Below are 72,089 nucleotides of genomic sequence, written 5' to 3' on the forward strand. Positions count from 1 at the left end.
ATATGCCCTTCTGCTGATAGTTTTAAGTTGCCACTCATCACCAAATTGCTATTTCATTATCTTCTCACTCTTCCCTTCTTTGCAGACTGGAAAAAGTAATGGACTTGACAGTACTGTTGTCCTTCAGGAAGCTTCCCAGTTCCTGGAACATCAAAGCCTCTAGGCAAAAGTTTGACACATTTCTGAAAAAATTATCTGTTCAGAGTCATGGTACCTGCATTGCAATCAATAAGAGTGAGGTACTTAAAATTCCATAGATACATTTCCATAATCAAACATCATATGGTCACTGGAATACCCCATAGACAGTGCTTAAATATCTATTCTTTTAAAAGACTGCATATTTTAAAAAGGAGATATTACTACATTATTATTTATATTATTTTATTGGCATTTCTATTTTTAGCTATAAGGATGTTGGTGATAATTATACAGGGTTAGTAATAAATGTTACCAGTGATAGTGGTTTAAATTCTGGCCTCCCAAAGATCCAACCACTTGGAACCTCAGATGTGAATTTATTTGGAATACGGGTCTTTGCAGATATAACTAAGATAAGGGTCTCAAGATGAGACCATCCTGTAGTAGGATGGGCCTTAAATCAATGACAAGTTGTCCTTATAAGAGACAGAAAAAGAGAAGACACAGAGAGAAAGCCACATGAAGACAGACATAAGTTATGGAATCATGAGGCCCCAAAATAAGGAATGCTGGGTCCTAGTCTCCAGGACCCAGGAGATGCTAGGAGAGCAGTGTGGACAGGCTTCTGCCTCAGAGTGAGCAGAGGGAGCCTGGCCCTGCCCATACCTGGATCCCAGACGCACAGTCTTCAGGACTGTGAGAAAATAAATTGCCTTTGCTTTAAGCCAACAGCACTGCAGTAATTTGTTATTGTAGCCCTAGCAAACAAATATACCAGCTGAATAATTTACTTATAGTTTAAATGAGTAGAAAATACTATTGAAAGTAAACTGTAACTGAAAAATGAAAAAAATCCCCATATAAGTACACCCACACAGTTCAAATCCATGTTGTTCAGGGGGTCGCCTGTATAAATGTGTATCTCTGTGTACAATTCTGTCCACACATTCTCCCACGTGGGCTACACAGTCAGCTGAAAAACAGACTACTTATTACATTGATTATTGAGGATTAAGAAAAGTTATACCTCATATTGAAATTACACAAAACTTTAAACTTTCTATTTAATATACCTCTGAACAATCTGAAAACTTTTAGGTAATAAGCACATCTTACTTCTATAATATAAAAATAAAACTGTTTAAAAAAGAATTAAATAAATAAATGTCACACCAATTATAACTTTAGTTTTTCTGGCTCTTACTTGATACATCCTTTATTTATTTGTTTGTTTATATTTTCTAATTTTTATTTTTTAAATATATAATCTTTATTATATTTTTCCATTACCATGTAGTCCCCTTATACCTTTTCCTCCCCCCTGAAAATCACTACCCTGTTGTCCATGTTCATGAGTCCTTTTTCCTTTTTGCTTAATCCCTCCACCCCCTAGCCCCCCACCAACTAGCTGTCATCCTGCTCTCCATCTATGAGTCTGTCCCCATTTTCCTTGTTAGTTCAGTTTTTTCATTAGATTCCACATATGACTGAAATCATATGGCATTTGTCTTTCTCTGACTGGCCTTTTCCCTTAGCGTGATGTTCTCCAGGTCCATCCATACTGTTGAAAAGGGTAAACTTTCTTCTTTTTTTTATGACTGAGTGGCATTCCCTTATATAAATGTCCCATAGTTGTTCTATCTATTACTCATCTACTGATGGACACTTGGGCTGCTTCCATATCTTGGCAATTATAAGTAACACTGCAATAAACATAGGCGTGTTTATGTTCTTTCAAATAAGCGTTTTGGGTTCCTTTGGATATATTTCCAGAAGTGAGATTGCTGGGTCAAAAGGCAGATCTATTTTTAATTTTTTGAGGTATCTCCATACTGCTCTCCACAGTGGCTGCACCAGTCTGCATTCCCACCAACAGTGCAAAAGGGTTCCCCTTTCTCCACATCTTGCCAGCACTTATTGATTCATTGAAGATAACCATTCTGACAGGTGTGAGATGGTATCTCATTGTGGTTTTCATTTGCATTTCTCTGATGGTTAGTGACATTGAGCATCTTTTCATATGTCTGTTGGCCATCTGTACGTCCTTTTTGGAGAAGTATCTGTTCAGGTCCTTTGCCCATTTTTTAATTGGGTGGTTTGTTTTTTTGGTATTGAGTTTTGTATGTACTTTATAAAGTTTGGATGTTAACCCCTTATTAGGTGTATCAGCAAGTATGTTCTGCCATTCTGTGGGTTATCTTTTTATTTTGCTGATGTTTTCCTTTGCTGTACAGAACCTTTTTAGTTTGATGCAGTCCATTTGTTTATTTTTTCTTTGCCTGGGGAGATATACCCAATAAAAAATTTCTATGAGCAACGTCCAAGACTTTGCTGCCTATGTTTCCTTCTAGGATTTTTATGGTTTTGGGTCGAACATTGAAGTCTTTGATCCATTTGAATTTATTCTTGTGTTTTGTGTAAGGTTTCATTTTTCTAGATGTTATCTGTCCAATTTTCCCAACACTAGTTATTGATATTTTTTATTTTTTTGACTTATATCTTTCATTTAAAGAATGTTGATGAGTCAGCATTGCCAAGGTATATTTTGAAATAGTTAAATTTCTATGACTAATTAAATGCATAACATCACATGGCAACTGCCTTTCACAGAACTGTAAACTAGACTATCATTTGAATTTTTTTGCTTAATATTTTTTATTTAGCACTTACCAAGATAATGGCTTAGTTTTCTATCATCTTTTGAAAATAACTGATTTTTAAAATTGAGGTAAAATTGACATATAACATTTTTTTAATTGTAGAAAATCAACTCCATTCAGGGGCAAAACTGAATATATTAGACCTGAGTCCAGCTGGAAGGCAGAATAGCAGAGCAAGGGAGAGCATGAGATGGGGTCAGACAGTCCTGGGCAAAAACCCTTAATAACTGGGTGAATCAGAACAAATCACTGAAACTCTGGGCCTTTCTTTATTCATTTGTAAAATGAGAATTATTGAACTCCCCAAAATATCACCATACGATTGACTATGGGAGACACCACCTTGACAAAGTCTTTTGACCAGCTCAGAAAAGGGAGGTCGGGTGAAGATAGATATAGGGGTTTTGGGGGTTTGGGTTCAAGTGACTTTAAGGAAGGAACTGCCTGGAATTGGGCTAAGATCCCGACATAATAGTTTAGGTTTGGCAGATACAGCGAAGTGAGGGTCTTAAAGCAAGTCTTGATGGGTAACTGGTTTGATGAGACCAAGAAGTTTGCCCAGGGTGAGTAGACTATTATCCCAAATAAATTGACCTGCAGCAATTTCCCGATGCAAACAGAAGTTATTTATTGCTTCACAGTCTTATCTTTCCCAGGCAAGGTTTTCACAAAACAAATAACTAAGTCATATTGACACAAATGGTCTCAGTTCTAAGTCCAAATAGCTATGTCATCTTGATAGCATTGTCACAGTTCTCAGGCTAGTGATGTCCACTCCTGTGATTGTGGTACGGAGTGCAGAGACCACAGTTCTATAGCTCCTGCCACATCCCAAAAACTAAGTAAGAGATAACCTATTGGTATTATTACCCATTTTTATTTATTTTAAAAGATTGTATAGCTAGCAAATTTTGACACCCCCTAAAATTTTTACTGCTTTTATAAGTAATAAGCAAAATAAGTGGCTTTTAGCTTTCCTGTAATTCAGGAACTACTAAACTAGTGAAGTTGTGGGTAGAATTAGAAATTACAGAATAAGGGAACAACAACAAAAAAACGAGGGCTCCTTGCTTTGTTGTGATTCTAGGGAACTCTCTATTTGCACTGCCCCCAAGGACTCCTGTGTACTCATCTCTCTGCAAGCTGCCCAGACAAAGCTACCTCACAAATGCTGAGAGCTTTCCAGAGTGGTATGTGCCATGGAAATGTAATGCTTTATCAAGGAGACTCAAAGGTCTCTGTCCGTTCACTAGGCACAATCTCAGTTGTGGCAGTAAAATTTTCTAACAAGGGGAAGCTGAGTCTCTTCAGCCGCAAACATGCAATGCCCAGAGGAATTCCTTGAGTGTTTATACCGGCTACCGAATCTATAGACAGTGGCTGAGTCTCATCCTAGGGAGCAGAAGATAACACAACCACATGCCCAACTGACTGGAAAGGCAGTGTCCCTTCTGCTCTCGGTACTGAAGCCTCAAGCAGCATTCCAAAGGCAGGAGCAATTGCCCTGGTTCTGTCCCCTGACCATCTCACTCCAAGGTGTCTGAAACTCCTTCACTCAATTTCCCCATCCCTAACAGAGAGAAAGTCCATGCACTCTTAACAGTTCAGATATGTCAGAAAAGTAAATAAAATAATCCAGCGTCTTGAGAAAAAGTTCTTCATAATCCCAAGATATCACTGCCATATGATTATGAAGGCAGAGATGTAATGGAGAGGAAACTCCAGTACGTCAGACTAATAATAGAAATGCTGACCTGAATAAGCAAAAATTCAAAGCATAGACTGTGCTTTTAAAAATGCAATGGCATGTTATTTCCAAACTTGCTATGATTTTAGAAACCAAGTAGTAGATGTACTTAGCTAGAGACGAGAAAATATGATGTATAGTTGACATTAGTTATGTGTATGCTTAATTGGTCTGAACATTGAACCTATACTACTTTTTGCATTATTAATTTACTCAATTTGTTAAAAGGATTTCCTAAGCAAATATTACTTAATTTCAACACCCGTTTTGAATTCCAAATATTCGTGTATTTGAGCTTAATGCTGAGCACCTAAGGTTCAAGTTCTAGGGCCTTACTACTTAGGTTTATATCCCATCCTACCATTGTCTGGCTGTGTATCTCTGGCCAGCTTACTTAACCTCTCTGCACTTTAGTTTCCTTAAAAATAAAATAAAAATAATAATCACAATTACCTCATAGGGTATTTGGGAGGAATAAATGAGCTAATTCATGTAAAGTAATTAAAGAACCGAATGCACAGTAGTGTCTCGTACATTTTGGCTTTTTATTTACTTATTTTCCTTGAAGTTACCTATAGGAATTTTACCGTGTGACCTTTACAATGACATTGTCTATGGGATTTATACCACATCGAAGGATTCTATAGTGCTTTTCGTTCAAGCTTGTGTCCTTTCTAGCCTTGCATTATGAAAATAACTCTGGACAAGAAGTTAGGAAATTCTGGTTTTAGGTCCAATGCAGCCATCAACTCTGTGATCTTGAAAGTATCACTTTAATCCTCTAGACCTGCTTCCAACAAATAAATAAATAAGGTACACTGACTGCATTATCTTAAGACAGCACAGTGTACTAGAAAGAACCCTGGAGTGAGGCCAAACTTCAAGTTCTAATTCTAGCACTAGGGTATAAAATTTACAGCAAGTCATATAACTTCTTGGAAATTCAGTTTTCACATCGGGAAAATAGGTAGAGCAAGATCAGAAACGCTCCTTCCCCAGGCTCTTGTGAGCAGGAAATTAGATAGTGAGAAGGCATTCTGTAAACTATAAAGCACTAAATAAATGTACACTGATATCATTAATAAAATCTTAGTCTAGATTTTGTGTGAAATCTTATTATTTTTCTATAATATTTTACAAGTGTTTGTGTTCCTGCGGGTTGGGACCAGGCTACAAATTTCATTTTTTGGCACTTAGATTATTTATGATAAACATCTTCCCTATCTTCCCTAGTTAAGGTAAGAGCTATAAATTTCCAATTTGCCTGAGTCATCATCCAAGCAGGACTCTCTCTGTGTGTCAGTAAATTTGGGTTATCTATTTGCCATTTCCTCCTCTTTGTGCAAGTATCTCTGCAGGTATAACCTAAGAAATAACTCTCCTCTGTCTTGGCATTTCTTAATATTTTAAAGGATCTGTTTCAGACAAGGAGGATAATCTCTCTAAAGATTATCCTCGTGAAGAAAAGACATGAGCATGTGGCCCTACACCCCTGCCCCCTGACACATGGACATGAGCATCAACACGAACTCTGTGCTCTACCCAGGACGCACTTTCCCACCACTGGGCCCTGACTCATGCAGTCTCCTCCACCTGGGATTTCTTTTCCTTCCATTTCTTCCAGTCCAGTCACACCTAAAATTCCGGGCTTTGTTAGAATCTCAAATTTTCAGTGAGATTATTGAGTGGTTCTTGGATCTATCAATAATCTTTAAGCTAGCTACTTCCTTTTTAAAGATGATGAAAGTGACTAATGAGGATTAAATGATTTGTTCAGAGCACCTTTGTGGAATTTGTGGAAAAGTTTAAATCATGTATTTGTCCCCCCGGTATGCCAGGTATATCTTCCCAAATCATGGTAGTCTGAACCCCCTCACCAGTCCAGCTCTCTTACAATGCATCAATAACACCACATGCTGCCCTGCATTATAGAGTTTCTTGTGAACAGATTTCTTCCTCCACAGAAACTGTGTCCCATGGAACAGTTATCATTCTGTTCTCCAAATCCCTCGTAGCCTTTAGCACTGTGTATACATCCAGCTATTGCAAAAGTTGCTGAATTGGAGAAAAACATCCCAATGATATTTCCTACTACCTTTTAAAGAAAGAACTTAGTTTTGTCTAGGTCCACTTAGATTCTCACCTAAGGAAGATCTTTTGGAAATACCAAAATCTCTAATGTCGCTGCAAGAGATGGCAAAGATCCAAGGCCTGCCGGTACCTTCTGCTAGCTCTAATTCGCAAACACAAAGGTCTCCTTAGAAAGAACAAGGAGTGATGGGCAACCCCTTCCAGAAAGCTTTTCGGGGTGACTTGTCCTTGGCATATCCTGAGTTAACTGTGTTCTGGAGGCTCAAGGCCATTTGCAGCATGATTTTAATGACTGTCATTACTTCTGTCATTACCACTACCCAATAAAAATCATCACTGACTTGTGTGATTACCCCTCTATTGTGCAGTGCCATCAAACTCCAGCGTGTGACAGAGCATATGGTCTTTGCCAATAGCATTATTCATCAAAGGAGGATAAAAATCACAGTAGCACCCTGCTTTTCACAGTAGGTAATGGCTTTGGGCAAGACACAGCTTCAACTCAGCTTGGATCCTTCAAAGACTCGGCCCCGTTTTTTTCCACAAAGTACTTCATAAAAGTGAAAATGGAACACATGCTGAATGCTGTTTTCAGAATAATGAAAACCCTATAATTAGGAAACGGTAGTTAAAATTATATTACCCCGAAAGAGCAAAGCATAGTAACAAGTTAATGCAATTACTAATTTGGCTTTTCTGGGGATAGAAGCAAACAGTGCGATTAAATCTTCAGTCTTTATTTTTTCAGAGGACTAATGAAAGGGAAATAAATGAGCTGGATCCCTTTCTTCCCACTTCTGCCTCTGTCGTGCCATTAGAGGACAGGTTTCCCGCCTCCCTCTCTCCAATCCCATCTGAAAAATAAAACAGGCCACTAGCTGTAAAATGGATTGTGCCCTACCACTTTTCACCTGGAATAGAAAGCTTCACCTTTGACAAAGGTTGCCAAGAAGTTCTGCATCACTGCCTGGCAGCTCCCTCTTCCCCCATTAGCCTGCTCATTCATTTCACTTAACAAAAGGTTCCCTGTATGTTGATGGTGTGTGACCGTCAGCGTGTGTTGTGTGCAGAGTCTGACCTGTCCACGTACATGCCAGTTGAACTCACCATCTTTACCGGTAACCCTTCTTTCATACAAGCCCAATTCACTCCAAACGATCCACCCCCTATCTCCCACACACAGTTTTCACTTTCTCATCCTGACAACTTCATGCACCTCATGCACTCAGCTTGCAGAGCCATTTTGGAGAAGATAATAAACGCAGGTGATTTTTCCCAGCTGCCCACTCTGGTCTGATGTAGTGACTGGCAGGCAGGTCACTGCCACAAAGAGGACAGATGACAGAGTAGCTCAGTTCTTTTTTCAAAATTCTCACCTGAGGATATGTTTATGGATTTTAGAGAGGGGAGGAGAGAAAGAGAGGGACACCTTGATGTGAGAGAGAAACATCAATCGGTTGCTTCCATACACACCCCAATCAGAGACAGAATGCGCAACCTAGGTACCTGTGCCCTGACCCGGAGTGGAATCCGCAGCCTCTCAGTGCAAGGGATGACGCTGCAACCAGCAGAGCATCCTGGCCACGGTGAGCGGCTTCACTCTTTGATGCTAAGAAAAAACCCAGAAACTCACTTATCTATGTGTAATTATAACCTTGAGTATCAAGCAAAATAATTCCTATTTGGACACACATTATTAGAAATAAATGACCAGACTGAGTAAATGGTTGGCCAGTTCTGAACACAGAATAATGACCTCTGGGTGACCGTTTTGATCATCCCAAATTACACACTTTTAGTTCAACAAAGGTATTATGTGAGAAAACCCAACAAACACTGTGTATTAATGGGACAAATTTATTAACAGTAAATTTAGGTACATAAACAGAAAATCAAGCTGTATTTTACTGAATCTAGGGTGCCAATGATCATAAGACACACTCTCATTTAATCTGCTATGGAGGGGGAATAACACTATCTAAGCAGAGACACCATATTTTCTTATTAGAAATTTTCATTCTCTGCTACATTAAATTTCTCTGACAGAACTATGTATTGAGGAGGAAGTCTTGGTTTGCAGAGCTGGGGGCTTCAGCAGGGTAAATACGCTCGTCAGGGCTGGTTTCGAGCCACCAGAGCGAGGTCACTGAGCATAGCCGGGAAGAGCCACACTGCGGAGCCCCGCCGCGCTGAGCCTCTGTCACACGGGTCCGACAGACGCAAATCGGCTCTGGATCAGAGACAATGGTAAAATGCAGCAAAAATATAAAAACGGTAAGTTTTTACAGTTTCCTTTGTTTTAATATAATTTGTTGAATTACAATTTAATTTAATTTTTAATAATGGCTGTATTTACTAACCACCTTGCAAAACTCTAGGAAATTTAGCAATTGCCTTTTATGAGCCTGTATTACTACTTTGTATTATTATTATTAATTATTATTACTATCATTATCTTTTACTATTATTATTCTTTTCTATTCTTTACTATTATTATCATTTTTCATCCTCCATTAGACTATACACTCTAGAATGATTTTCAACCTTTTTATCTCATGACACATATAAATTACTAAAAGTTTGCGGCACACTAAAAAAGATGTTTTGCCAAAAAAGATGTTTTGTGACAAAGAAAATTGGTATAATTTTGATTCATTCACACTGGATGGCTATCGTTGTATTGGTTGTTGTCATTTTTTTTTGATAGTCTAAGGGAAAAGAGGTCAGTGCCCCTGACTAAATATCAGGTATGGCATGTTTTTAAAATTCTTGTGGCACACCAGTGTGCCTGCCACTGCACCCCAGTTAAACACTGCTGCTCTATGAAGCTACTTCTACATTTTTATTGCCATGCCACTAAGCACAGAAAGGTAACTAATTTCTAATACTAATTATGATGTTTACTCATTAAAAATGTTTTTGAGGGACCATAAAGTTAAATAGCAACAAATTTTAGCTATACCCAAAATCTGACTCTTGCTGTAATCACATCTTTAACCAAAAAGGCTTATGAACTAAAATATATATTATCAAGAAGGATATATCACTTTAATGTAACTACACATTGCTGCCAGCACCTATAAGATTGGCTGCTTAAAAACACAGTGACAAACTTTGTTATCAATGTCGTCAAGAGCACTTGTCAACTTTCATTCATCAACAATCACCCCATTACTGTTGAAGTAGAGTTCCATGGGAGAGCGTATTCTTGGGATGGGATGGGGTGACCAAACTGAGAAAAGTAATTAATTAAGCCCCCAAGAGTGATCAATCCCTCTACAATATACACTTACACAGAATTGGCATATAACCCCAAATTTAGTATCAAAGAGATACTATTATCATCTCAATAGGAGAAATAGCCTTTCAGTAACAATAACATTACTTTCAATTAAGGAGGATTCTTCTTTCCCAGAAGCAAAGAATTGGATTAACAATGAGAAGAATATTTGTTTAATATCATACCAAAACAGAGGTAATTGAAAGGTTTTGAAAGATTTAATCGAATTGTCTCTGTTCCACAGTGGACTGTATCTATTTAGTCCCAAGATTATTGTATCCACCAGAGCATCTGTCATAGTTAAAAAGTGCTGGTAAAGTCTGAGAAAATCCCCAATGTACATCACTAAAACTACTATTATCTCATGCCAGAGAAGTTACAGTTGAATGAATTTTAGCTTTATATGCTACAGTTACATGGCAGACATAGCTTACTGAGAGTATGCCCTGATCCAGGCTTAGCAAATACATAGCACATGTGCTTCACCCACCCCTCCCCACACTTTTGGCAGACATCATTAATCAATCACTACACTCTTCCCCACTAGTACTACTATTCTTCCCAACACAACCCCATAGGCAGCACTCCCAATCCTGGTGCTGGGCTCTAGATGAAGAATTAAGAAGTAAGGCATGAGGAGGCCTCTCGCAGAGATGTTGCATGCGACTGAAGTAATTTATTTCAGGTTTATTTTGATGGATGTTGCTATCAACAAAATCTTGAAAATATTGCTGCCAATTATTCCTTACTGTGAACCCTAGGTATAACCTCAAAACCTTTATGCTGGTGTTGGCTTTCCTTCCCTTCAGTGCTGCAGTGTAGAAGTGTCTTAATCTTGCTTAAGCAGACCAAATTTTTGACATCACTGTCAGCGAATATACCTTTGAGAAGTCAATTAAATTTTCTTGGCTTTTTGCCATTCCCACTAGAGAGTGCCACTGAGAGACAAAGGAGGCTGAACAAAAGGAGGTAAAACTTTCCTTCATGCCAGCTCTCTGCTTAGCCTCACCATCCACATGGGGAGAGCCTGACCAAACCTGCACAGCCTTACATGCACCAAGCAGGCAGCCATTTTCCCCACAAACAGAAACATCGCTCTGTACCTCCCTGTACCTGACCCTCTCCTCCAATCTCAAACAGCTTACCTTCATCTGAATCACTTTCCTATTAACTTATCTCTCTCCTTCCATTAGACTGTGAGCTTCTTGAGGGCAAGGCCACAATTGTGTCCCTGTGCCACCATGGTGCCTAGCACTCAGTAGGTCTTCTATAACCCTTTGTGTGTTTAAGAAGTTATCGACCTAATGTGCTAAAACAAAAAATCACAGACATCTTATTCGAGAGGTTTTATATCACCTTATTAAGTTGTAGCAAATTTTCCATGGTTTCTTAGGGATGTGCTTGGGCCCTGCTCTCTAATTCTTCACACCATGAAATAATTCCCATGTGGGCACTAGTCTTCTGCTCCTCCACATGATAGAATGAAGCTTCTTAATTCTGCATCTAAAAGGTTTGATATGGAAAGAAACTCTAGATGGCATTCAACCTTATGTTGAATTAGTTTTCATTGACGGTCTCACAAGAAAGTGGTGGGACAACCTCCTAGACACAGTTCCTTCTGGATGCCATCTTTCACCCACCCTGAAATTCTTACATTATTTCCCCCCCTGTTGACTGTAATTATGTTCTCTCAATAGCTTTTTGAAATGGAGCAGGCTCCTGGGAGCATTTTGAATCTAATCTATGAACTTCCTGGCCAGGATTTTCAATCTCTAATTATAACTTTGAATGATGGTTTTCACTTAACACTTGGAAGGTGGGGCTGAGAGTCATGGATGGTTTTGAAACTAAATCTTCAGTAGCCACCATATTAAAGTTTATATTAAAGTTTAATTTATGTGTGTTCTTAGAGAAGTTGCTGAAAGAGAAGAGGAAATTTATGTTATCCTCCAGCTTAGGAAAACAGAGGGACTTTATTAGTGTAGTAAAATATTTCACTATAATGAACTTCAGAGCTTGTGGGGTTCAAGGACTGAATTCACCTCAAACTTTTATTTGCATACTTGCTCCCAAGGAAAATCTATTATGGGATGGTCCATAGATGTCACTTTGGAGATATTGCTTCTAGTGAACAAATGAGAAAAGACAAGTAGTTGTCTCCTGAAAGAACATTTTTCTCTTCCACTGCCTTCACAGAAATATAAAAATGGCTCAAAATATAGTATAGAAATAAAGGGACTATCTTGAAGTGGAGATAGACATTTAGACTCAAGAAGTCTTGAGTCTAGACTTGTTAGACAGTGTTGTTCGAGAATATCTTTAAAAAAGAATAAGCTTTACTTTTTAAAAAGGTTCTAATAGCACATTTTAAAATTTTTTATTAAATTTATTGGGGTAACATTGGTTAATAGGTTCATATAAGTTTCAATGGAACATTTCTATGGTACATGACTTGCCCAGCATGCCCACCACCCAAAGTCAAATCATCTTCTGTCACCATGTATTTGGCCCCCTTTACCCTTCACTACTCCACCCCTACACTCTCCTTTTCCTCTGGTAACCACCACACTGCTGTCTATGTCTATGAGTTGCAGTTTTATATCCCACACATGAATGAAATCATATGGTTCTTAACTTTTTCTGACTTATTTCACTTAGCATAATATTCTCAAGGTCCATCCTTGTTGTCACAAATGGCAATATTTCATCTTTTCCTATGGCTGAGTAGTATTCCTTAGTATATATGTGCCATATCTTCTTTATCCAATCCTCTACTGAAGGACGCTTTGATTGTCTCCACGTCTTGGCCACTGTGAATGGTGCTGCAATGAACATAAGGGTGCATAAATGCTGGGTCTAGGTCATGTGGCAACTCTATTTTTAGTGTTGTGAAGACCTGTCATACTGTTTTCCATGGTGGCTGTACCAGTTTACATTCCCACCAGCAGTAAATGAGAGTTCCCTTTTCTCCACAACCTCTCTGACATTTGTTATTACCTGTCTTATTGATAATAGCCATTCAAACAGATGTGAGGTGATATCTCGTAGTTTTGATTTGTATTTCCTTACTAGCTAGTGCAGTTGAACATCTCTTCATGTATCTGTTGGGATTGCATTAAATCTGCATAGTTCTCTGGGTAATATGCCATTTTAATTATGTTAATTCTTCTAATCTTTGAAAATGGAATATCTATCCATTTCAATGTGTCTTTTTCAATCTCTTAATAATGCTGTGGTTTTCAATATATGGGTCCTTTGTACCCTTTGTTAACTTTATTCCTAGATATTTTATTCTTTTGGTTGCAATTGCAAAAGGAATTCTTCATTTCATTTCTTTTTCTGAAGTTTCATTGTCAGCATATAGGAAAACAGTGGATTTTTGCACATTGATTTTGTATTCTTCAACTTGACTATATTTGTTTATTGTTTCTATTAGTTTTTTGGTGGAGTCTTCAGGGTTTTCTGTGTCATCTGAAAAAAGCAACACTTTTACACCTTCCTTCCCAATTTGGATGCCTTTTATTTCTTTCTCTTACCCGATTGCTCTGGCTAGGACTTCCAGAACTATGTTAAATAAGAGTGGTGAGAGTGGGCATCCTTGTCTCGTTCTAATTTTAGAGGGAAAGATTTCAGTTTTTTACCATTGAGTATGATACTGGCTAAAGGTGTGGTAATAGTGCATCTGAATTTTAAATTTAAAAATTTTTTTAATTTTATTTTTCAATTACAATTTACACTCAATACTATTGTGTAGCAGTTACAGATGAATAGGTTTTCTTTTTGTTTAAAGGAAAGCTTTGCCTCAGTCTTTGCTCATGACTTTCTGTTTTACCTAACTCTTATTTTTATTGTTGACTTCACTGTCTACTCCTCACCTTCCCTTAATACTTCCATGGTGCTGTGTTGATGCTTACGATCCTGACAAGCCATTTCATTCCCTTCCATGCTGCCTTTTCCAGCAGACATGAACTACAGTGCCTTCAGAAGCCCATCGCAAATGTTTCTCCATCCATTCATTGATTTGTGCATTCAGCAAACATGTCGTGGGTCTGCCGTTGACCAGATGTGGCGGATATAAACACAGAAAGTCATTCCCACTCTCAAGGAACTTTCATTTTAGTGAGAACTGGACTGTTTGGAAACCATTTGACAATACTACAAACTATATTAAATTTGCAAAGTGTAGTAAATTTCTCAGGGACCATCATCATCATTCCTGGGTGCTAGAGGGTTCTGACTAGCTGATGCATTTGTAATACTAACCTAATGGGCAAGATGGAACTAGAGTCTCAGTCAGAGTCTAGAAGCCCTCAGTGTGCTAACAGTGCAGGGAGAGACACCTGAGAGGAGACTGATGGCAGTCTGGACCTTCAGCAAAGAGCGGGCATAAATTCACGGAAAGAGAGCTCTACATTCCTCTAGCTCACCAGTCCTAAACTAAGGTAAGATACAAGGTTCCTGGGGATTAGGCTTTTCCTGTTGCAGAGCGGCATCAAGGCATTGCAAGATTACCTGGAATGATTCACACCCCCTCACTTACAGTCTCCCTGGCCAAACTAGCCAGACCTGGCACAAATCTCAGAGCCCACAGTGAGTTTCTGACATCCAGCTAGCAGCAATGCACACAAGCCCGATAGAAACCAATGTTTTTACAAGGTAAATGATCCTTAATGTCAAAAACACACAATTCAAACATAGGCCTACACCTAAAATAAAGAGCTTAAAAGAGCATTCTGGATTTCACCTCTCCCCTCAAGCCCATACTTGAAGTCAGCATCTGTGTAATGCTAATGGTTGTTAAGTTAAAAGGCATTCATTTAATGGGACAGTTTCAGTAACCAGCATGAAGTTGCCTTCTGCCATGTAGCCTTGGGCATAAAGTGATTAAACTATGACGCCCAGAGGCTTGGCTTCTGGGCTATTTAATATTGCTATGCACCATAAGCCCTGAGATGATGAGGAATCTGTTTACAATTTACATTCCCTGCAGAAGGTGACCCCTTTTGGCCTAGAGGGATTTAAATTCTCCTCCCTTCACCGCAGCAGGCAGACTCACGCAGACCTGCACAATGAGTAGATAAGACAGGCCCAAGTCTAACTCAGGGTAGGGATAGGACCTTCATTCTGCAGCCATTCCCAGGGTTTAAACACAAAGAGAATAATCTGTAGTCACTAATAAAACAAGGGGCAAGAACAGAAGACTGAGCACAGAGCCCTTGAGACAAGGAAAATTAGGGGCAAATTAAATGGGCACTCTCATTGTGCCAGGCACTCTGCTACACAACTTGGCATCTATGACCTCATGTAATCTCCCCTACAGACCTGTCAAGAACATACTATTATTGTCCCTGTTTTACTGACAACAACACAAAGGCTTAGAGGAATGAGTTAAGTTGACCAGTACTCATTGGTCAATATAACCAATTAATGGTGGAGCTGAAATTCAAAGTGAGGTCTGCTTGACTCCAGAGCCTAAGCTCCTTACCGCAATGCCGACAGAGTGTGCTGGGCAACTGCCTAGTCAAGGAAGGGTAACTAACTGGTGGTGAAAACCACTACGGGCATTTTTCATTTCCTTGTTTCTGAATGTGGTTAGTAAAGTAGGTATGCTTCTCATGCCAATAGGCAGACTTAGTCATTTTCAATAGATCCTTTTGTTAGTTCCATAAAATCTGAAGTTAAAGAATCATTTCAAGTGCTGTGACGTACAGACACTTGAACCAGTACACCATACCTATTATCAGCTAGATTCCGGAACACAGAAAAGGGGAAAGAAAAAGATAACCATCCCCAGTTCAGAATTCTGCCTTGATGTGGCTTATGCTATCTCAATGTGATATTCATTATAGTATTATAAGTATTTTTAGAAATATGACACACTTTCCATTGCCAAGGGTCTTATGCTTGCCCCTGGGAGTCTGGAGACAGAAGATTCAATAATACTCGAGAACATAAACAATTTAAGCCTTTAACAGCCCAGAACATACTAAAGTCATACAGAGAATCAAAAGAAAACCCTTGCTACTCTATTATGTGAATGACCAACTCACAGACCTCATCTTATCAGACTAAAATCAGAAAAGAAACTTGTTCATATACTTTACTAAGCATAAATAAATCATTTAAAATTATAATTGTTCTGGAACTTTGTGTGCCCAGAGTCAAAAGTTGTATATAAAGTTGAGTAAGACTATAGGTATTGTACCAATCAATTCCTTTGGCAATCTCTAGCAGAGTCCTGAGGGTTAGAAACTTCTTGCAAAAGACAGAGGCATTGTCTCACCCTGAGCAAACAGCCTCTTTCCTGATGGGCCCTGCTTCATTAACTTCTAATGGGTACTCTTAATATTCAGTTTGTACTTTTAAGCTTTTAAAGCCTTTATCAGATGTTCTTGGAAATCAAATGCATACCAATAAAGCACACATGTTTCCAGCGTGATCATATTTCTTCTAAACCTATTCACAAAGACCTTGGGAGAGCAAAGAATGCATTTAATGATAGGAACTACCATGGCGCCAGTAATGAATGGTTCAGTCTGCCAAAAATAGCCAAAACTAAGGCAATACTTTTTTAAAGCCTTGTTTTTCCTTTAGCAATTTAAAACATTTTCACATATATTATCTTATTTTGTTTCTCTGACAACCATAAAACCAAGTAAAGTGAATTTTATTATCCCAATTTTCAATTAAGGAAACTATGGTTCAGAGCATTCAAATAACAGAGCCAAGCTTACACAGCCAGTACGTGGCCGAGTCAGCACCAGAATTCTAGCCCTCTGGTTCCCAGCCCATTGCCATTTCCATTCAGCTATTATTGATATCAAATAATATAACTTCTATCCTCATGTGATCTCTGCACTGACAGGTTTCAGGTCTCATTTGTCTTTGGGTCCCTGGTGTGTGACTTGGGACAAGTAAGTGTTTATGGCAGACCAGAAATAAAGAATTTTCATTTTACTGTCTGTGCTTTTTGCAGTCACTATTACCAGTTAGTTGAGGTGAGCTAATACTCATAAGAGCAAAGTTTCCAGTTTTAAAGAGGCTTGGGACAATAGCTTCCTTTCATTCCATGGCCACACAAGGGTTTCTAAAGACAACTAGTCATCTTACTAGTTGTTGTAACCCAGAGAGATCTGGCAAATTAGTGAATAGCTTGGTCCACCTTATCCCCCTAAGTCCACCCATCCTTACTTGGAAGCGGGGACCGTCGCACCCAGAACCCACTTCTCAGGAAATATCCTGACCTAGAGTCTCTCCTAGGAGGGTTCCTAGACAAGGCCTTGCAGGGCAGTGACCACAATCTGCTCCCAGTGACACCGCCCCTGAAACTGGCATAACTGATTAGAACCAGGTTGGTGCTTGACCCAAAAGCTGTCGATGGGCAGCCCCAAACCTTTGAGGTGTCCCAGCATGGAGCTTGAGCCCCCGAGAAATGATGAGAATATACAAGGCAGTCAAATGTTCTTTATCAAGAATTCAAAATGAAGACAGAAAGAAAGAAAGTGAGAAGGGAGACTCAAAGACGAGACACACTGACAGGAGGACTTCAGAACAGGGACCATGGGAAACCTTCTGCCTGGGTTTCAGCTGATGTGACAGAGCCGCATACATAAGGTCATGCACTGCATAACAGTATTCCCATCACTGTCAGATAGCACATCCTGGTGAGGTCGCAGCTGTGGTAAAGTTGTCGCACAATGCATTGGTCACGTGTTTGTGGTGATGCTGGTGTAAACAAATCTGCTGCACGGCCAGTCAAGTACAAGTGTAGCACTTACAATTATATAAAAGACATAATACTCGATAATTATAACCAATAGCTATTATTGGCCTATATACTTGCTATACTGTGCTTTTTGTCATTATTTTAGAGTGTACTTTTTGTACTTATTTTAAAAAGTGTGCTGTGTTATGTAAAACAGTATGCTGTGTTATGCTGGCAACAACCTCATGCATCTCGGGTTTACTGAGTCTTTTGAATGCATCATTTTTTTTGTGCTGACGTAATCCTGTGTTGTTTTATAAATTCAGTATAGCCTAAGTATACAGTATTTATAAAGTCTATAGCAATGTACAGTAATGTCTCAGGCCTTCGTAATCCATTCACCACTCGATCACTCACTTACCCACAGCAGTTTCTAGTCCTGTAAGCTCCATTCATGGGAAGTGCCCTATCCAGGTGTGCCATTTTTTAATATTTTATACCAGATTTTACTGTGATTTTTCTATGTTGAGATGGGTTTAGATGCACAAGTACTATTGTGTTAGAGTCACCTGTAGTATTCAGTACAGGAACATGCTGTACAGGCTTGTGGCCTGGGGACCATAGGCTGTGCCACACAGCCCAGGTGTGCAGTGGGCTGTAGCATCCAGGTTTGTGATGTTCGCACAAAGACGAAATCACCTAATGACATATTTCTCAGAACGTAACTCCATCATTAAGCAGACCATGACCAAACACGTATTTGGACTAATGATCGTATTAAGTTTTAAGGGATTTCTTGATCCTCTAAAGCCCAACTCAGACCCACAGAGAATCTATGACCACAGAGCAAGGATTCTTGTTTAAACTGTTAGTTCATCTAAGGCTGCTATGGCATCACACTCATCTCTGATGCTCAACACATAGTACAGAGCTCGGATATATTAGATGCATTTTGGTCAGAAGAGTAAGTGAATAAATGAGTGAGTGAGTGAGTGAGTAAATGGGTAAAATAAATACAAGTTGAAGTTCATTCCCTATGGACAGTGTATTGGGAACACCTCTTTCTCTCTCTTGTGAAATATTTGATGAATATAAGCTGGGTAGCATGGCTGGTAAGAAAGCCTGTCACTTGTATGTACACAGATGTTTAGCATATCCGTCAACACAGCCATGGGCACACCATCACCTTCCACACTCAGAACTGGAAGGGCACTGTGCCTGCCAGTAAGCAAATGCAAAGTTAGAAGGTCATAGCCCGAAAGGGCAGTGCTACTTTTCCAATAGATATAGAAATGAAAATCTACGTTTTGTACCTGAAATGTATGTGTAATGATTATTTAGAACTTAATCTATTTCTTCCTAATATACAAAATTTAAAAATAATAATTGACACTTTTATTTCTTTTCTGACCTTTTGGCAAAAAGCTCAGTTATTTTCAATAATCTAGGATTCAATTTTAGAGTGAACATAAGCTGGCTTTTCAATTTACTTCATGTGTTCTACTGGACAAGGAGAAAGAGAAACACCAAGAGACAGGGACTGAGACAGAACAGCATGCTTTCATTCAGTTACTTTGGCCAGGTTACTTGGGATATTACCCACTTAGAGATGGACCGGAGCATAAGTTCTTTGAGACAAGATTACGCCATATAGCTTTGTATCAGCCTCCTTTGCCCCCTGCCAATCTAAGTGTGTTACAAATAAAGGGATTTTAATTAAATTTATCTAATACCTTACCCAGAAAGTGGGTAAGACAAATCTGTGTTTTGACTTGGGTTGGGGAAAAAAAGAATTATAGCAGAATGTGATGATCCCAAATTTTTAAAAAAGATTAAAGTTATATGAAACTGATTACCTTTAATGGTAAGAGTCTACCCTGTGGTGTTTAATATTTTTACATTTCTTACTGGGTATGGTATACAATTGCTTTTCTTTAAATGAAGACTTTTTCCCCACTTTGGATAGCCCTGAGTATGTAAGAAGAATGAGGGTTCACTTTACTCACGATACACAACTGATGGGGACCCATCTGTCTCAGCACTTCCTCCTGGATACCAGTGACACAGAGTTTTGTATTGTGCTTCCATCTGAGAAGCACAAACATTATCTTATTAATATAGTTAAAGCCCTTTAAGAGGAGTTTATACTTGGCATGTGGCATAGCTAACCCCAAAGACCTAAGTTTTACTAACTCCGCTTACCTAAGCATAACATTTATTCTTTCAATGTGATATTCAAAACATAGTTACTGTATTCAACATGTGTGGGGAGAGAGGAGTGAAGAAACCATTATTTCCTAAATATCCCTTATGTGACAGGGACTTTGCAAAGATTATCTTAAACTAAGGAATTCCTTGCACCCATTTTATAAACCAGGAAATTGAGTTACAGAGAAGTTAAGCGACTTGCCCAAGTTCATATAGCCAGGAAACAGTGGAGTCAGGGTTTAAATCTAGGACACACTGCCCTCAAAGTTTAGGTCCTAAACTGGCAGAGACCTGTGACAGCAGATGGTGGTCTGAATCACCTCCGTTATTGCAAACCATGTGTTAAAGACCAGTTCTGCCTGGTAGGATTATAAGACAAAGACTCAAACACCTGCTCTCGTAGTTCAGAGTAATCACTTGCATCAAGTATGATCCAAAAGCCAGCATTAGGTCCCACCCTCTACCCTCCACCAGAGGTCAGAACCAGGAAGTGTGGTAACTCCCTCTACTCTAAAAAAAAAACCCTAATAGGTCAGAAGAAGGAGCTCCTCTGACCCAGCAGTGGGAAGACAGGTTAAAGATCAGAAAGACATCAACTGAACTCAGAACTTGGTTCTCAGGTTTAAATGCCTCATCATGTAACTTTGGCCATGGCACACTGGGAGAAGGAATGAGAGGTGCATCAGGAGTCAAGGCTCCCATTTTATCTCTGCCTCAAGGTCACCTTGCAGGGTGACCTTGGTCTATACCCCTGACTTCTCTGTTCTCATCTTTGGAGTGGTGGTAACCATGTCTGCCTAACATCCCGTATTTTAAGCTGGTTCTTAAAGTAGAACTAACATAGCCTTGGAGCAGGCACTAGCACAGAGGGTCACACTCCCCCTGCATGCCACAGTGATTGGTAGAGGAGACCAGACCATCAGGCTGCCTCCAGCCCCAGTACCTTTCCCTAACTATGGAAAGGCGACCTGCACCTCCAGACTCCAAACCTCTACCTATCTGTGTCAAACCCAAATGTGCAAGGTGAGTCCCAGGAGGTCACGTCCCCAACAACACCACATTCTCTGCCAGTGTTCTTTAGTAGTTCCAGATATTGTAACCCCACAGCTATCTGGAATCAGAACTGAAGAACTTGAAAGTCTCCAGGAGGATGTGATGGCTTATCTGCACATCAAGTAGACAGTCCATGGCATTACCTTCTGATAGGTGACAACATGTACTCAGGGGGCAGTGGTAGAGGAGCTATGTTTACATGACACTTAATATCCTGGAAGGCATTTGACATATGGGGATGCCCATATCCTAGTAACCCAACCCCATGGCCTTGGACCAAAAGTGAACTCAAGACAATCTCTGCCGTGTGCTCTACTGGCACCACCTCCCCAGCCCACAGGAAATGGCCAGTGGGTCCAGAGGATGACCCGAGCCTTTCAAATACAAATGGTGGTGATATGTGACCCAGCCAGTAGAAGAGGAAGGAAGCCTTTAAGAAAATATGTTTAGCGTTGGAAGAAAAAACACAGCAGGTCTTGAAGCTCTTTTTGTAGTCTTCAAACTAGAGAAATAAATGACCAGATCTGAGGGTTACAGTCAACAGGACCTTCAGCCTGTTTAGGCTCTGTATTTCTGTGATTCTAATGGCTGTTTGGAAGCAGCTTGTGAGCTCACTCTGTGAGGCCCTCAGAATACACTGTCTGAATTAATCCTCATGACAATCTATCATCCTCTGGCATGAACCAGTGGTACTCCCTTGAGCCAATCATTAATATCTCTAGGCCTGACTCTCTTCTAATGCCAGGGTAAGAATTATCAACACATATGTCAAAATCCCCAAAGATTATGCCAAGGAATAGAATGGAGTGGAAGGCAGCAAGCCATGTCCAGGGGGTAGGTAACTTTGATACAGAATGGTGGTGGGGGAGGGGTGGGGGGAGAAGCAATATACTGTAAATGGATGGCAGACTAGGGAGAAACGAAAAGGCAAATTCAATAAGCAGTTTCAAAGTATGAGCTTCAAAACAAATGTCTTTCTTCCTTGGAATACTGCTGTTTGGTGCCAGCTTAAGAAGCTAGACTACATCCTGTCTGCTTCAGAAAATAGACAGGATAACAGGAAACAGTTTTAGATTCCACAGTGATTATAGCTACTTAAGTTTGACTTACCAAATACTGTCTCAAACAGATGGCATGTAACATTTGATTAGGGGCTTATCCTGCTAGCCCATCAGGAAACCTTTCTTTTCCTCTTAATATAGAAAAGATGGCAGAGAAAGAGGGAAATAAATTGCCATTCTTGCTTATATTCCATGTTCATTAGTTTTGCCCAATGTTTGTGCCTTTCCCAAAATGAATCTTTGCTTATTATGCCACTCAAGGTAAAACTACATAACATTGACATCATAGAATCTTGGTAAAGAAAGATATTAAATATCATCTCATCTAAGCCTTGTATTTTATAGAAAGAAATGGAGACTAAGAAAGGTTAGTAGATTTGCCCAAGGTCACACTGTGGCAAATCTGGGACCAGGTCTACCTCTGGCATTCAGACTAGTCTTTATATGCGCATAGTGTTCAATGTAAGGAAAACATACAATCTGCCAGCACCATTATTACTAAATTAACACCAATCTATGATGAGCAGTCATCAGAACTTGAAGCTCATAGGTAATGCCATTAAAGTCCAGTTAATGAGCCAAAGCTTGGTTCTCCAAAACACTTAGCATTAATCAGCATTTGGCTTCGGTTTGTGACAAGTGTTTTCAAAATATCACAGATAATTACACTATTCTTTGTTTTACCTAGTGTAAATACAAAAATGAAAGAAAATGAGAGTTGCATAAATAAATGACAGTTTCTGGAATGGAAATAATGAGTCCCACGGAGAGGGTACCATGTGTTCATCTTTCTAGCAGCCAAATATAATCTGGGAAGGAATGAGGTCACTGAGAGATTACAGAGTGTGAGCCTTCTACTTGGTGAGGATGAAAAGGCTTCTCTTCACTAGAGCAAAGCACAGATAGCAAGCAGAATCAGCTAAAAAATGCAGTTACACAGGAATTACTCCAGGCTTCATTCCCACACAAATCAGCTACCCCCATGGTCAATGGCAGTGCCACTGAGAAGAGGCTTCCCTACGCTAGCGAGGGAGACGTAGTGCACTGAGAGGACTTGGGAACTCAACACATAGTGGCCTGGTTACTTTCAGGAAAACAGCAAAGGAAAATAGCAAAGGAGAGGAAACCGGGGGGAGAGGATAAAGAGGAGGTGGATGCCTTAGCTCTAAACTCCATGGTTCCATGAACAGTTCTTGTAAAATATTCTTCAAGTTTCCTAGGACAGTTCATTTGTGAGCTGTCTGTCTATATATCTATTTCTTTAATGTTATAAATAAAAACCCAACTGCGGTTAAGGTTAGGTCTCCTGAAAGACAAAGGAATCCTTCATTCACTAGCCTTAGAAGAGCATTATTCTTCACCTAGTCTTACATTAATTAAAAATGTGTTTATTAATTAACTAGTCACCATCAATCACCCTATTAATAGCTAGCATTTATTAAGAAGTCACTATGTTCCAGAAACAATGCTAAGTGCTCTCCCTGCATTACCTCATTTATTCATCACTATGACCCTTTAAGATGATAATAACAATCATAATTATATTCAGAAACTTACTCAACACATATTAAGTACCTGTGCATGTCACTGTTCTACCCATTGGGTATAGGACAGAGAATGATACAGGCAAAGTCCCTCCTCTCTTTTAAGTAATTCATATCATTTAGCTATTGCTATATAACAAACCTCTCCAAAATTTACTGGCTTCAAATAATTAGTATTTATTGTTGCTTATAATGTATAAACTTCCTGAGTAGGTTTTCAGCTCTTACCTGGATTCTCTCATATATCTGTAGACAGCTAGCATATTAGATGGTGTACAAAGGCCTTCCATGGGAAGATTCTGTCCTGCTCCACAAGGTCACTCATCCTCCAATAGCTCTCCTGGGCTTGTTTGTATAGTAAAGTCAGGAGTCCCTAGAGAGAATGGAAATGTGCCAGGCCTTTGGACCAGATGGAGAACTAGCACAGTACCACATCTGCCACATTCTGTTAGCCAAAGAATGTTATAAGGTCAGTCAAATTCAAGGGTGGGGGAATAGAGTCCTCCTTGTGATGGGAAGAGCTTGTGACGGGAAGGTCACATTGAAAAGCATATGAATTATTTTTATTCCTAGGTACTTTATTTTTCTTGTTGCTATATCAAATGGGATTTTTCCCCTGACTTCTGTTTCTGATATTTCATTGTTGGTGTACAAAAGTGCCTTTGATTTCTGAATATTGACTTCGTGTCTTGCTGTTTTGCCAAATTCACTTATTAGCAGCAGAAAGAAAAAAGGAGCTCCTACCCTTTGTGACAGCATGGATGGAATTGGAGAGCATTATGCTAAGTGAAGTAAGTGAGGCAGTGAAAGATAAATACCATATGATCCCACCTTTAAGTGGAACCTAATCAACAAAACAAACAAGCAAGCACAATATAACCAGAGACATTGAAATAAAGAACAATCTGACAGTAACCAGAGGGGAGGTGGGAGAGGATGAAGGGGACAAGGGGAAGGGGTTTCAGGAACAAGTATAAAGGACACATGGACAAAACCAAGGGGGAGGGTGTGGAATAAGTGGAGGGAGGTGGGGATGACAGGGAGAGTGCGGGGGAGAGATGCAGACAACTGTACTTGAGCAACAATAAAAATAAATAAATGAATTAATGAATGAATAAATGAATGAAAAAAGCATATGGATATAGGAAGGTCATTTGTGCATTCCATGTGCTATATGCATAATGGTAACTAAGACAGTGCTAAGAAATTCATGAAAATATTTCATTTGAGTGTCACAATAACCTTGTGAGACTAGTTCTAATATCAATCTTTGTTCCCCAGATGAAGAAATTGAGGCCTGGAAAGGTTTAAGAATGTGATTTCACATATAAGTGGAATCTAATGAACTAAATAAACTAACTAATGAGCAAAATAGAACTAGAGGCGTAGAAACATGGAACAGACTGACAGCTGTAAGAGGGCAGGGGGGAGGTGGGGACTGATTGAAAGAAGGTGAAGGGATTAGTCAAAGACCATATATGAAGGGCCCATGGACATGGACAACAGTGCAGGGATTCACTATGGAAGTGGTGTGTGGGCTGGGTGGAGGAGGAAGGAGAGGGAAAATTGGACAACTATAATAGCATAAGCAATAAAATTTTTTTAATGTGTCTAAGATCCACAAACATTTTGTGGTAGAGTCAGAATTCAAACCTAGTACCCTAGTGACTGAGCACTGACTGGCCCACTATGTCATTCTTTCCAGCCTGGACACTTCAAGAGAAAGAGAAAATATACTTATAAAAATATGGCTCTTACCTACAAGGTACTTATAGTCCTATTGGAATTATAACATAAATCCATGAAGAGTTAGTAACAATGCATATCATAAACCTATACATGGTCATTGCCTAACAGTGAGGGGAGATAAGTCAGCACAAGAGACAGAAGCTGCTATAAACAGGGGAGACTGACCTGTGCTTTGAAGGGCATGGAGAGGGTTTTCTGGTAATAGTATAACCTTTAAATAAAGAGCTCTCTCTGTCTTCCATGCTTATAGAATAAACTTTAATTTCTCTAGAATGGCATTCAGTATTTCTAACATATGGCTTTAACAGTTAACATTTTATTTAGCTGCAAAGCAGCAGAAAATCTGACAATGATTTTTACTCAAATATAAATTTTTTCATGTCCAATGCATGTAAGAAAACAATCCATGGCTTCGATGTAGCCAGATGATGTCATCAAAGAACGAGAATCGTTCTGTCTTTCCCCACTTCTATCCTACAAATATACCCCCATTCTTGGGGGTCTCATGTGCCAGGATGACTGTTAAGGACATAAGTAATCATAAGTGTTCCTACATAGGAAGAAGGGAAGATGAGGAAGCCCAAGGAAAGCATGCTAGCACGTGACTTTATAAATGCTTTCCCAGGACATCCACCAGGTTACATCTTCTTCATTCTCTTTGACCAGAAGTTGGTAGTGCAAGGCAAGCTGAGAAAGCTGGTGTCTCACTTTTCTAGCTCCATAATATGAGAAAACAAAAGCCAGTGGGGCTGTGACTGGCCTTTGTATACACCATTTACAGCATTGATCTCAGTATGGGTTCCTACCGCTTTGCCCAGTGTTTCTTCCCAATGCACCAGTAAACCACAGTTATCATTTCAAGAGCACTTCAATCAATTGTTCTCCTGTTTCCCTTCTCCCTTCATGGACTGTGGAAATTCTCCCATGACTCTTCCCTGATCCCCAATAAGAGACATGAATGCTGCCTCCAGTCAGGCTTCCCTGGTCCTTTCTCTGCTGCTGTAGCACTCAGTACTTTCTGCTTCAGATCGATCCTCCTATGGAATGAATGGAAACGCATCAAGCCAAGGACCATGTCTTGATTTTTGTTCTACGTGCAGCATTTCACGCAGCTCCTGGCACATGCAGACATCATGAAGGAAAGAGATTTTGCTCTGTGACTCAGAGCACATGGAGGTTGGAGAGAAAAAGGCAGCACAAATAATTTCAGGATAATCAGGGGCAGGTGACCAGAACGCTGGGGGTGCCATCAACAGTACTAGGAGAGTGCTGAGTTCTGTTTTGGTCTTGGTGAGTGTGAACTGATCATTGAACCCACAAATAGAAATAAATCAAAGGTATGTATCTGGTTTCAGAAGAAAGGTCAGGATTTGAGTTCTACTTTGAAACTTGTGGGCAAAAAGAAAGATTCAGAGTGGGAAGGGCTAAGGATTCCATCCACAGTCAGAGAAGACCATGAGCAAAGAGGAAGGAGAGCTCCAAAGAACAAGCGCATGTCAAAAGCAGTGCCAGACAATGACACAGATCTGGCATCATTGAGATTTTCCAGACAAGAAACATTGGCTATATGCTCACCCAAAAGGTCACGTGTCCTCATGAAATGCAATAGGGGCCAGATTTGAACGGGTGTTTTCAATCCCAACTCTAAACTTCAGGCTTTCTGTGGATGGAGACAACAAATATGTACTGCTGTGAAGCAGTAAATGAATAAATGCATTGGTGTGATTTCCTTACATGGAAAATGACAGAAACCCAGAGGAAATTGGCTTGAAATTGGCTGAAGTAAAGAGAACTTACTAGCTCATGGTACAACAAAGATGGCTTTGCTTCAGGCGTGGCTGGATTCAGAGCCTAAGTAATGTCCTTAGGACCCTGTCTCTCTCTACCCATCTCTCTTCACTTCTGAATTTCCCTTAATCTGGACTCATTGTCTCTTACTGCAGGTGGCTTTCCCTATGCATCCAGGAAAGGTGACAGAAAGCAACTTTACTTCCCGTCATCTTTACAGCTTGTGATCCCTAGGCTGAATGAGAGCTCTCCTCCCTTCCTAAGCACATACATAGCAAATCTCAAGGAAGAATCTGATTGGTCTTTCTTGGTTTCCTGCCTATCTCCAAGCTAAAGGAAGGAAATACTCTGACTGACTGGGCTTAGGGCACATGCTCACTTCTCTGGGAAGTCAGGTATCCTCATTAAAAACCAGTTCTGTCAGCAGAAGAGGAGAAGGGGGTGCTAGACAGACAAAAACAACAGCAGTCTTCTCTTAGAAGTCCTGTCGCAAACAGGCTTTAACCCTTTAGGGCCTGCCTCCTTGTTAGTAGATTCAGACACCTACAGCTTACAGGTATTTCAGCAGTGAAGACTGGCTTGACTCCCTGTCCCTGCTGCCCACTTGCCTGTTTAGCTAATAAACAGCATATTTAGACACATTTCCGGAAGAGGAACTAAAAGGAGCCTTAGGCCAGTCACTCTCAAGACTATCCAGGAATTGGAGATAGTCCTAGTTGCCTTATACATCCATTTGGAATTCTCTTTGGCTCTCCCTCACACCTTCCTGAGCTATATCTTGGATTTCTATTCTGTATACTATTTCTTCTGGGCCTGGATATTAGTTCATTCTCTCCTGGTATAATCCCCTCACCAAGTTTCCATAACTAGGGCTCTACTCTTTCATTGAGTAGCTACCTGTACTAGAGTTACCTGCAACTGGAAACTAAACTCTGCTCACTTGCCAAGCCTTCTTCCCATTGCCCTGGTGGGACCTCTCCTCTGCTATCTCTGGAGGCTGATTTAGATGCTGAGTCCCATCCCACACTGTCCAATCTCCAATTTATGATAGCTACTAACATCCCTAATAAAAACTTTCTTTCTCCAAATATACCAGATAATCAGGGCACATGGAACAGTGTTCTTGGAAGTGTCCAAACTATGTTTACTGCATTGTAAACACTTGATCTTCCCTCTGGAACCATGCAGAAGTGGAAAGAATGCTTAACCACCTTACTTCTTTATTTTAAGGCCTTTACTGTCACCAGGGCCTTTAAAGAGCTGGTACTGCTGGGCATCAAGGTATTGAATCCTTCCTAAGTGAGATCCTGCCCTTTCTGCCTAATCCCCTTTTTCTACAGAGTTTTGAACTTGTCATGGGATAGCTACCAACTGGTTCCCTCCATTTCTCCCATATTTCTTTCAAGGCTCTTTTGCATAAAAATCCCTTTCTCAAAAAAAAGAAAAGAAAAGAAAAACCCTTTCTCTTCCTTCAGAGAAAGAGCAAAGAACTCATGCATATTGATGTACATAAATAGACTCTCAGCTCTGCTCCATTAATTTGCCAAACATGCCTGGACATGAACTCCAGCAGAATAATAGGCCTGGGTTCAGGTGGAAATCTCTGCTTCAAGAAGAGGCATGTTACTGGAAGACTGTTTCCCAGTCTGAGTCAAAACATTCTTGGTATGTGTATTGGGCATGGGTCACATACCACTTCACACCCTCTCGGCCTCATCCCACACTGCAGCCACTGCTGCACCATGGAGTTCCACATGACCTTTGTCCGGGTTCCTGTGGGTGTAATCTGACACCTATTGCATTCTGCCCCATGTCTTCTCTTATGCAAGATGCAGTGTGCCTGGGGGAAACTGGCACCTACACATTACAACCCAGAAGTAATGTCATGGGACCACCTGGATGACAGAAGCTAATGATGTGTAGTTCCTTCTTTTGTCATTCAGACAGGCATTTTTGAGACAAAATTCATACAGCTCCTGAGAAGGTTCCAAGTAAGATGGAACAGAAGTGGCAAACCAATAATTCATCCTGTGTTGGTTTTCCTCCTTTCCTGCCTCATATCCCCTTTTCTCCATCCCTCTCCTCTGGAATCACTTTTCAAATAAAATATCATAAGTTCTGCTTTCAGGGAAACCCAAGTTAAGAGAGCATATCATGGCTTCTTGCTAATTGTCTGAGAGAAAAAACTTTGATACCAAAGACCTTGTTTCAAATTCTGTCTAACCGTATTACCATAGACAAATCCTGTGGCCACTCTGAAACCCAATTTCCTCCTCTTTAAAATGCAGGTGACGTAAATGAGACCACTGTGTTTGTCTCAGTAGTAAACCAGATGGTCTGAGAGGAACCGAGTGGGGCACCGCACGTGGGGCAGCACACTGTCCGTATCTGTTCTGTTATTTTCCTCTTTGTTTTCACCCACTGCAGCTCACAGCCACTTCTTTTTTAAGTTAGATAGTTTTAAGGCAGAAATGAAAACAGGCGACTTCTGGCCAAGATGGAGGTGTAGGTAGACACACTGTGCCTCTTCACACAACCAAAGAAGGACAACGACAGTTTAGAAACAAAATAACAACCAGAACTGACAGAAAATTGAACTGTACAGAAGTCCGACAAACAGAGTTAAAATAGACACATTCATCTAGACAGGTAGGAGGGGCAAAGTCGGTGGCCAGGAGAAGAGGGGTTCTGGCAAAAAAAAGCAGTGGCACCGGGTGCACAAGATGGAAGTGGGTGGACCCTAGGCTTGGGGTGGCAACAGGCAGACCCAGCGAGGCAGCGATTATGAAGTGAGGCACAGTGTGCAAGGCGGCTGGCTGATCGGGCGGTGCTACATTCACGCTCACAGATAAACTAGGTGAAACTGAGGAGCAAGACAGACCGTGCAACCCAGGGTCCTAGCACCAGTAAATAAAGCCTCAAAACACCGATTGAAAACACCTGTGGGGGATGAGGCGCAAAGAGAGACTCCCAGCCTCACAGGAGAGTTCATTGGAGAGACCCACAGGGTCCTAGAACATACACAAGCCCACCCACCCAAGAATCAGCACCAAAAAGGCCCAATTTGCTTGTGGGAAGCCGCAGAAGGGACTGAAATCTGACAGCAGAGCAAGTGCTGATGTTCCTTCTTGAATCTCACCCCCACATACAGCATCACAACCCAGCAACCAGGGTGCCCCGCCCTGGTGAACACCTACGGTTCTGCCCCTTACTCCGTAACAGGCACGACAAGACAAAAAAAAAAAAAAAATGGCCCAAATGGAAGAACATATCAAAGCTCCATAGCAAATACAGCTAAGCAACAAAGAGATAGCCAACCTATCAGATGCAAAGTTTAAAGCACTGGTGATCAGGATGCTCACAAAATTGGTTGAATTTGGTCACAAATTAGATGAAAAAATGAAGGCTATGCCAAGTGAAATAAAGGAAAATGCACAGGGAACCAACAGTGATGGGAAGAAAACTGGGTCTCAAATCAATGGAGTGGACCAGAAGGGAGAAAGAAACAACCAAACAGAAAAGAATGAATAAATAAGAATTCAAAAAAAAAAAAAGAGGAGAGGCTTAGGAACCTCCAGGACATCTTTAAATGTTCCAACATTTGAGTTATAGGAGTACCAGAAGGGGAAGAGGAAGAGCAACAAGTGGAAAAGTTATTTGAACAAATAATAAAGGACAATTTTCCCCAATCTGGCAAAGGAAATAGACTTCTAGGAAGTCCAGGAAGCTCAGAGAGTCCCAAACAAGTTGGACCCAAGGAGGAACACACCAAGGCACATCATAATTACATTACCCAAGATTAAAATGAAGGAGAGAATCCTAGAAGCAGCAAGACAAAAGGAGACAGTCACCTACAAAGGAGTTCCCATCAGACTGTCTGCTGATTTCTCAAAAGAAATCTTGAAGGCAAGAAGGGGCTGGAAAGAAGTATTCCAAGTCAAGAAAGGCAAGGATCTACATCCAAAATTGCTTTATCCAGCAAAGCTATCATTTAGAATGGGAGGGCAGATAAAGCACTTCCCAGATAAGATCAAGTGAAAGGAGTTCATCATCACCAAGTCCTTACTATATGAAATGTTAAACAGACTTATCTAGGAAAAAGCAGATTTAAACTATGAACAGTAAAATAACAACAAACCCACAATTAGTAACAACCACACCTAAAATAAAACCAAAAGAAACTAAGCAAACAACTAGAACAGGAACAGAACCACAGAAAGGGAGATCACATGGAGGGTTACCAACAGGGGAATGGGAGGAGGAGAGAATAGGAAAAGTTACAGAGAATAAGTAGCATAGATGGTAGGTAGAAAATAGACAGGGGGAGGGGAAGAATAGTATGGGAAATGTAGAAGCTAAAGAACTTATGACACATGGACATGAACTAAAGGGGGGGAATGTGGGTAGGAGAGGGTGTGCAGGGTGGAGGGGAATGAAGAGGGGGAAATGGGACAACTGTAATAGCATAATCAATAAAATATATTTTTAAAAAGAAAACAGGCATAATGAAGGTATAGTATAAAATACACTTTGTTTATTCTTCATGGCACATAGATGGATACACGAAGTAGGTTTATAGTTGTGAGTATTCAAAACAGAGTTTATTTTTTATTATTTATTAATTATTGTATTGTGTTCCACACCAGTGACTCTAAACCTACTTTTGCCCCTCCCTGTATATAAAATTCATTAAACTGCACAACTAAAATTCATGTATTTTGTGTAAGTTATGTCATAATTTTTTGAAGTTTTTTTGAAGCCCCAGAAAGTTTATGGATGTGTTAAATACTCTCTAAAAGAAATGGATATACCATTGTGCCAGAACATAAATGTAAAATAAAAATTTGATGAGATGAACAATTAAATTCTTACTTTTATCAGAGCAGGAGCTCTAGCCTTTAACAAATTTGAAATGAAAATGACCTTACTGATATATAAGTATGTACTTAAATATAAGATATATAGAAATATTAAAGTATATAATAAATATTAATATAATATATATAGTCAATAAAAGCATTTTTAATTAAAACTTGTTAAGGGAAAGAGTGCCTTCTCTGACAAAAGTATAATATTATATATTGTTACATATTAGAATATAATAGATAACATATAAGGTATATTATATAAAATTATATATAGTAACATATATATAAACAAAGTGATCACTACATTAACCACCTTGTTTTTAATAAAGGAGTGGAATCTGAACTAATGAAAAGATAAGTAAATCCCTGGAGTTAAACCACGACGATGATGTAGCATAGCCCCTTGTGCCATTATTTAACTGTAACTGTATTTCAGCCAGTAGTCAACATCCTGGGAGCTCTAAGCATCAAAGGGCGAACATTGCATTCTTGGAACACAATTCAAATATCAGTGAAATTACACACAAGCATAGAAACAACCCCTGGACACCAGAGAGGTAGAGCCGCAGAGTACCAACAGGCTGGAGAGGTGACAGCCGGGGCAGGAGCTGAGGAGGTGAGGAAGTCTGTCCCAGACCAGTCTTCTAGGTCACTGAACTGTCTAGTCAAGAGCTTCGCAGGGGCCCCCAAAGACACAAAATGTGCCACCAGCTTTTAGCACCCACCACACAGGGGCACCAACGTGCCCACAGAGTTAGCCTGAGACACAGCACCCACAGGGTGAGAGACCCACAGACAGGGATCTCGGTCTCTTCCCCACCCTTCCCCACGGCCCGCACACTGGAGAAGCCAGAGCCTGGGAAAGCGGGGAGAGAGGAGAGAGGCTATGAAGCAGGATGAGATTCAACCTGCATGGACCTAGCTTTCAAAAACTGCTAATTTCTACAATCTACCCTAGGTGTTGTTGAGGATGGAAAAAAGGATTAGACATAGCACCATTGAAAGTACTGACTGAAAAAAAAAAGAATCCATTACATGTTTGTGCCCCAATATGTTGAGATCCCTCAATTAACGACTTAATAAGAGATCCATGATGACAGACAATAGACACAGAGAGACAGAGATGCACATGCACACACGTACACACGTACAATAGGTCAAACTTCAAATAGATTTTTGAGTAGGCTAAAAATAGCTATGCTGACTGAGAGATTTCTGCTATGCCCTGTATTGAACCCAGTACATTTCCCATTCCTCCATTTCACTCTCACAACAAATATCATATTATCCCCATTTCTCAGATCAGGAAACAGACGTTAAGAGGTTTAAGTAACTACCCTGAGCTCCTACAGTAAATGAACAGCTAGTAAGTAGCTGTCTGCCTCTTAACCTCCTCTTACAGCTCGTCCTAAACCCTGAGTCATTAAATCAATCTAGTCCTACATTTTGCCACCTCATTTTATAAATGTTTATTTAAACTTGGTCCCAGAGAAATTAAAAAATTTGTCCAGAGTTGTTATTATTTAGCAGCAGAGAAAAGATTTCTGACATAAGAAGTTCTTCTGGTTTTTACTACAGGCCTTATAATAAGGCTTTAAAAATTTAATGTTTTATGTACACTTTTGTTTTGAACAGAACATTGTCATGGTCTTAAGATTATGGTACAGGCAGGTGGCTAGCTCTGGTTGTGCTTTGTTGAAAGCAAGGAATGGAGGAGTCTTGTAAAATTCTAAGCTACCTGTGAAGTTCAAAGGCATTTTTATCCTTTCGGTTGTCAGCACCATAATACTGGGTACATTCCCAGCACCTAGCACAATGTGTGCTCCACAAATGCTTGCTGAATGGACAATCCGTATAAACGGCAGTGTACCCTGTTTTTATGTTTATAAATATAAAATATATTTATATTTATATAAAAATATAAAGCAATGTACCCCAGACCAAAGAAATAAGTTCCTTCTTCTTTAACATTGTGTAGGTAACACTAATAAACAGATTCACTTTGGGGGTTTTTTCCCCATTTCGCTTCAGTCCAACTTTTATTCACATCTGTAATACAGATGCATGCAAATGGCCTCATCTGTCACCTCTCCTGAGCTAACCATTATGACATCATGGCCTGTCCCCAAACATCAGGCCAGCTCTTCTGAATTATTCTTTCTCCATTTGTGTGTAACTTGTATTACTTGTTCCTTTGTGATATAACCCACCTTCTGGGAGATGACTCCCGACTCTCTACACCCCCATGATGGAGCGAGGCTCTGCCTGCCTCTGTCTTGCTGGTGAATGTTGCTGAAAGGCCTGTGCAGAAACTTACAAAATGAAATGGGAGTTTTCTTCCCCTCCCTTCTGTTAAATTCTAACTTACCTCCCTTCACCCACACAGCAAATCTAGCTGTCTGCCCCAGGCAGCTTCTGCCAGTCAGGCCAGGCCTGATCTTGTTCTCTGAATGTCTGAAGCAGGAAATACTGCTCTTATTCCCAAGTTATTTTGTCTTCACAGGGGAAATTTTCTTTCAGAGAATAGTAAATGCAGCCAATCTGAGAAATCTTAGTTGATTATTTACTATTACTTAACCTTTGAAAGATTCCACTGCAAAACGAAGGGCAGGTACTTACATAGTTCACAGCCTGGGGAACTTTTTTTTCCTCTACATAACAAGTAGCTAAGCTAGTTAGCTTGCACTTACATGTAAAGAGGCCAATTCTATGACTCCCTCCATTTCCCGGAATGCCTCACATGCAGAGCAGTAGATCTGCTAATAAGGCTGATGGAGTTTGGTTCTACATCATTCCTGAATACTGATGGAGCTTTGCAAATTAGCTTTACCTGTGCTCATGACTATCCTTACCTGATCTTTATAGCATGTAAGGGAATCTGATGATATAAGGGCTAATGAAGACTTAAACTATATAAAATGAAACTTTCTTAAAGCAGGATGTCAAACTTCAAATGTGATTTTTACTGTTTTGAAATGTGGCTTTGTATTTCTGGATCATCATTTCATAGGACTTGAGTTTTTATTGCCAAATCTTTGTTCAAAGATAAGAACTGTTCTGCTTCAGAAATGTTATTATTATTATTACCTGAAGCAATTACTCAAAATACCTAAATGTTATTTGCAAAATAGTTAGGCATAATGCTATGTAGAAACTCATGCTAAGAGCTGTCATTTTAAAGAGTATGGGGAACACCATCCATTCCCTCTTGGGGTCCTTAAAATACATAGTAAGTATAAAAAAGTGCTTTATGTTATTAAGAGGCAAAGGCAAAGACGGCAGAGCTAACACCAAAAATAACAGAGCACTTTTTATTATGGCTACATCAGTCAGGAATAGCAATTGGATACAAATAACAGGTATTATTTGTGGCTAAAGCAAATCAGTGGTTTCTTCTCACATATGAAGTCAGAAGGTGTGCGGCCATTAGGGACCCAAGTTTTCTGTCCTCCTCTTCTGCCATCTAACCTTAGGATCCAAAATGGTTGCTGAAATCCCAGCCATTCCATCCATGTCCCAGGAAGGAAAGAGAGGGGGTGGGGAGGGCACAAAGAGTATCCTACCTTGTTTCCTGATGTTTCACCCATAGAATTGCCAGATTTGGCAAATAAAGATACTAATATGTTACATGGGACATACTTATATTAAAAATTATTTCTTGTTTATCTGAAACTAAAAATTAACTGGATAGACCATACTTTATCTGGCAACACAGCACACCCAATAACATCTCCTTAGATCTCATGGAGGCTGGGAAATGTAGTCTTTAGCCAGGCACATTGCCACTTTGGGGTCGTTTTACTAATTTAAAAAAGTGGAGAGCGACTGTTGGGAAAGGAGCAAACAGTCGGGGGAGAGAGGGTGAGTCTGGGGAAAGGTTAGGCCCACCCGTGCCCCACACCCTCGGTGAGGCACTTCTCGATGGCTTCAGCCCTTCATGGTCGCTCAGGCCTCTGAATGCCTGTGGCCCTTTTGGTCTCCATCCTAGAAACAAAGTAAAGATACTGATTCTTAATAAAACATACAAGAATTGATATATTCAGGGGCTGTTGTCTTCTCCAAAGGGGCCAGACACTAACAATACTGCCACCCTCCCGAATAGTTTTGGAATTTGGATCCTGATGGAGCAGAAGCCTTCCTTTACCAGGGATCCAGGAAGCCACAGTGCATGCTGGACCAGGACACTTCGGAAGCTTGCTGTCTCTGAGTGGGAGCGTTCAACAAATTCCGTTGTCCAGGTTACAGGTGTCTTCCCAGAGCCTCCTCCCACCATTGTAAGAACACAAGATTATCTTGTGGAAGGTCAGCAGCTCCAGCCAATGGGGACAGGACTGAGGAAGCAGCTGGTTCAGAAAACTGGCCTTAGAAACCCTGATGGTCTCTTGTACGTAACCAGTCTCATCTGTGGCCCGATCAGCCTCATTAAAGCGTGGTTTCCACTGGTTACATTCTAAATAAAATAAGGAACAACGGAAGAAAATGGGCCCGAATTAAAAGGCCCGCCGTGTCTAATTTGGAGGTCCCTTTTGCCTGGTAGAGACTGCTTACAGTTCCCCCACTATAAACCATGCTTTCCCCCCCACCTCTTACCTGGATGAACTTAGCCTGTTTTATAACCATCAGTCTCTACTTCTCTTCAATGACACTTAAGCACATCTAGTCCTTTTCTTGGTAACTGCGTGGTCAGCGAACTTTCTAAGTGGGGATAAAATTAGTTTCTAAGACGCAACCTTAATATCCCCATTTCTGTGCTCTAACACCTTTCCTGGACAGTAGCTGGGCAAACGTCTCCGCGCAGGTGCTGCTGACAGTAAACACATCACACACACTCAGCCCAGGATTGGACCACATTCAGTTCTGGGTTCGTCACATGCTCTCTCTCGCTATTTATACTGCTTTGGATCAGCTATTTGATACTTAATAAAATTTGCCTACAAGCTGTCCTGCAGGAAAAATGACCTATCCGGGGAGGATGCTGTTCCAACTTCATAACCTCTGACGGTTGCCTAACAGTCCTCTGAAAAGGTTGTGGAAATGTAGTGTGTGAAAACCCGTGCCACCTCCTGGCACTCTGCTCTCGGGGCCCTTTCCAGCCAGCTTCTCCCACGTGGCAGCAACTGTAGACGCAAGAATGGTGTGGCAACTCGGCCTCTGCTCAAGGTCAGAACACACGGGCTTCTCAGTGATGATTTTACCAGCCTTTTGGTTATTTCGGAAAGCAAGAAGAGAACATAATAGAGTCAAGAATGGATCTATGGGATGGAAATAATGAGCCATTTATAACCCAAAACGAGATTGCCAGGAAAAACAAACACCCAAAACAGTACATTTTATCAGAGTCCTGTGCTGCCCAAGGCTAGTGGGGTACAGGGTACTGAGTGTTCAGCTTCCCGGGCCAAGAGCTACAGTAAGTCATGCCCCTGCGCTGCTTCTCTCCTGTCAGCTGGATCAGCAGTCTTAACCATCTGCTGGAGAAGAGCTTTAGTGTTTTCGAAGTGTGTGCTGGGTGGCTGTTTCACATTTTGATAAGGATGGGGAGTCATGTTGCAACACTTAACAAGTGCTTCTGCGTAAGAGTTGTGCAATTCGGAGCTCTGTGCATCAGCGGTGCTAACATCCAGCTTATGTAACACTTGGGCAGCACCTCCAGGCCTCTCCTCACAGCCTCAGGAAGCATTTTCTGGCTCTGAACTTGGCCCTGGTTTCGGCAGTTCTTTGCCTCAAAGGTGCGTGGAATGGCGCAGCTGTCAGCACCTGGCGCTAAGCTGGAGAAAACTGCACAGGCTGACCACCAGCACGGAGGGGGCTGGCTGGCTCTGGTTCCCGGACACCCTTGGCCTAACCTGAAGCACCCAGGAGGAAGGGAGAATGACGACTTTTAATCTAAGAAACTCTCAGCCAGAAGATTGAACAGGGGCTGCTACAAGAGGTGACAAAAATGAAAAGGATTCCCCCCCGCCCAAACAAGGCATCCTAGTTACATCAGGAGCCCTGTTAAACGCTTTGCTCACAGCTCCTTTGTTGATGAGAAATGTGGTGCTGTGCTCTCCTCCCCACTGCTTACCTGGAGCACAGTTACAAAGTAGGTCGAGCTTCGGTGCCCTCTCACCTCCAATCACTGTACTCATGCTGCCTGGCTACTGTTTCCATCCAAGCTTCCATTCACTCAACAAAACTTTGGAGCATCTGCTGTGCCCGGTGCTGTGCCAAGCACTGGGCAGGGCTTTCACAACACCTGGTGCCCCCTGCAACAGACTGGGCCAGTCCTACATGGGCCTCCCCTCCCATGTCACTCTCAGCCCTGCTGTGTCCCCAAATTATCCCTTTCTTCATTCACTTCTCCTGATTTTCTCCTTCTCCTCCCTTTCAGGGTGGGACTATTGCTATATAATCCTTTTTAAAAAAATGTAACACTTTTTATTTTATTTATTTAGTTTTTTATTGTTGTTCAAGTACAGTTGTTTGTATTCCCCCCTCCCCAAACCCAGCCATCCTCACCTCCCTTCCCTGATTCCACACTCCCCTTGGTTTTGTCCATGTGTCCTTTACAGTTGTTCCTGAAAACCGTTCCCCCGTTTCTCATCACAGTAATCTAACGAGTTTTCCTTATGGGAGTGTAGCTTTCGGAAATCACTGATCCCTCTCAGGAGCTTCTGCACATTAAAAAGTGATGGTTTAAAGAAACGATGTCTCCTGTGAAATAGACAAGGGACTAACTGGGGAACTTGAAGCAGGAGGGCACAGGGCAACAATATGTCGCCTGAGCAGACTGTTTCCAGTTTCACCAGAGAGACGGGTTGCCTCTTTCACCTCTTCACTTATTGGTGAGCTGTGTGTACAGTGGTTAAGGGAACAAATTCTGAAACTGAACTACCTGGGTTCAGGCCCCAAACCTGCAAGTTACAATCTTCAGACAGTTATTTGATCTTTGCTAATTTCCTCATGAACAGAGGAACGCCAGAAATAGCTATGTACATCTCACAGAGTGGCTTGGGAATTAACATAAATTAGAGTGTGTGAAATTTTCACAATACTGGCATGCATAGTAAACACTCTATAAATATTAACTTTGACTTTTCATGAGACACACTTTATCTTTTTACTCTGCTAGTAGATTCTCATGTGAGTCTTTGCACTCACACAGGAGACTTGTTATTCAGGGCTGCAGTTTCCTCATCTGTAAAACAGGAAGTAGTGGCCGAGGCTGTGGGGGAGAGGGCCAGTCAGGTGACCAGTTTCTCATCTATGGTCTCTACTGGCTTCTTGAGTGTGGACAACTCATTTAAGCTCTCTGCATCCCAGAGACTGGACTCGATCTGCATTTCCCAAACTCAGAACATTCAAATAACACATTCAAATGACAGAATCATTACCACATGCCGGAATCACAATGCTGAACGTGGCTACTTACTTGATATTTTTCATTACATCATCTTTAAAGCAACTCACGTATCTATGTAACTTTGCAGTAAGATGAACTATCCATATACCCAAGAGTTTGATACAGTAGTTATACATTTTTCTAACACGTTAAAATAAATACTTAATGAAATTTTAAAGTATTTGTATACCACCCAAATATAACAACTTGCATACCACCAATGATGCATACATACCCTTTTAGGAAACTCTAGATTAAATGTTTGCTGTGGATCCAGCCACCTCTAAAATCCTCTTGGTTACTATTGTGTCATTTTCATGTGGTTATTTAACTTTGGGTGTGTTTCTTTATATCATTCACCTTCTCCAGGGCATAGACTGTGGCTTATACAACTTTAGCAGCTAGCCTCTGGAAGTGTTCGGTAAATACTTAATTGTTGATTATAAATACATGCATACATGCATACAAATATATCTGTCACCTATTAACCAGTAGGCCAACAAAAATTTCTTTTTCTCCACGTCAGGGTCACCATGTTCCTTGGGGGGTAGTCCACTAAATGACATGAAGAGTGTGGAGCTCTGGGCCATGAGTGGGCACTCAGGAAATGGTAGCTTCTCTGACCACCATCCTTCTTCCTTGCTCTTTGTTAGTGTGGCGGTTTGTCCGTGTGAGAGGTGAGCCTGCTTCCTAAGGAGTTCACAGTGCTGGCTATTGTTGGGCCGGAGTAACTGTTCTCTTCAACATCAGTCCTAAAGAAGTTCATTCCCAGGTCTAGAAACATCTGATCTAAGACAGAAATTGCATTTCTAAGTGTTATCATTGAAATTATCCGGTATTTACTGCAAGTCCATCAGCAAAAGTTGAATGTGCACCCACAGTTTCATGGGTTCAGAGCATGAGCAATTTCTCAATCAACCAACAGTTATTACACACCTTCTTGAGCCCCTTCTGCATCAATAACCTTAGCACGTACAAATCAGACTGTCAGACTGTGAAGAGATGAGTGGAATGTGAATGCCTTGAAAGCAAAGAATACGACTTATCATCTTTGTATCCCCCATGGCTCAGCAAAGCATACATGTGTAGCAGTTATGCATTAAATATTTGTTCCATAAATGAACAAATGAATGAATGAAGACAGAAGGCTAGCATTTAAAGAGCTTACAGTCTGTTTGAGAAGAAAGAAGGCACAGACAAATGAAGCATTAACTAACAATAAAGCTACCATTTCAAGAAATAACATAGGCTATTAGTTAAATGAAGAGTGTCCTGTCACATACCCTCTCCCAAAACACTGAATGTTGACCTCAGAACAAAGGATGTGTGTTGGCTCTTCTTCTGTCCTCGTCTTTTTTTCTGACCAAGAAGCAGCCAAGTTGTCACATGACTGATTTCTAAAGGCCACCGAGTTTATCAGCTCCTGAGAATGAACAGGATATTATTTAATATAATAAGTCACCTGGTGTTTATCCTCCCAAGCATTCTGCAGTCATCCACAGGTGAACAGAGAAATGGCAATGATGACTCTTTAAGAGCTATGAAATTAGGATATACAAGAAGTTGGGAAGCTTTCATTAATTGTTTTGCAGGCTGTAAGTCAGGGTGACCCTTCTCGAAGGGGCCTTTGCTTGGACATCCTGGGGAGAGGTGCTGGGCTTTCTATAGAACTCTCTAGGATTCCAAACTGTCAGCATAAAAATAGCAGCCCGAATCAATGTTCTCTATTATTCATTAGTTACTGAAATACTCTTCCCAAATACACACTTAACTGAAAGATCCCTTTTTCTGCAGGGTTTTCAACCATTTTTAGTGCATGAATCAGACCCTATATTTCAATCTGTTTCATTAGGCACTGATGCCACCACCAGCCAAACCCTAATTAACTGGGAAGAGTGACATTTCCATTAAAATTCTTTTTGAAAAATGACTTATAGCCAACAAAAATGTCAAGCAATGCAAAACTGCACAGAGTAGAAAGTGAGTGTCCACCAGCCTCTGGCGCCCACCTCCCAGTCCGTCCCGTGGGGGCAGCCGCCCGTCTGTTTCCCAGACACATTACACATCTCTACAAGCATGTATGCATCTGGGTGCCCTCTTTCCTACACACAGCCTCTGTTCCCCAGAGAAACTTAACAAGACATCTTGGGGTCCATGGTAAAGCAATACAGTTAGATTTACCTTTCACTTCAACCGTTGTACCGTATTGCATTGTGTGCACGTCCCAAAATTGACCCACCCCCTCCTCACAGGTGTATAGGTAGTTTCTAGGCTTTGCCTCCCATAAATGTATTCTTGCACATACCTATGAATAGAACTATAAATCAACACCTTAAAGTAGAATTCAGAGCCAAAGGACAGGTGAATTTTACCTCTGACAGACATTGCCAAGTGATGACACCACATTTGATGAGAACCACCAGAAACAAGAGTGAAGACAGTATTTTATTTTAAACTTTAATGCCCCAGAGAAGCAGCACATTTATTTATGAAACTCATTTGCCAACATCTTTCCCACCTCCACGCATGCATGCACACACACACTATTATAAATCCATTGAACATGTATGGGCAACAGCTTACTAAATGAGGAACTTGCCAAAAGTTCCTTACCGCCAAATTGTATGAGTGTCGCAACAGGGTCAGCTCACTAATGCCACACGTCCTCTGCTGTGGCCTTGCTGTGTTTACTACCTGTTGTGGCTCTAGTCATTTAGCAACACTGCCCTATTTTTCTTTTGTAACCAAAGGTCAGTTTACGACCTTGTCCCTCCCTTCCTCCTCGGAAACACAAGCACGTCATTTCTTCTCACCATGGTTCCCTCATAAATGTAGCCAGTCTAAAATGTCAGGTCAGGTGGATTGTGGCTGCATCAGTGAAAAGGACCATGCATGATGAAACTCAGATTTATTTAATTTTCTATTACCATGGGGGTGAGTTTGTGAATTGAGAATCTTATACTCTCTGTTCAGCTGCCACTTCCCACGCTGACTTCAAAAAAAAAAGTGAAGAGACCCAGAATGTTCTACAGTTTCTCTGGTGTTTACCCAACACACACTCTGCTACAACCCCCAGCTGAGGCTCCTTTCCTATTTGCTCTTACAAAGTGAGAAGCCATGTGGCGGTTTTACGTTTGTTTTGTAACCAACTATAACCATTTTCTTTTCTCTGCCTCTGACCACAAACATAGAACTTTCCCGGTAACCACTGAAAGTGTACATCTGACCAGGTTGAAATGGGATAAAGCCATCTTGGTTCTACTGGTGACAATCACTTAAATAAATGTTCTGCTTATATTTAGAATGAATTGCAAATTGAAGAAAATGACTTAGGAAAGTCATTCAAATACTTCTTCAAATACTTTTGAGCTCCATGGATCCATGAAATGACATCTGCAATATGAGAAGCTTCATTTTCACATTTATCTCAGAATCACTCTCATAGAGCTCGAGATTGTAGATTTAAAAAAAAAAAAGTTTTAGACACTGCAAGGAAGCAATTTCAATATCATCATGCAGTGAACTGTTTAATTTTCTTAGTATAGACAGCCCTGCTCTGTCAGAAAGCAATGGAAAAAATAAGACCTTCTATATACAAGTAAAAGTAAAAGTAAAAAACCCACTGAATTATGTCAACACTTTGTTGATAAAATTCTACATGAATTGGTCACCTGCCTGTGTGAGAGTGTACAAGTCAGAGCTGCTACTCTTGGCCCTGCCAGATGGAGTCCCCAGAAAGCAGGACCCAGGGGACTTAGAAAAGGGAGTGAGAAGGGACAGTGGCAGGAGCCACAGCCTTACTGCAGGCCAGGCTACAGAAACCTGGAAAGGAAACCTCCAAATGGAATCAATTGATCTAATCCTTTCTCAGAATGGCGAGGTTCCAAAATCAGTGAGGACAATTCCCACTTCTGGCACTTACACCAAAGATATGAATGTTATCTTTAACCATGAACTTCTTCGTTGAGTTGTATTTCCTTTCATTGAACAGGCATGTTTATGTGCCAGGCTTTCTGCTAGGTGCTATACAAAGACTTAAAAAGTCATCAGCTCTGCCCCATACTGTCCCCTCATTAAATATTGTTGAGTGAATCAATCAGTGAATGTATGAATGAAGGACTAAAACCAACAATCAAATTAAGGGAGAAAACACAGGTAAGTAGGTGGAAGGTACAGAATACAGTGGTGTGTCACCAGTTTACTTAGGGTAGTCGGGAAAGGCCTTAGACTTGTCTTAACAATGGAATGGTTAATGGTCAGATAAATGAGGGAGGAACAAAGGGGTCCTTAATGTAGGCAAGTGAAGGAGCACAATGTGACCAAAGGCCTAGAGCAAAGATCAGCAGACTATAGCCCATGGACCAAATTGTGCCTACCACCTGTTTTTGTAAATAGTTTTATTTGAACACGGCCATGCCCATTCATTTTCATTTTCCTTATGTTTGCTTTCATGCTGCAACCATATCACCGACTAGTTGTGACAGAGACAGTAAGATCCCCCAAATCTAAAATATTTGCTGTATATTTGGGGACCTACAGAAATGTCCCAATTGCTGGAACTTGGTTCTAAAAGGGGCTCAGTGAGAGATAAGACAGAAAGGTGAGTAGGGAGCAAATCCTAAAGCTTTTTTCTATACCATATTAAGAAATTTGGAGTTGATCCTTTAGGAAATGGGTAACGAGAGCAGTCTTGCATTCAGAAATGTCTCTCAAGTGCCGAGTCAGACAGGAGAGACACAAGATTGCAGCAGGAGGCCAGTGCGATCCAATCCTTACCTCTTGGAAGAAAACCTTGGTTCTGACAGTTTAATGTTGGTCATTACGGATCCAGCTACATGCCTGGGAAACAGAGCCTGGTACACAGAGACAATTAATGTTCACCGAATAAAGGAATTAAGGAAGGAATAAAGACAATATTGTAATAGCATCATTATTAAAAGGTTTCCTGAACAGGCTGCCTTGGTTACGAAACAACGAGACCAGCTTGCTCCCAGCCTCCAGTTTCCCACTAATGCACACTGAGAGCCAGGTGTGGGAAGGTTAATGCTGGAACACAAGCTGGAGGAAGATTTCTTCCCTTCGTGTCAGTGCCATCATCATCACCAAACACCGGCCGCTGCCAGAGCTGTGTTTATTCCGTGCCCTGTGGCCTAGTGGGAGGGACGGGACGAGAGGCGGCCCTGCAGTCACCGTCACAAAAATAAGGATATCACTTGGCTCCACCTGGCATCTTTCACTGGAAGATCCTGAATCATTTTTTTTTCTTTCATGTAGCTATTATTTCCATTTCATTTCCACTAAAGGAAAAGCCAAACAATAGAGAGAGGTTGTGATTCGCCCAAGGTCACTGAGAAGAGCAGTTTTTCAAAGATGAGAAAGATTTCAAGACAAGTAAACTCCAGTTTCCTTCCCAGCCTAAAATGGACCAGGTTCGTGACTCACTAAGAAATGCAGCATTATCTGGCCTCAGTGTCTCTCAAGAATGAGTCGTGCTGGAGGGAACTAGGGCTCGAGGACCGGTGTCACAAGCATGTTTTTAGTCGCCACACGTGGTCCCTACCTGTCAAAGGTCGACACCTACCACCAAACTCCAGCATAGGCAAAGAAGGGCCCCCTAGAAGGCCCAGCTTATGGAAGTGGATGGATGTGGCATGGGAGTGTCCGTCCTTTTGGCCACTACCTGTGAAGTCCAGGCCTCCCCGGTCCTTCATTCATCAGAAGTCTATTCCTGGGGTGGCCACAGGTTCCAGCTGGTCTATAATGATACTGGTACTCACCCAGTGTAATTACTAATAAATCCCTCTTTTACTCCAAAAATGCCCCAGTGGGATCATAAATTAATTGTGTTGTCACTCTAGCTCTGACAAGTCAAGAGGCTTCTACACCCAAATGAAGGCCTTTCTCCAACCCTGATCATTCTATCAGCCACTTCCATTTCCTAGATCCAGAATCTTAAATTCACAATAGACCAAAATGTTCAATCAGTTCAGAAATCTTCTCTGATTGGTCATCTAATTTCTGCACATGTTTCTGGGGCCAGAGTCTGCCGTACAGCCCATATAACCGTTCATTACTCTCTGCTGGAAAATCCCTTTCGCACTGTATGCCACAGTCTGCCTTTCCATATCTTACATGTTGATCTTCACTCTATTCTCAAGAAGCTGACAAATTAATCATCCTTTCTCTTCCATAGGAGAGCCCCCAAAAGACCTTTTTCTCCATCCCAACCATCCCCAAGTATCAGGTCCAAGTTCTGGCAGAGCTTTTAGGAATGTGGCTTCAGAGTCAGACATACCTAGATTCAACTCTGAGCTGTGTCACTCACTAGCGAGGTGACCATTGGCAAACACTCAAAACCTCTAATTTCGCTTTCCTTGTCTATAAATTTTGAACAAATATTAGTTATATGAGCTAAGCACTGCTACTTGTCTAGCCAATATTCATCCCTCCTTTCTTTCTTCCTGCTTAAACACTCTTGGATTACCAAACTCCCTTGCAGCTAGATGTCAGCATGCAACACGGTTCTGGACAATGAGCTGCAATGGGAGCACCAGTTGGAGTTTCTGAGAAAGCTTGTTAGAGGGAGCACATTCACTTGCATTCACCTGTTTCATTTTTGTCACTTGGACTTCACTCTTCTGCCTTTCAGAAGAAGTAGATATGGTGCGTGAAGTAGAACAGCCACATTGCAAACATGAGGAAGAAAGCCCCAGAGAAGGAACCTGGGTTCTTGATAGCATCATGGGGCCCCATAATCCCCTTAAAGTACTTGCTACTGGACTTTTTATCTCGTGAGAAAAATAAACCCCTCATTTGATTAAGCCATTGAAGTAGGATTTCTGCTTTTTGGCAGTCATACAAATATAAAATAACACATACTTCAGTGGAATTTTGTACATATAAAATGAATGTACTACATTGCCCAGCACGTGGCAAATACACAGTGAATGGTTTGAGATTCTCATCATCATGATTATCATCACTATTAGTCATTGCCTTGGGCCTTAGAGACAGGGGCAAGAATGTGTGGCTCTGGCAACCCTGCTGACTTCCAAATAGCACCAGCACAAAAGTGCTGTCGTCTCTCAAGCACAAAGAAAAGTTAGTTGCAAATGTCTGGACAAGAGATGTCCCTGTTAACAGCTAAAGAAGCCCAGTTCTTCAAAGTACCTTTCAGATCCCAGAAGCTCAGAGAAATGAAATCTCACCTGGGGGCATGCCCTTTCCGTCTTGCAGGCCCTGCCTGGCTTCTTCCTGGGCAGGGAATCCAGCCATGGTATATAGTGTGTCTCCTGGAAGTTCAGGCTTCTCTGAATGACAAGGAAAACACAACACTAAAAATGTCATTATTTCACAGAAACACAGTTTTTGCTGAGAAATTGAAACCATACCTAAAACCGGCTAACCACAGGGGCATGTGTTTGGATGCAGCTCTGGGAAATGTAATTAGCTTTCTACAACCTAAGTGAGCCTCCTGCCAAGATCAGACACAGATGGGACTAGCCAGACATTCTTAACATGGAGTCCACCAAGCCATAGATTCATCCAGCCCCACCCACCCTCAGTCCAAGCCTTCAGGTACAGAGAATGGAGCAGGACAATAAATAGATAGATAGATAGATAGATAGATAGATAGATAGATAGATAGATAGATAGATAAATACCCACCTGTGGGTCTTCGATTCAAACAGACCTAGGGTTCAAATCCCAGCATATCACTTACAAGCCAGGTAACTTTGGGCCATGTTCCCTTTCTGAGCTGCAGTAGTCACATCTGTAAAGTGGGGACAAGAATGTCCATTTCACAGGGTACAGGGAATTGAAGGAGACAGTGTGTCACAGCTGGGTGCAGAGTTGTCACGCCTTTCCTATCCTTTCCTGTCTGCAGGACAGCCCGGGCTGCCTTGCTTGACTCTCCCCAAGCCCAAGGATGGGACCCAGTTCAGATCACTGCCACTGAGGGCAGCACGCTGCCTTCTGCCCTGTGCGTCATCATCTAAATTTTCAGACTGCAGTGGGAGAGCCAAATTCTTCCCCGAAGCTGAAGTCATAAAGTACAAAAAGGCAAAGCTCTCCTTTCAGAGAGCAGGTTTGGTTGGCCATGAGCAAAGCCACCTCTCTGTGGCCAACCCGTCCTGGGTGTGGGGTCCCCAGGGAACGCAGCAGGCCCTGCCACCCACCACCACCACATGTCAGATCTGGACAAGCAGCTAAGGAGTCAGGAGCTGCTTCATCTAGTCTCTCCGTCCTCTGGACATGACACACTCAGGCCCCACAGCCTCAAGTAGGATGGAACAGTACAGTCACAAGACCCACACCTCAAGTCATGAAGCATACTTTTCTTATTACATCACCTGGCAGGTGTCCTTGGCAGCTGGTTCCACAGCTACAGTGGTGCCCACAGCATTTTGCTCACCTCCACATCATGGGAGCTGCCTCTAATACTCTCCCCACTTTTCTTTTAACCATTGGCTTATGGGGGACATTCTCAAGTAGGACTGTGTGTACTGAGACTGGCTAGATGTTTGCACGTGCATTTATCTGCAAATCCATAAGCTAGCAACATAAAACCATGCACAAACCAGAAATTCAGGGGCCATATATAATGCTCAACACAAAAGTGTTTTCTTACAGGGAGTAAGAACAGATGAACTAGCAACAGCAAACAGAAAGCATTAACTGTATGCCAGGCTCTGTGCTGAGCACTTCACTTTATACTATTATTATCTGTCTTCATTTTAAAAATGGAAAAACTTAGGCTTCTCAGTGTAATCCAGATATTAATCTCTTATAAATTTTAGATGTTATGAAAACATTTTCTCATTCCGTCATTTTTTGTTAGCTTTGCTAATTTTGTCTGTCCTTTAAAAGAAATTTTTAATTTTTAAATGTAGTCAACTTCACATTTTCGACTTCTAGTTTGCATTTTGATGGTCTTCAACACTTCCAGTATCTGCTATTAGCTTTATCATGTTACTTTTCGCACTGGAGTTCGCCTTTGTATATGCCTGAGATAAGCATTCAGTTAGCAGGTTTTAGGCCACCTCCCTCCCTCCACTGATTTATGATGCCACGTTCATCCCAGAGCAGGTTCCACGGTAGACTCGGGTCTGTCTCTGACTCTGTGCTTCCCCGTGGGTTTCCGTGACTGTTCCTGCCCCAGCTCCACACTGGGTCTTTCCAGGACGGTGAGTCCCTCCTCTTTACTCTTCCTTTTCAAAACTGACCTAAGCATCACGGACGTGCATTCCTCTGAGGTAACACAGAACGAGCATGTCGACAACCTCAGAAATGCCTTGCCATAATTTGACTTTGAATTTACAGGTTCACTTTAGGGGAAACTATCATGTCAAAATGAGATGTATCTTTTCATTTTTTCAGCTCTTGTTTTAAAATTTTCTCAGAAAAGGCTCTGTTCAGTTGTTTTCCTAGCTACTTCGCAGTTTAAGAATGGTACCTTATTTTGTATTGTGTTTCCTAGAGGGTTTTGCTAAAGTCGATGAAGACTAATCATTTTCTGAAGCTGATCAGGTGTTCACCATCCTTGCTAAAGTTTCTTATTTCAGTTTGTTGATTAAATCTGCTCATCCAACCCTTACATCTTTTTTTTTTCTTTTTTCTTCTCTTCCTGTATCAACCAGAAACTCCAATAGGTAATACAATGAACAGGTCACTATTATTAAACAGGAGCAATGAAAACAAAATACGTCTAAATTTTCTTCTAAAATCACATTGTATGGTTCTGCAGTTTTCTACCAATGTCCCTACCCATCACACCACTTGAATGTGACAAGCACCCCAAGGAAGGAGGGAAAACGAGCGCGGACCCACCTCGCTGATGAGACTCGGTGGCCCTGGGTTTGGGGATCACGTAACCAGAGAGGAACAAAAGTCACATTCAGGTCTTTCAAGCTTCGAGTTCTGTCACTGCAGCAGGCTAACTTGACATCTAGTCCAAATATGTAAAACTGTGTGATTTAATCCAGTAATACTCAAAGTGGCCTTTCATTTAAATCTCACACCATCCTCAAAAGGTGGCCTGATATAATTCTATTATTTTCAGAGGAAGCTATGCTAGCTGATATTAAAGGTTCTAAACTTTTTAAAGGTTTTAAGAGCCATTTGTCTGGAGCAATTGGGCTGTAATTCTTTTAAGAGTTTGGGTCTTTACAATGGGAAAAGAGTGTTAATTTGGTCAGTTGAGGTAAACAAGTCGGTCTGTGGGGCAGAGCAGAATCTGGCAGAAATATTAATTAGACTGATTTTGCAATGCAGCTACAGCTTTCATTTGGCTGGGCTCATTTAAACATTTAAAACTGCAGTAAAAATAATATTACCATTTTCACTGTTCAGAGGGAAAAACTAAGTAAGTCCATTTCTCTGTGCAAAAATAGCCCACTGGGAAGTGATAGGCCCATGAACAGAACTCACGGAGCCAGCTCGAGCTCGGTCTGCCAGCCCTCTGCAACACAGCCTCAGGACTCCTCCGTGGAAGTCAGCGCCTCTTCAATGCGTAGAATGGCACCTACACACACACACACACACACACACACACACACACGCAATGATTTCCTCAGCCCCTCTGAAAGACTAGCCATCAGGAGTCGGGAAGTGCATTCGTTTCTGACAATTACGGTATTTTTCTTCTCTGTCCTCAGATTCCCACTTAGGGAATCTGTAAGAGAATGCATCTCTCCCAAGACTGATGTTACCAGAAATATATACAATGTGCTGAGTTTTGAAGGGGTGACCAGTGAAAAAGAGCAAAAAAACACACATAAATATAAACAGGTCCTCAAAGAAGAAGAATCAAAGTTTATCAGAAGAGGAAACCAGAAAACTGGAGTTTATTTAAATGTAGCATTGCAAATAAATGGGGCAATGAAATACAATAATGTAACCAAGCAGAAGGCTTACATAACTGAGAACAAAATGAGGGGAGAGGAATTCCTCCAAACACAGCATATTTGTTAAAACCACTGATATCCATTGAAATGGCTCATGCTTCATAAGGATATTAACTGTGAGCTAGCTAGCAAAAATCTTGTTTTCATGGGAAATAAGTATTGTCAGAAAGAATAATGGATTCTATTTTAAATCCTCAAGATTATAAAATTGAGCTTATAGCAAAGGAAAGGGAAAATCTGACTCCAAAATGAGATAATCACAGTGGTAGTGATTTCCATCTAATCTCTTCTTATCAGCAAAAGGGGGAGAAAATCATCTTAACTGAAACTAATAGTTTTCTGTGGCAGAATATACCCTGACAGCTAAGAATGCCACGGCTGTCTGCGTGGAATAAATTTTCTTTAAAAAAGATGCCCATGCCTGTAAACACATGAACTGTATGAACTGTACTGGTTTATATTTGGCCAGCGCCTGTCCCTACACCTGTTCATTCAAGCATTAGATCTAAGCACTTGTAAAGCAAATGAATGCATCTGTACAGAGATGGGTAAAAATAAACTGAACTATTCTTATAACATTATCAAAGTGATCTGACTAAATAGAAGATTGAGTTTCATGGCATAAAGTAGTCAAATTAGATGTTTCCTCACGTTTTATGGCTGGTTTGTCTTATTCACTGTGGATAAAATAGCTGACCTCCATTCCCAGAGAATGAGTAGCAACTAAATTTAACGCTGTTTGCTCAGGGGGTCAAACTCTGGTTTCACTGCCTCTGAGGCACCGCTTCTGAATGTGCCCTGTCACTCAGAGGTGTGATACAGTGCTTGCCACTCAGCAGGGGAGGGATATCCAGTCCAGTTGGCACTGTATTAGCCCTGTGGGACAACTGTGGTGTTTCAGTGTTGGTCAGTTCTGCGAAAATAAAGTTCAGGTAGAAGATGGATAAGTTATTATCTTTTGGAGTGAGCTTAAAATATATAAAATCTCCATAATAAGAATTTCCCAGTAACAACTAATTACCAGAGCAGCCAGTAGTACCATTCCCCAGCTCACTCATTACACTTTAGCCACACTAACAAAGGGTTCCTTAAAAAATCCAGGTGTGGCTGACAAAGTCATTTTTTACAAGTTTTCACAGTTTCCAATATTAAATTATTCATCCACATCCTGTGTTATGTGTGACTCTGAAGTACTATTCACTGTGGGTAAAATATTTTCCCACCCCACGTATTTCGGGTTTGACCATACAGCTTGCTTTAGCCAATGAAATATTCCTGAACATGCCATGAGGCCTTAAATGCACTCAAGTGATTTAAATTGGGCTTCTGTGCTCCCTGCCATGTGCTGTAAAAGGGGCATGTTCTAGGAAATCGCCCATCAAAAGGCATGAGCAACATGTGAGGGAGACCCGAACCTTGGAGTCCAGCCAAGCTGCAGCCAACCCACAGACCCATGTGGGAGAAATATTGTTTCAAGCCAGAACTGTGGACAATTGGTTTTGTCAGAACATTGTAGTGACATATCATCTTAGCGCCTTAGCACATACTGTTCCCTCTACAAGGAATAGTTTTCCATGCCTACTCTTCACCCAGTTAACTCCTACCTGCACTTCATATTGTAATTTAAATGTCTTGCACATAGACAGATGTTGAAGACCAGATTAAATCCTCTTTCACAACCTATTTCCCCTTTCATAAGATTTATCACATTAATAGTTACTTGTTCCATGTCATCTGTCTAGAATGTGAGCTTCTTTGAGGGATAGGACCACTGCATCTTGTTCATTGGTATATTCCCAGCTCAAAGCACATGATAGCTTGCACTGAGTGAATTTAATACAATTTAAGTAATTTTTTAAAAGACTTGTGGATCTGCTACTTATGGTTGAGTAAGAAACTTAACTTTTGGGGGTCAGTTTTCAGCAACTATAAAATGGACACAGTAATACCTATCTCTTAAGGTAGTAATGATTAAATAAATTAACCTAAAAATTTAACATTTCATGTAGCTGACACATAGGCACTTAGTAACCTATAGTTTTGATTATAAGAAAGAAATACACCTCCCCTTTGTCTTAAAGGTGATTTGTTATAAAGTGATGTTTTGGCAAAAAAGAGAACATTATGCTGTGTTGCTATTAATGATTGATTGTTTAATTTAGATATTGCAAAATATCAAGCATATTGACCATGATGTGAGTACATTTTAGAAGCAATTTAAGGTAGATTCAGCTAAGAAGAAATAGGTTTGCAATTGATACTTGGTTTATTTGAAACATTTGTCATTGACTCCATCCTTTTAAAAATGAAAGAAATTTATCCTTTTTATTAAAAAATTTCCATAAATTCATTTTTTAGAGTTGGCATTTTTTTTCAAAATAATATTCTTCATTCCCACAGTAGCTTTTGTAGCAATAAGGTTTTATCAGTTAAATCAGTATTTTTCCAAAAGCAACTGTGGGAAATCCATCCATAATAGAAAATTAGAAAACACTTATAAATACAAAAAATAAAAAATTATTTATGTAACCCCACACCGCCCAAAGATAGCCACTGTATATCCTTGAAATATGTTTTATTCAAATGCACATTTTCTTAAATAATGATAAAATTATGTTGTGCATCACCCTTTTGGGGGTTGCTTTTTTGCTTTATTATCATGACCATCATTCTATGACAATAAATATTTAACTATATCTTTTTACTAATGGCCTTCCATTGTGTAGACATAGCATTATTTACTACAGCAATCTCTGTTGTGGGAAATTTAGTATACTTCATGCTTGCTTTTTCCTTTGGAGCCCTTATCAGCAATGTTTCCATGAATGAGTAAAGAGATACAATGAGCCACTCAACACATTTAGAAAATAGTAGCCACTTACTGGTACCTTACAGTTCAGAGTACAATAGATCGTTACCCTGATCAGAGCCTGTCTCTTTCCTTACATTTTTTACTGAGTCTGGGACCATGGTTGGAAGCTGGCCATGGTGAAGAGGGGGGACTTCCACTTCTGGTCTCAAGAATGAATGCAAAGCAGGACCTGTAAATTAACACATGATCAAAAATACCGTAACAAAAAGTGGGCCCACACTTCGGAAAAAAAGAAGTGTTTGTCCAAACAAATATGGACACTGCAGCTGCAAATAGTGAGAGCAAAAGTAGCCTGTGTGTTTTGTTTCGTTTCATTTCGTTTCATGTTGGCTGGCATGACAGGTGCTGCCATCTTCATCTCACAGAGAAAGGGGCCGAGGCACAGAAAGGCTGCCTAGAGCTGCCAAGCCCCACGAGTAAGTGGCACAGCCAGAGTGTGAGCCCACTTGTGCTAGTGCTCAGAGAAGTGCTCTTTCCATGCTTCCATAGTTCTCCGTGACACTCAGAATGATTCAGAATAGGGAACAGAACACAGTGTGGCACGGAGATTAGTGAAGACATAAATCTCCTGAGAGACAGCACGGAGACATCTGTTAGCTTCTTAGCATGGGTCTAACATCCTCAGTGAAAGGATAATAAATATGCTTCCTCATCTCTCTAGGGCAGTGTGAACATTATTGTTTAATTAGAAATTTGTCTGTTAAAGAGCTTTGATATTCTCAAAGGAGAGTTGCTACTGAAAAGTGAAAATATTTTCTTTGCTTCTACTGTACAATGGGGGAAAAGAGATTTGGCTCAGGTAAAGGAATCAGTGGGAGGCACACATACCGCTTGCCTAATATAATGTTAGGATGGAGAAATTGTGAGTCTTTTGCCCTTAATGTACACCTTACAATACAGTGAAAATATTCTTAGTCAACACAGTAAGTGTTGCTAATTAACACGATAATCAGAAATGTCAAGGGGGAAATATGCTTATGTTGTAAACACAATATTTTAACTCAAGTGTAGAGTATTTGCCATCTGGTAGAAGGTCGTGGCCTTTCCCCTCACTGTGAGTCCCCTGTGAAGGGTCCAAAGCTACAGTTTTGTTTTGTTTTTTTACCTAAACCACACCCATAAGTTTCCATTGCTCATGTCAACTTTTTTTCTTTGTAGTGAATGAGAACTGAAAAACACTCAAGCAAAATACTGTAAATTTTATTATCTTTTTCAGTCTTTTCTCATCATCTAATTTGACATTATTGAGTCTTTGCAAAGCATTCTATTTTAATTTCATTGTAATAATTCTCTTTGTCTCTCTTCAGACTCATATTTCATTAGTTAATGTAATAGTAAAGTAAATTGCATAATTTTAATAACAAGTGAAGCTGGCACAAGTGTGTCAGGGAACAAACAGTCTGACTCTCAGGGAGCAGGAAGCTCACCCCACGGGGCGGGAGGGAGCTGAGCAGTGGGGTGGTGCCTTGCTCAGCGTACTCGGAGCAGCAGCGTCCTGTGCTCACAGAGAACAGAGAGCACTGGTTCCTCCTGCAAGTCACCGAAGTGGAAGTTATTGGAAGAGTTCCCATCATAGTTTTTGTGTGTTAATTATTAATATTAAGCAGTGTCTTCATGGGCCATGCTTGATATCAGTCCCAGGTAGGGGTTTAAATTATATCTACAATATTGTATTTATACTTAAAGTTTTAACACCTCACCCCCTTACCCCAGTAAACCCTCAGAATCAGTAAATTTGCTGATTCGGGCAATAAGTGTGGGTTCACATCATCCTGCTTGTAGGTCCCTAGGAGACCCAGTTTCTCACCAGGGCACCTCTTGAAATGGGAGGAAAGGGCTGGGTAAACAAATTGAATTGCAACTTTTCTTCTGAGCACTTACAAACATCGGAAACATTCTTATGAGTTATCTCTTATTTTCTGTTGTCGATGACTGGAAAGTACATCCTGTGAGAGGTAAGGCCTCAGCTGTCTCTCCCACCGTGCACCCTTGGCACCGCCAGGCTAGTGCCAGCACAGAGAAGCATCACCGGAAATGTTGGTAAATGAATGACTGATATGACGTCTCCTGCACGAACTTAATGTCACTTAAGAACTAGCTTTGTTTCTTTCTTTTGAATATAAAATTTTACACTGTTAGGAGTTTTTCAGTAACTTGGAGAAAATACAGCCTGTAGAAAGCTAGATTCTAATCTTGTGTGAATCAGATCAGAAAATTACTTCTGCTCCAGAAAGTGAAAAGGGCATAGTACCATGGCCCAAACTACAGGACAGCTACATGAATTGTGTATGCCCAGGGACCTGATTCAGTCGTCCAGACTCTGCCTTAACAAACTATCTTATAAAGCCAGCATCCTAACTGAAGGCAAAAACATACTCACACGTTAACATAAGCCCCAAGCCCAGACCCTTCATGGCACCTGAGTCCAAGGATGTTGTCAGAGCATCTAACACGGGCCATGACAGAACTGCTGAAAAATGAAGACATTTTTTTAAAACGGATTTTCTATCTGCTCTTTAAAACTTTGTCTTGCTTTATTTAAGTGTATGCTTTGTTCGGGCACACTTAGATTTGTTACTGGGGAGAGGGGAAGAAACGATGAAAGAAAACTTTTGTTAGAATAGCTAAGTGAGCCACCCACAGACAACTGGATAAGGAAGATGTGGTACAAATATACGATGGAATACTTACTCAGCCATCAAAAGGGTAAAATTTTATCATTTGTGACAATATGGATGAATCTTGAGGGTGCCATACTAAGTGAAATAAGTCAGAAGGAAAAGGACAAAAACCATATGATTTCACTCAGGTGGGATATAAAACAAAGAAAGTAACAAAAGAACTAACAAAATAAACAGAAATAAACTCAGATACAGACGACAGAATGGTGTTTACTGGAGGGGGTGGGGGGAGGAAGACAATTTGGGTAAAGCAGATCAAATGCTTTAAAAAATAGATTAATGAAGAAACCAATTATAGGTGGAAAGAACAACTCAGTATTAAGGGATAGGAGGGAGCAATAAAAGTTTCTTCAGGTGAAAAAAAACTTAAACAAACATCCAGTTGGAGAACTATTTTTGTTTGATCAAGTAAAGAGGTAGCCAAGAGGTCACGCTGGCCCCCACAGAGTGAGCATTGCCACAACCTGCCTTCAAGTGTCACCTTTCAAACGCCATCCCAAGCTGCAACCACAGGTTTTACCTCAAATCTCTGCACCTTCGCACTCAGTCATTCAAACCACTAAAAATTACCTTTAAATGGTCATTTTTTACAAGTTCTTATAAGTTCACGCACACGTCTTACAAGTTCAGCCCTTCTTCTCCATCCCATTGATGATACTGGTTCGGGCTCCGGTCCTCACAGCAATGGGCTGGACACCAGCTCCGAATGGTGCGCTTGCCAGTGGTCTGCCCTGCGCCACCGCCCCATGGCTGCCCCAGACCCTCCCACACAACTGCTTCAACATGCACACGGCTCAGGCTCAGCTCGCCTCTGAAGTCTCATCTCTGTCAGTGCTTTCACAACACACACCCTCATGATTCAGGCACAATTAGAAAATTATGGGCAAGAGTCTGAGGCTCAGTGGAACCATCTAAAACAACTAAAAATTTGTAAGTACAGTACTTATTTATTCTTAATTGCTTCTGTATGAATATTGTGGTATGCCGCTTAATTCCCCCCACAGCCCTCCCTGTCCCTTCAGGATCTCGATGTTCATTCCCGCAGGAGCAGGCAGCACTGGTTCACAGATGACTCCCTGTCTGCAAAGGAGTCACCTCACCCACCTCACTTCGCCTCTCAGCCAGCAGCCCACATGCAATGACTAACTGAAACAGGACACAAAAGCCCAGATTCTCTTTCTCGATGTCAGATAACACTGAAGGGTGGTCCCAGTTGCTGAGCTTCCAGTGGGTTAGGCTGCGTCCTCTATTGCAGCTATATTATAGTTTAACCACTCCCTCTTCCCAAATCCACTCCCCTCATTCCAGGGAACACTTCCCAACAAAACTCCAGCATGCAAATCTCAGCCTCAAGTCTCTCTAGGAATCTTCACCGAAAGCAGTTTATCTATTTTAACTGTATTTGAAATATTACTATTTTATATATTGACTTGACTTTTAATTCATTTTCATGCTGGACCATTTAAACTTTTAAAAATACTGTTTCACTGGAAGGTTAATATTGAATGGGAAAACATCTCGCTATATATTTTTTAAATCTCTTCCTGCTTATCCATCTCCATTACCAGGTGTGGCTTAAAACACTAGAGCCAGAGGTCTCTTTGAAACCTGACTCTGTCATTTACCAGCTGTGTAACTTTGGTGGGTTGCAGAACCCCTCTTTATCACAGATTTCACCACTGTAAAGTGGGGATAATGATTATAATAATGTCACTCAATGATTTGTTATAAACACTGAGTTATCACATATAAAGCATTAAGAATGGTACCTTGCCAAAAATGAGTGCTTAATTTCATTAGGGTAACAATAGCTTCTATGATAAATAGCTTTAAAATTGTCCAGTGGCTTGGACACTGCAGATATTTCTTCCAAGGTGTTCCTAGTCAATTGAAACTTTTCTCTATGTGGTTTCATAAGGATCCAGGTTAGTGAGTTCCCAGTTATCTGTAGTATACAGCTTCTCAATTCCAATCAGCCAGAATAAGGAAAGAATAGAGAGGAGTGTGTGGAGGAGATTTCAATGGGTCAGGCCCAGAATTGGAGCTCATTATATCTGCTCCCATTCCATTGACTAGAACATAATCATATAGCACACCTAAGCTGCAAAGGACCTTGGGAAATGTAGTCTGGGAATCAGATTTTAATAACTAGATCACTGTGAAACAAGTTTTGCTGAATTAATAATTATTGTTATCATTATTGTTATTAGCAACATTCTAGCCTGGGTTTTTATCTCCACTCACCCAGAGTGTCACAAGTCTCCTTGCCTCCCGACTGCTCCATCTACCCAAACCCTTTCTCCACATCAAATCCTTAGCTGGTCTCTGAAATCCAAGTCTGCTCATGTCATTCCCTATCTCCTAACTGCCAGGTTAATACCCTTCTGTGACTCCCTGGTGCCTCGGCACCCAGCCGAAAGCCCTGCAGTTCACCCATGACTCAGTCACCCCACATCCCTTCAGTCTCATCCCGCCCCCCCCATCACTCCCCACCTTGCAGCTGGCATTTGTGATTGGATGCTGTCAATAACACCAGTGAATGACCCTAACCTACAGAGTTTACATTTCAATGAGGTAGCCAAGAGACAAGTAAACAAATAAATAGGCAATATTAAGGAGTATCATGAAGGAAAGTAAAGGGTAAGGAAATTGAGAATGGTGAGGGAAATAAACAAACAAACAAACAAACAAATAATATCTTAAATTTTACTGGGAAGGGACAGTCACTCCACAGAGACACTCGATAGGCTTGATCTTTGCTATGACTACACACACCTCGAGACTGCATTTTATAAAAGAATTCTTATCATTGACCTATATTTGTGTTCCTTTGAACTTCACCGATGACTGCTACTCAGGGAAGTAATATAGAGCACTAAGGATTGCCTAATGGGCTTTTTGTGTGAGATGTTAAGAGGATAATATAATTGATTATTGTCCCATGGGGAGCAAGAGTACAAAGGGCTCAATTCTCTTTCCACGACTTTCTTTGCAGAAAATTCAACATAAAAATATTTAATAAAATTAGGTTTTATTCAAGTATAGAAAACTATAAAACTGTTGTTTTTAAAAGTTACTTTAACAATGTTATTGTCACTTTGTGTAGCTTTAAGCCACTAAAATTGTGACAATTTGTTACAACAGCAATAAGAAACTGTTATAATATATCCTCCCCTAACTTAGCAAAGATGAAGGTAAAAATGGATAATGGAGCAAATTAGCATATTCTGCCACAATGATTTCCTTTAAAAAAATGAAAATATGTATTCCCAACAAAATACATATTGTATCTTACTAGAAATTACGTCTTACTGGTTAATTGTGTCTTACTAGAAATCTTTGGTTGCAAAAATAAAAACTTGATTTCACTTCTACATAATCTGAGGTTAAGCAAAGAGGAAGAGAGGTTGTATTTACAATGCCTTTGAATGGCTTGCCCCATTAAAGAAGAAGTAAAGGATGAATTGTGTGCCGTAAGGCCTGTAACCAGGGACGTGCCAGGCATCAGCCTTCCTGTCCCAGCGATCTCTTGCTCTCACTCCCTGTTCCTCTCCCTCTCCCTCCCTCTCCCTCTCTTCCTTCTGCTTTTTTCTGATTCAGCTCATTCTCTTCTACTGAAAATGGGCTTTATTCATATGATGAGAACCAAGGAAGTGGGCACTCTGGGGTGTTCAGTATAACTTAAGGACTTTCACCCGATCATTCACTCATTGTCATGTGCTTACTGAGCCCCTACCATATGCCAGGCCAGTGAACAAGACAGACAAGTTCCTGGCCTCATTCTGGTAGCTGACACAGATAATAAACAAGCACATCAACAAGATCCTTAGAGACTGTAACAGGTATGATAGTGCACATGAGCAGAGATGAAATACAGAGTAATGAGGGAGGCTGCTCTAGCCTGGGTACTCAGGGAAGCCACCTCTGAAGACCTGACATCTGAGGCCCAAAGATAAATAAGACAGACATAAACATGACTCAGGGGACAGCAAAGACTCTGTGATGACCTCTTGAAACAACACAAGGGAAGCCAGGCCTGCACACCTGCCACCAAGTAAGCGTACAGGGACAGTAAGAGATGAGGCCAGGATCCACAGAGCCTCATGGATATATCTTGGTTTCCCTAGGAGAGTCCCCAGTATAACTGTTTCCCTGCCATAAATAGTTAGCACCATCCAATGTGTATGATAAAGTGCATAGTCAGTCTCCATGTGGGCTATGGGAGACAGGGGCTTATCCTAAGAGAAATGGAAAAACATTGAAAAGTTTAAGCAGGGCAATTCATGATCTGATTCATATCTAATATCAAAAACCAGAAAATGAGTTAATAAATACAGTAAGCTAAATATGTCTGTATGGGGAGCACTGAAATTTTTAATAGAAGAAATTAATATCAAGATAAAATAAAAATGGGTAGAATTTGTGACTCAGCTGAAGATGCAGATACACCCTGATCCATGCCCCGCCCCCACCCCCGATCTAACAATGCCACTGCTCTCTGTTACTCTTCCCTCTTCTCTTAAACTCAGAAGCTCTCAGAGGCAGAACATAGCTCTAGCTTTCTGGGTCTCATGACAACTTGGCAACACAATGCTTCTAGGCTAAAATCCCAGCTTCCATGGATTCACACTGTTTCAACCACAAATATTTACCTTACCTGGCTCCTGGGGCTAATTAAAGGGATAGGGCTCATTCCTCTTGGCTGTCCCCTAAACTGCACTCAGAGTCGGAAGCAGCTGCAGGACAAGAATGACAGCCCCATTATTCATCTCTACATCCACACACTGATTCCCTCGCAAATGTTCTTTTCAAATTAGGAAAAGAATTTGTAGCCATGCCCTGCCCTTGCCACTCTCCTACTGGATTTGAAACTGCATCTCCTTATATTGATTTCTCCTAGAAACTGAAGTAATCCTTAGCAGTATATCTGTCCTACAGCTGTCTCTGGAAGAGAGAATTTCAGGATCAAATACTAAGAGCTTATTATACCAGTTAGAACACAGTGTTTCATTGCAAGTGTTTATTTTTATTGTAAAAATGATATGTGCTTACTGGAAAAGATTCAAGAAGAGAAGGTGGGAATTGAAAGTGACTTTCTCTCCCCTCCCTCAGCCCCTGTCACCAACCCAGTGAAGGCCCTTCCCCTGGCAACCTCCCTTACCAGTTTTGGCCATTTTTCTATGTGTATATAAGCAAATGGAGAGATACATATTGGCATTTCAATAGGTCACACTAAAGGCTTTAAAGTGATTTTATGATAACAAGCAAGTTCAGATTTGAGAAACCATAGAGTAGAGTCACATCACACTTCTCTGGCAAGACCTGAAAGCTCAGCCTTTCCTGCAGAGTAGAATAGCTGGGTCAATTCTGGTGACGACCCACAACAGGATCAGAAGGAGGGCTGGAAGGAGTATACCTGAGGAGCTGTGAGAGTGGGCAACAAGAGGTGGGAGACATCAGGTGGTGGGAGGTGTCCTCTTTGAGAGACTTCTAATAATACCTTCAAAAAATATTACACATTAAAAAAAATATTACACATTGCATTTTAGGTATTTTTCTTTTGCATTTTATGGTGATAGAATATACATAACACCATTTCAATCATTTTCATCAGTATTATTAAGTACATTCACATTATTGTGTAACTACCACTACCATCCATCTCAAGAACTCTTCATCTGCAAAGCTGAAACTCTGTCCCCATTAAACACTAACTCCCAGCCCCTGGCAACCAACCACCATTTGATTTCTATCTCTAGGAATTTGATTACCTCATGTAAATGGAATCATAAAATGTATTTAACTTCTTGTGACTAACATTTCACTTAGCATAATGTCTTCAAGGTTCATTCATGTTGTGGCACGGGTCAGAATTTTCTTCCTTTTCAAGGCTGAATAACGTTCTATTATGTGGGTATATCACTCTCTTCATCTATTCATCTGTTGATGGACACTTGGGTTTCTTCCACTTTTTGGATATTGAGAATAATGTTGCTATGAACGTAAGTATACTGTCAGATATTTTTCTAAATGAAATATTTCAAACCATGAGAGATAATCGGGGTTTCTACTGGAGTTGTTTTGATTTGTTTTATAGGGGAAGAAGGGATTCCTGAGTGAAGGAAAAAGTGAGGTAAGAGTGGAGTGAGGAAGCATGGCTTGGTCAACGAATGTTAGGATGCTCTGTGGGGCAGCAGCATGGAAGAGCAGTAGAGTGAAAGGTTAAGTGAGAAGCACCTCTGGTGTCCTGGTCAGATGACTCACATGGTTGGATTGGAGTGTCATTCGCATATCAAGATGTCGTGGGTTCGAATCCCAGTCAGGTAGCGTGTAGGAAGCAACCAATCTCTCTCTCTCTCTCTGTCCCCTCCCTTCTCTCTCTCTAAAATCAATAAACATATCCTTGGATAAGGATCTAAAAAAAAACAAAGAAAGAAACACATGTGGATCAGGTTGTTGAAGTCTAAAGATACAGAAAAGAATAAAGTATACGGACCATTCAGTTCTGTCATGTCTTAATAGGTTGCCATATTTGCCCTATTTTTATAAGAAATAAATGATTACAGGTACAATTGATGCTCACTGCACAAACCTTCCCCACTCCATTCTTTCATTCCCTTTTACAACGGCAACCATTTTCCTGAATTTTAAGTTTCTTTTTCCATGTTTTGTGATTTTCATGTAGTGATTTGCATACTTTAAACTTTATTATATGAAAGGCATCATACTCTATATACATCCTTTTTCAACTTGTTTTATATTCCATCAATATTATGTTGTGAAGGTTTACCTAGATTGATTCACATTAATATTCCATATTCCATCAAGTCAATATTCCACACTGTGTTTTTGCACCATTACAAGCAATGCTGCAAATGAGCAGTCTTGTGCATTGTCTTTGTTTACCTATGTGAGACTTCAGGCTGTGGACCTGGATGTGGAACTGCTGGGTTGTAGGGTAATGTGCATCTTCCACATTATTTGTAAAGTCAAATTGTCCTCCAACAAAGTGTTTGCATCTATTTACACTCCTACAACAATCGTTTCCATGTCGCCCCACCCTTGCCAACAGTAAACATTGCCAGATGTTTACATTTTGAACAAGTTGATATACTAGATAGTGGTTAAGAGCCCAGGTTTTTGAACAAAACTCTTGGTGCTCAAGTCCTGGCTTTACCACCTACTAGTTGAATGAGCTTGAGCCCTACCTTCCCTCTCTGGAAGAGAAAGGTGGAGAGCCAGCCTCATGCTGTTCTTGCAAGGATTAAGCACATTAACACATGGAAAGCACCTGAGACAACATATGGTTAGTGCAAAGTATTAGCCCTGTTTCAAAATGTTGAACTTGCCATTCAATTCTTGTCTTCCGTGAATTTCTTATTTTTTCCCCTTAGTCTGGAACTTTTCATATTGATTGGAAGGCATTCTTTAAATATCCTGAGTAAAAATCATTTGTAATTATATGTTACAAAGATCTTCTTTTAGCCAATGGCTTATCATTTTAGTTTTTAATGACATCTTTTGCCATGACATTGTGGTCAGAGACTAGTCAAATGAAACATCCTTTGCAGTCTTTTTTTTCCTTGTTTAGTAAATTTTCCTTGCTTCCTCACTGCAGTCATAAAAATACTCTCAAATGTTTTCTTTCTTAAAAGTTTTTAAAGTCTGTTCTTCACATTTAGGATTTTAGGATTTAATCCACCCAGAATTAACTTTGTGACCACTGTGAGGAAATGATTGTTTTTCCTTGAACCACTTTTCCTTGTGGGAAACCAAATATTGTGGTATGAACTGAATTTATAATGACATTTTTCATCACATTATTTCTGTAAACGTGTAGGTCTGGTTTTAGCCTCTTTGTTCTAGTCCATTACTTTTTTTTTTTTTGCCTGAACTAAATACTTCACTGTCTTAATTCCATTAGCATTAATATGAACCTCAATGTGTTGGATCATTCCCCTGCCACCTTGGTTGAGCTAAGAATTCCCTTCCCAGTATGGTTCCAGGTTCAAGCAGGCCAGGAGAAGAATTTGTGTGAGACTTTGGAATGTAGAAGGGAAGGAAGACTGTTACTCTATGAAGGTCTTCAAAATTAGTTGGACTGACAAACAAACATAGAAGTACTAAATTATTTCAACTTGCTCTTGTTTTCTTCTGCTTTGTAGCCAGCTCTTCTTCACAACTGTTGGTCCTGCAGTCCAAGGTCTACTACTAGACACTTGGGTAAGATCCAGTAAGGAAGTGGCTACACTGAGGTGGCTTCACATGGATCTCTCCACAGGTTCGCCTCTACAGTGCAGCCTGGGTGGCTGAACAAGTGCTTGGTTTCTCAGATTTCCCTGTCAATTCTGACTTGTCCACCCATCCAGTGCTTCTAGAGGGCTAGATAAAGATTCCTCTCTGATCCTCCAGCTTTTCCTTCCAGACTTTCATTTCCTAGCTGCTCTCATGGTTATATAAGGCCTAGAAAACCCCTTTAGGCCACAGCACTCACTGCAGCTCTGCTCTCTTGAGTAAACCCTGACTAACACAGAGGATATGGTGGCATGAGCCCTCCTTCCTTGGTTTTCTTCAAATTTCTTTCTCTTTTGTTCTTTCAGATGATTTTTGAATCATCCTGTCAAGTACCAAAAAAAATCAATTGGTTCCCTGTAAAAAAAAATCAACTGGGATTCTGATTGAGATTGTTTTGAGTTTATTCATTAATTTGGGGAGAAATGGTATTTTTTATAATATTGAGTCTTTTAAAAATTATTTATTGCCCTGGCCAGGTAGTTCAGTTGGTTAGAGTGGTGTCCCAATATACAAAAGTTGCAGGTTCCATCCCCCATTGGCGCATATAAAAAGCAACCGATAAATGCATAACTAAGTGGAAAAACAAATTGATTTCTCCCTCTCTCTCTCTCTCTCTCTCTCCCTTTCTCTCTTTCTCTCTCTCAAATCAACCAATAAAATTTTTTAAAATATTATTTATTGATGTTGTATGGGAATGCAATTTATTTTTATACTACTCCTGTATTTAGTAACATTCTGATCTCTTATACTAATCTCAATAATTTGCTTGTATTTTCTTAGATCCTATGAAGGCAATCATATTTCTGTAAGAGTTAAGAGTTTCGTGTTCTTTCTTTCTTTTCCAATTCATATGCTTTTTTTTTTTCTTACTACTCCGACTGGGACCTTCAAATAGTAATAGGATGGAAATGGTGATGGCTGGCAGCTTGTCTTATTTCTGATATCAAAGGGAATAATTCTAAAGTTTCACCAGTAAATATGTTTGCTACAAGTTTCTAATAGATATATTTTTTCAGTTAAGATAATTTCCCCTACAACTCAATGGCAAAAAAATCCAATAACCTGATTTAAAAATGGGCAAAGACTTCAACAGACATTTCTCAGAAATAGACATACAAATGGCCAACATGAAAAGGTGTTTAACATCACTAACCCAACATATGAAAAGCTGCTCAACATAACTAATCATCAGGGACATGCAAATTAAAAACCATAATGAGGTATCACCTCACACCTATTAGGATGGCTATTAACAAAAAAACAAAAATAGCAAATGCTGGCAAGGATGTGGAAAAGTTGGAACCATTGCGCACCACTGGTGGAAATGTAAAATGGTACAATCACTATGGAAAACACTATAGAGTTTCTTCAAAAAATTTAAAATATAACTGTTACATGGTCCAGTCACCTCACTCCTCAGTATATATTCAGAAGAACTGAAATCATGATCTCAAAGAGATATCTGTATTTCCATGTTCACTACAGCACTATTACAATAGCTAACATGTGCAATAACAAAAACGTTCATTCACAGATGAATGGATAAATAAAATGTAGCATATACATAACAATGGAATATCATTAAGCCTTTAAAAAGAAGGAAATCCTAACCCTGGCTGTTGTGGCTCCTCTGGTTGTGAAACAAAAAGGCCACCAGTTTGATTCCTGGTCAGGGCACGTGCTTAGTTTGCAGGTTCGGTCCCCAGTCAGAGTGCATGCAGGAGGCAACCCACCAATCTTCCTCCCTCACATTGATGTTTCTTCTCCCTTTTTTTTCTCCTCCCCTTCTCCTCTTTATAGAACCAATAAAAAAAAAAATTAAAGAGAAGGAAATCCTACCATTTGTGGCAACATGGATGGTCTCGGAAGATATGCTAAGTAAATAACTCAATTACAACAGGACAAATACCTCCATAATTCCACTTATATGAGGTATCTTATATAGTCAAACTTATATAAGTAGAACATAGAATGGTAGTTGCCAGGGAATGGGGAGAGGGAGAAATAGGGAGGTATTCAAAGGGTGTGAATTTATAGTTATACAAAATGGATAACTTCTAGAGATACACTGTACAAGATAGGGCCTATAGTTAACAATAGTATTGGGACCTAAAGATTTGCTATGAGGGATGAGCTCATGTTGTGTTATCACAGACACACACACACACACACACACACAAAAAAAAAAGAAAAGAAGGAAGGGAAGAAGGAAGGAAGGATGGAAGGGAAAAGGGACCCAAGGAAAATTTGGAGGTAATGGATATGTTTTGGTGATGGTATCATAAGTGAAGGCATTTTTCTAAATTCATCAAATCATATACATTGAATATGTGGCTTTTGGTATGTTAACTATACTTCAGTAAAGCTGTATAAATAAATGAACAAATTAATTATTTAATTAATTAATAAAATGTCAGGCTCAGGTAGCAGAGAAAGGGTATGTTCTTCCATTACGGAGGAGAATTTGGGTAAAGATTCTCATCCCCAAATTGTCCCCTGAAACTGACAACCTATATTAACTACATCAAATAGGGTCCAACATTCAGAATAATTTCAAGTTTTATGAAATAAATGTGTGCCAAATAGAGACAATTGCCTCCTAATTATATTTTTGTTTTTTAATGTGAAAAAGTATTACATTTTAACAAATTATTTCCTGCCTTTATAAAGATAATTATAGGTTTTTCCTCTTGAAATTTGTTAATGTAAATTATATTAACAGATTTTTATAACATTAAACTAATGCTTTCCTGGGATAGATCCAACATGGTCATAATGCATTATTGCTTTTTGTTTTTAAGTTACTGACTTTGCTAAATTTTATTAGAATTTATATTCAGAAGTGAGGCTGATTTATAATTTTCTCTACTATCCTTGTCCTATTTTAGAGTCAAGTTTGCACCAGTCTAATTAAATGAGTTTGGGGGTATTTTTTCTTTCATACTCTGTGTTCTCTGGAATAGTTTGTAGATGATTGGGACTATATATTCCTAGGAAATTTGGTAAGACTCACCTGTAAGAAACTATATCTTAATTATAATTTGGGTAGATTTAAGGTCTTTCATGGTCATAGGGTTTAGGTCACTCATTTCTTCTTGAGTCAGTTCTAACTGATTATAGTTTTCTGGAAAATTGGCCATTTTGAATATTTCAAATTAATTGATAATAAAGATATACCTGATTGTCCCTTGTTGCCTATTTTAATTTGGGAGGTATTTGTGATTATGCTGCTTTCTAATTTCTAATTTCAATATCACTTTGAATATCTTTTGTATGTAATACCATGCTGAGACTGATGTAAGGAAGCCCAGTTTTAAGTGAGTTATAATAGCCAATGCTTACAATAGCCCAGAGTGTGAAGTAGGAGTAGAGATACCACTAGAAGTTCTCCCTTGTAACTTTACACACAGTCCCTAACTCCTCCCTGTGGAACCACAGAGCTGCAGGTACATGCTTGTGCATATATCTTAGAAACGCATAATCTTGTGTAAATCAAAGGGGTAGTGTTCCTTTTCCTCTGATTGTTCTGTTCACTCAAAAAAACAGAAGACAATAACATATATATCCTGAAATGTATCTTCTGCAGTTTAAGTACCCTCAGTTTTTTTTTAAACAGTTACTCAAAAGCCCTGGATCCCAAGCTCTTTGACAGCCCTCCCCTCTCAATGAATCATCCCAGGGCATCAGCATCCTAAACTGAGTCCTTGACTCCAGGCATAGTCTCCCTACACAGTAGGCTTAATCAAGTAGGACTGGATCCTTCCATGAGTGCTTCCTAAAATGCATTCATTTTCTGCTCATTCCATCACACTATTGACTCACATTAATTTTTCAGTCAGCCAGACATTTGGGTCTTTCTCACACCTGCTGTTGAGACATCTTTATTCCCAAGTAATATGAGAGCAGAGAACCATTACATAATCCCCTAGTCTACTGCTTACAAAGAGAATTTAAAGTACGTCTGGGCTGTGAGCAAGCATCCTCATAAGCGCGGACGGAGAATCTAGCAGACAATCTGTCCCCAACAATCTGGAGGAACAGATCTCTCTTTCTAAAGGAAGGCATGTCAGCTGGGTCATCCACTAGTCCAATTGCCAGGAACAGGGCAGAAAGAATTATTACCATTTATTGAGAGCTTAGTGGGTGCCAAATCTATGTTAGGTGCTTTACATATGTCATATTCAGCTTCATTCCTCATAACGACACTGGATCGAAATGTTGGTGTGAATAAATAAAGATGTAAATAAATAAATGGCAGATAAAGTTATGCCCATTTTTAATAAGGAAATCAAAATTCAGCACAGCCTGCCCAAAATGATGCAGCTAGAAAACAACGGGCCCTTATTTGACTCTAAAATCTGTGTAATTTCTTCTATAGTGTCAGTCAAGAGTGAATGAATTCAGGAGGAGACATCAAGCAACAAGGGCACTTGTGTAATGATTTATAGTTCAATGAAGGACTTTGACCTACATTAACTCTTTTGATTTGATCCTCATAACATCTGCATGTGGTAGACAGAGCAGGTGACACAATGTTTGTCTTACAGGTAAGGATATCAATGCCCATAGAATCAAGTGACCTACCCAAGGTCACCCAGCTAGCCAGTGAGATTGCACTGCAAACCTTGACCCCAGACTGACAGTAAGCACCATGCCAGCACCCCTCCAGGCAGCTGACATGGGACAAAGGGGGCACCAGGGGTCTGGGGCAAGTGCTGATGATAAGTGTGCAAGTGAGTAAGAGAAAAGCTCGAAACCCTAACCTTACCAAAAAAATGTAATTCTTCATTATTGTCTTTTAACCACCTCAAGCCTTCAAGAGGCACGGGAGAAAGAAAGCCAAGGCTGATGACTAAGAAACAGAGCAGTCTGGGGCAGACCACAGCCCTCTTTCTCCCACAGCAAGGGCAAGGCTGCCTTTACTGGCAATGACATTGGTGCAGCCAATTCTTGTGCTGGAGGCTATACCGCAGAGTCCAGTGAACTCACCAACCTTCATATGATTTCTTAAGCCAGGACAGAATCTTGAAAAAAAAAAAAGTACTCAAAAATGAATCAAATGTTTTCATCTCACAATCTACACATAGACATGAAGACATGTAGATTTAACAATAGTCAAGTGTCCACAGAACGTTTGGTCTTACCAGTTACTTGCACTCCACTTCAGTCAAGCCCCAGAGGACTCAAGCCTGCCAACTAGAGCTCTGTCCGTTAAGTGGCAATTTGTCTACTGATTGCTGATTCCCATCCCGTCCCACCTGAGACCAAATGCCCCCAAGCTGGGAGGTCCTCATTTTCCCTATGTCACTAATTCAGGTCTATTATTCCTCCTACTCCAGCCTGGCTGAGAAGCTGTTCTCCTGGAGTCTCCTAAGTAACCCCGGGATTCTAGTCTGAACTGTGCTCAGCATGCAGCCCGGTGTTGTGTACCTGTCAGTGGTGGCGGGCCTATGCTTTCACCGCAGTACTCAAGCAAGTTGCTCAGAGTTCTGTTTCTTCAAACAAGACATTAAATTACCCGGGAGCAGACACGGAGCCTTTCCAGTTCTTTCCAAGCCTGGCTGTGGCTCAAATTCCCTGGAGCACCTTGCAAGAATATACAGATGCCTGGAGTCCTCCCAGAAAGGATTCTGCTACAGAGAAGCATGTTAAACTACATTGTGAGGCTGTCATATTGGCCTGTCAGCAGCTCCAGACTATGGGAAAACGGAAATGAAAAGAGAACTTGTAGATTCAAAGAGACTTAAGAGATATCACAACCAATGTGATGTTTGAACTTAAACTATTTCCATTCAAACAGACACAAGGTGAAAACAACACACACACACAAAAAACTTGGACATTTGGGACAGCTGAAGTTTTGAACACTGTATATATGATGACATAAAGGACTTATTGCCATTTCTGTGTAGGTTAATAATGGTTTTGTGGTTATTTTTAAGGAATAGTTTACATCTTATAGAGAAATGTACTAAACTAGTTTTGGATAAAATGATATGATGTCCGGAATTTGCCTCCAAGGAGGGGAGAGGTAAGTACAAACAGAGGAAGGAAGACTGGCCACTTGTCGGTGCTTGGGGCAGCTGGGTGTCGGGTGCATGGTGGTAAGTGGTTCGTCAGGCTTTTCGACCTACTTCAGTATACTGTGAAATTTTTCATAATAAAATTTTAATCTCTGCAGATTTGTGTACTTTTCTATTTCTTTTTCCCCTAACCCTTTACACACTCATATACACATTGATACAAAGACCACCCTGTTCCAGTGTGAATTCAATGTTTATTCCCTGGAAAAGAAGAAAGGGGGAGGGACAGTAGGGTATTTTTTTTCTGTGTACGAATACAAATTTGTGAGTTTCTTATATGACTTGCACTGATTCTAGACTGAGGCACTTAGAAGAGCTTCTACTAACATCAGATTGGTCCGGCTAGCTCTGAAAAACAGACCCTCTTCTAAACTACAACGATCTGTTCTTTTTCTTCATGAACTGCCCTGCCTGCAGAAGCACATACGCGTGTGCATGCCTGCGTGCACAGAGGGCTGCCATGTGCCTGTGTGCGGGTCGCGCACTGCACAGGGTATCACATCGCAGGGGCAGCCTTCACGTCATCAATGTTGTAAATTTGTATTTTTATTATGACAACTGTCTTGCACATGGCAATGAAATGTCTCGTTCTAACAAAAATCTGTATATTTGACAACGTTTCGACAGAGGGAAGCAAAGTGTATTAAGGCAGGGACCCTCTCCTACTTACAGATTCACTATGCAGGCTAGCAGTGGACTCGAACTGCCCAACCACCTTAGTCTGAATCCCCTCCCCACAAAACTACTTACTGGCTGTAATTTTCACAAGTTACTTAATAATCCCGAGCCCAGGTTTCTTCATTTGTAAAATGGGATGATACTATTGAGTGCATTGTTCAAATTCATGTTTGACATGAAATGCATGTCAAACAGTGCCTGGCACGCAATAAGCCCTCAATAAGTGTTAGAGATTAGCTATTATCATACCTACTAACTAACCCATATCTAATTTTATGGGTGTAAGTGTGTATATGTATGTGTTGTGTCATTCATAAACTTAATAAATATATATTTTTTATTTTATTGATTTTAGAGAGACGGGGGGGAAGAGACATCAATTTGTTGTCCCACATATTTATCCTTTTGTTGGTTGCTTCCCGTACCTGTCCTGATTGGAAATGCAACCACACCCCGGGGTGTAGCGGATGACAGCTGAGCTACCCAACCAGGGCTCATAAACTCATAAACTCAATAAATAAATTACTGCAGTGGACTTCTAAAAAGACTATATTCACTGTTTTACAAACCCAAACTATATTTAAAATTAGACATTTTCTCTAACCATCAAGTTTTGAAAAATGTGGTCAAGCTCCAGGTCCAGGTAAGCAGCCGGAGTTTACAAGCCTCTCCGCACACAGGAGCTGCGTGCACACAGGAGCTGCGTGCATATGCTGATCAGGAGCCCCATGAAGAAACATTTTGGGGTTTTTCCATCTTTCTGACTGCTTGGCCAGTAAGCCTGGAATGGGAAAAGATCCAGTGGGAGTTGCCAGCCACAAAAGGGGTATCACCCCGCGGGCAGAACAGAGTCAAAACTGCTTCAAGAGGTTAAAAGTCTATTTTTAAAAGGAAAGAACACAGAGTATGCCTTTAACTTGGAGTTAAAAATAAACTCAGCTGCCTTCTTTACACTTCCCACCCCCTCCCACCATCCTCCCACACCCAGCACTGCCCCATATGAAAGAAAGAGTACTTGTGTTTCATTTTGTTTCTTCTCATTAGTTTTTCTTTTTCTTCTTCTTTTTTTTAACTTTTAGCCAAATGTGAACTCAAAATTTGGTTTTTAGTTCACAAAACAAGTTGCATTCTCTCTTGAAAATTCTTCAGCAACCCCCCATAAAGTGGGCTGGATTGTAATTTAGAGTTAACCCGGGTCTGGGGTTGAGGGGAAAATCTACATGGAGATAAGCACAATGGAGCCCTGCCAGCTTGCCCTGCGGCCTGGGAAGTGTCTGCAGGGGAGGCCACTCAGGCA

General features: G+C 40.5%; 2 long non-coding RNA genes across 2 annotated transcripts; both read right to left on the reverse strand.

Moving 5' to 3' along the window:
* Nucleotides 1-35,192: 35,192 nt before the first annotated feature.
* On the reverse strand, nucleotides 35,193-36,795 carry LOC123813525. Its single transcript, XR_006784761.1, has 2 exons — nucleotides 36,486-36,795; nucleotides 35,193-35,879 (listed from the first exon to the last, which is right to left on the reverse strand). It is a non-coding gene; the product is annotated as an uncharacterized LOC123813525 (long non-coding RNA).
* Nucleotides 36,796-38,421: 1,626 nt separating this feature from the next.
* On the reverse strand, nucleotides 38,422-47,189 carry LOC123813521. Its single transcript, XR_006784760.1, has 5 exons — nucleotides 46,945-47,189; nucleotides 46,485-46,586; nucleotides 44,053-44,129; nucleotides 40,560-40,699; nucleotides 38,422-40,065 (listed from the first exon to the last, which is right to left on the reverse strand). It is a non-coding gene; the product is annotated as an uncharacterized LOC123813521 (long non-coding RNA).
* Between the last annotated feature and the right edge of the window lie 24,900 nt (nucleotides 47,190-72,089).

Source organism: Phyllostomus hastatus, unplaced genomic scaffold, assembly GCF_019186645.2.
Source record: "Phyllostomus hastatus isolate PE091 unplaced genomic scaffold, TTU_PhHast_1.1 phas_contig_152, whole genome shotgun sequence".
In the NCBI taxonomy this organism is placed as follows: Eukaryota; Metazoa; Chordata; class Mammalia; order Chiroptera; family Phyllostomidae; genus Phyllostomus; species Phyllostomus hastatus.